The following is a 71075-nucleotide window of genomic DNA, read 5'->3' as shown; positions in this document are numbered from 1 at the left end:
GGATCTTTACCACCCATTTTTGGTGTTGACGGTCTAGTAGATCCTTGTCCTTCGCATGTCATGATTCTACAATAATTAACAAGACAACAAATATGGATTTAGACAACTAATTATATTTACATATTTAAATCAATTGCATATTTAAATTGATAAATTAAATAATTATGCATTATTCAAAGCTAATTAAAATGACAAATTAAATAATTATGCATTATTCAAAGCTTATTGAAATACCAACTACCAAGTCCATTATTCAAAGCTTATTAAAATTATGAATCTTCAAACAATAATTGATTTAACAGTAATTGATAATTTGATTTGATACAAAATTTAAACATAATGATAGGCCAACCAAATGCTTAGAAAGTGTATAGTGCAGTGGAGAGTGTTGTCTTCACACTAAAAAGTAATCAATTGCTTAGAAAGTGTACAAGGGGTGATAATTTCAGTTCTCAATTGCTTAGGATTTTCTAATTTCAATTTAATTTCAGCAACTTGGTACGAATTCACGAGAGGCAACTGACATTAAGAAGTGTTAACTGTTAAGCATCTCCCATGCATTAGCATTTGAATTTATTACATTTCAATTTTATAATTCAATTACTAACTTAAAATCAGTTTTATTTCACAGAGAAAATATTCAAGAGGGAGACTTACCTAATTTTGAGAGACAACAAACAAGAAAAATAAATCAACAACTACTCCTTTTGCTCAGCACAAAGTCACAAGCTGAAACTGGAAGAGGGGGAAAAAATCAGTCCGCTGCAGCCACAATCTGAAATTACAAGACAAACTCAGAGAGAGATATAGAATGAAGGAGGCTTACCGGACGCCAGGGAGAGCTTGAAGTTTGGCTGCCATTGTCGCATGAAAGAGGGAGAGGAAGAGGCGACGCCGGCGATGGGTGGATTCTGACGTCACAGGGAGGCAGTGCCGGCGACGGGACGAGAACAAAGAGGGGAGGCTGGCAGTGATTGGTTCCCAAGTCCGCTGCAGTCCTAATTTTTCTCTTTTCTTTCTATCGGGTTCATAAGAAACCCTTAAACATGAGAACAGATCAAACGGGTTTGAGTTTTTATTACTAAACCCAAACCCGATAACAAAAAAATAAATCTTAAAAAAAGGGCCATATCGGCCGATTTTTCAAAGCTAAAAAATTGGCCGATATGCACGATATGGCCTCGATATTTCTGATTTGATCCTGAGAACTGACATATGAGTAGAAAACGCCCATGTCGTGTCGCTCAAGCCCTCAAACCGACATGTCGGTCGACCGACATTTAAAACCTTGGTCAAGGAGAGCATGATGGCCATGCAAAACCCTCGCGATGGCCTCGAGATCTAGAAAGATAGGACAAGTTTTTTAGGATTGAGTAGGCTAGGTTCTGATACCATGTAGACATAGAAGAGGCTAAGTTATAATTCATCTAAATCTAACATCTTTTAAATAGAGATTAGAAGGGTATTACAAAATATGCATGAGATAAAATCATATCTAATCAGATTTCACAATTTCTCAACAATATTCCATAATTTCTACTTATATCTTAGTACTAATAATATACAAATATTGATATAATTTTATCCATTAGTTTATATATTAATTCGCTTGCTTCTTATTGTTGAATTTGCATATCATTTTTCCTGTATTCCTTTGAGAGCCTAACTTACTAGACTTCTGCAGGTGTCTATGATGGAGAAAGATTTTTATCTTGGAAGAATATTGACTGGACGTGTTTCTTCAGGAATTGTTAACGTTGGTGATAGAATACATGGTCTTCGCTGCACAGATAATGGAGTTGAAAAAATTGAAGAAGGAAGGGTATGTTGACCTTGTGTTTCTAGCTGTTACAATGTGTATTTTTTTTACGATCGTGTTTCAAATGGCACTACTCTCATGACTGATTATGCAGATAACAAAGCTTATGAAAAAGAAGGGCACAAGCATGATCACAATTGACACTGCAGGAGCTGGTGATATAATCTCAATGGCTGGATTGATGAGTCCATCTATTGGTCACACAGTGGCAAATGTCAATGTAGGTACTTCTTATGTGTCTTATCCTTGTGTATCTTTTCTTGCATTTTGTTCTATGATCGCTCTTCTGGTCTTCCTTCTAATTATGTTACCTATTTGTCTACTTCATACGCGTAACATTTATGTAACACCTCTTGAAATTATGCTTCTGCACAAGATACTGTTTTTAATTTCCCCTCTTAAGCGGGTCGTGGTGGGGGCAGGGTTTCTGACATTATATATCTCTTTTTGGGAATATTGACATCATATCTCTTGTAGTGGCGTTGATGTTAAGGTGAATTTCAACTACTATTCTTTTTGGGTCTCTTAGCTCAGTTATCTAACATGAACTTTTGATTTAATTTTTTGACTTATGCTATGTTGGATTCAAATAGCAAGTTCTCCATTTAACTGCAATCATTAATGTGGACTAAGGAAAAAAAGGGCTTACAAATTATCATGACTTTGTTACAGATATCATTATATATTATACTATTTTATTTTTGCTGACTCATAAACTAAAAGGATGATAACTTAGCAGTGGAAGCAGTTTAATACTGCTGAATGATTATACATGATTAATATACAGTCCCAAAAAACTTGAGATAATGGGTTTGTTGCTTGAAGTTACTGCATAGATTAGGGTCCTTTAACACTAATATCCAGAATAGAGGATGCCACTGACATCATTAAGTTGATAGTGATGCAAGGGTTTTGCTGTGTATTTATTTTGGAATCATGTACCATAAGAATGTGTACTTGTGCTGACAGTAAGTACTGTATATCGTAACAACATTTGCCTTTTTTCATGAATTCTCAAATATACTGAGGACATTGACAAATGAATTGTCCTACTAATAATTTGAGTACATGGATATGGCAATATCGTTATTGCATTGTTTTAGTATTTCTGCACTCGAGAAGTTCTCAATATTTTATTCTGAATTTGGGTCCTCGCCATCTAATTACTTTATGTTTTTCCTTTTACCGATATGCTTAAGCTCTGTTGTATCACATCTTATAAATTGAATAATATCGTAAAAAATCTACTTACTGTTTGAATTTATTTTATTTCCTGACAACTGTTCCCAAATATTTTCTGAAACTTCATGTTTCCCAAATTCCTAAGTGTGAATCTTGCCAGATTGTTCCTAAATTCTAAAGTTGTGACAATAAACACAACAAAGAATAACACAGTAAAAGGTATATTGATGATCTTATCATTTTGTTAACTTTTAATGCCTAATATTATGTATTTCATAGCAGGCCTTTTCTTACCGCATCTCATTTTTTATCCCTATTATATGGAGTTACTTTATTTAATTTATTCTTGTCATGGGCCCTTCAGAGTTATAATCTTATTCTTACCTATAGAATGAGGCTGGAGTTGGCTTTGACCCTTACAGTTGAGACCAGATGCTCAATACTTTTCCACTAGATTCTGTAATGTACAAAATGAGTCACCTTTTATGGTTTTCTCACCTTTCAGTATGTTGCAGTCTTATGTCTTTCGTACTAAATTTGTGATACAAACTAGTAGGGTCATTCTTTGTGGGTGGATCTCCTGTACTGACATGAATAAATGAAAATTTTAAATGTCTCAAAGTTTAACAAGTTTATGAAACAAAAGGCATGTTGGGTGGCAGGATAGGATAAAAAGCAGCAATCGTAGTCACTATTAACTGGGTTTTGCAAGATGGTGTTTGTGATCTATTTAGCGAAATGGTGGGTTAAGAAGTTCAGTCTTCAACATATTCTCCACCCGGTAGCTTTTCTAGTTAAGAATTTAGATTTGCTTTTGCAGCAGTGTTAGCAGTACTAGGGTCTGATGTAGGACACAGGCAATGTAAGAAATAATGTTAGGAAGAAGGTATCCTGGAGGTGGAAGAAAGTGCAGATAGGCTAGGTGGCTAACAAGGTGAGAAACGACAGAAACAGGGCTCAGTCACACTGGTGAGCTGCCAAAGCAAGGATTTGAGATATCAAGAGTATGTTTTAGTTGGCTCTCATGTGTACAATATCCAAATTATATCTGGGCTTCAATCATTAGTTTAAGTTGTCTTGCAAGCATATTTTTAGTATATTAACTAGTTAGCTACTTAGCTTGTATAAACATGATAAACAGGTGGTGGCTGCCAGAATTGCATACCAAAGCAACCTAAGCTTGAAGTAGGCACACACTTGCAGAACAATCTAAGACTTAAATCACCAAAAAAATGTTAGTCTAAGAGTGCATCAGATGTGAGTTTGCAAATTTGATTGGCCGGTTGAAGAACACTAATCATAGGCAAGTTATTTTGCTTCTCTCAACTTAATCAATAGATCAGTGTAATACTCATCCTAGGTTGAATATGCTTTTCTTAGACATATGAAAAGGCATCCGTTGCTACCTTTTGCACCCTTAAGAATGAAGCTGCCTTTCTCTTATGCAAGTACATTCTTACAGATGCTTATATACATTGTCTTCATACTAAGCACATTCTTCATTGTAAAACACTTCTCTGATTTTGTCTGAGATTTTTGAAACTATTAGTTAGTGGCCTATCAAATTAGTAGTTAAATTTGCCTGAGAATGACAACATCAATCATGTTTTAAGTGCTTATTTTTTTCTTGATTAGCGGATCAGGAGTTTGTTTTGTAATAAGATTTTACATCCATTCTTGTATTTGGTATATTTCTTTTTATGGTAAACTGTTGTGTGTAGTCTTTGAGTCTGTTTCCACTTCTTTTCTTGTTGGTTGTTGTAAGATATATTCTAGTGCAGTTACTTATATTATCTTCTATGTTATGAATAACTTCTTTGAATCTGTTTCCACTTCTTTTCTTGTTGATTTGTTTTGTAATAATTTTCTTTTCATTCTTTTTTAATAAAAATACCTAGCCCCTACTAGCCCCTTCCTGGAATTACATGGTATATAACCAATATATGTTGCAGGGTTTGATTTTAAATATTTGATTTATTGTTGAGTTTCTACCATAAGTTCTTTGTTTAGTTCCTTTATTTAATCATTAACCTAAATTCTTCACATTAATCTAGTGTATGTTTTATATGTATTCATTTATCCCTTTACTAACAATCACAACATTTTAGGTCATGACCGCATTGCCTACAGTTGACTTAGATCCTCCAACAATTTCCATGACTTTTGGTGTCAATGACTCTCCGTTGGCTGGTAATGATGGTATTCATGTAAGTGGCAGCTTCTGGACAAATATAGTTGGTATTTCTTTCTTGCAAAGTTTTCATCATATCTGGGTATCCACATCTCTTTAAGAAACTTATTTTTATGTATATATATTTTTTCTGATTTTTCTCTTTCGATTTCCCTCCAATATTTCTACCCCAAATTCTAGTATTCTTAGTGGGACGTCTTGGGTGCACAACCTCATTATTGCATGAGTCATCTGAATGGTCTTTGTTTCAGTATAAAGGTTGTTGAGCCTTTGCAATACTGTTAGGGGAAGGTCTAAGTCCATCCTTTTACATTCTCCATTTGAAAACTTCTCTAACTGTTATGTGATATACAAATATAACAAGTTTTTCATATTGTTGATACTTCTTATTTAAGAATCACATGCCGAACTGTTCAAGTATAATTTCAATTTGTTCTCTCACAAAATGAGAGTTGTATGAACTGCAATCTTTATTTTTTTCTTTCAAGAATTTGAATATACTCAAATTGGCCTCCCAATTTATTTTTTTCTCAATTTAGTTGTACCCCATGTTTAGATATAAACTTAATCCTTCTAACATTCGTTAAGTATTGGGAATAGAAGTCCTTATACTTTTAATTTATACTTCTTTTTTATGAACATGTATATTCAAAATCTTTATCATGTATATTTCACATTAGACCCTCACCAAGTTTCTGTCTAAAAAATATAGGTTTCTTCAAGTATAGTTGTGATGCTAATATAGCAGAGGATTTAATATGGAAACTGGAGAATTCATAAACCCTTAGAAATTGCTGCTGTGGATTCTATAACACTGTTAATAAACTGGTACCCTTCAGCGGAGTTGGGAATATGATTTATACAATGGAAGAAAAGTAAACTTATTGTGGGTTTCTAATGTGAAAAGGAATTTCAGAGTGAAGACATGTTCAGATGTGGCTCTGCATATGGTGAGCACTTTTAAATAAAAGATATAGAGTTTATGTTCCAGATTGAGACAATATGTTTTCAGAAGATGAGAGTTTTTATTTAGTTTAAAATGAACTGACTTTTTCGAAATTTGCAGTGTGGAGATGACATTTAGAGCAGAAAATAAATTATGGGTCACGCTTCAGTCGGGTCCTTCCATTTAATCGGTCTTTTGGGTCTTTCTAATTAACTTGCTGTTTTGAGGTATTTTTATTGAATCTTTTTTTTAGATATTAAAAAAAGAGTTTTTAAGGAATAAGAAGTAAAATTAATTATTGAATTTATATCCTATTTTTAGGATTAGGTAATATTGTCCTTTCATATATTTAACATAATTTTTAATGGATGTTAAAAAAGGACTAACCTTTGCACCAAACAAGGGGTACGAGGACTACGTTGAGAAAAAATAAAATGCATGGACCAATTTGAGTATGAAGCCTTAGTACAGAGACCAAATTGGCCTTTTCCCCTATTTTTTCTGAGAGTTTTGTTGCTTAAAACTGAATGGGAGATTGAGATTCATGTAGAACTGAATGAGAGTTGTATAAACTGCAATGCGTGTTGTTTCTTTCAAGAATTTTATAAGCAGCGATTACTGGTATAGATCAACCACTACATGTAACCAATGGAAAATATTATATTTTTTCTGAGTGGTCTGTTGCTTAAAACTGAATGGGAGATTGGGATTCATGTACCTGACACCAAAATTTTGGGATAAAGGCTTTGTTGTTGTAGTAGTTCTGTCGCTTAAAACCATACAGCTTCACCTTTCAAGTAAAGATTTGTCTTTTTCGCCTTGTTTTACGTTCTCCACAGAGCTTTCCTGTTAGCAGTTTCCTGTGAAGGTTATAGATTGTGACATAATTTTCATGTGATAGATTATTTGTATTTTCTGCTCTGATTGAATTCAGCCTTCAATTTTTCTTCTATGTACAACATTTTCTTTAGTATCGAGTTTCTTCTGTGCTAAGTATTCTTGTTATACAGTTGACTGCAGGGAAAATTAGAGACCGCTTGATGGCAGAAGCGGAAACCAATCTTGCTATAAATGTTCTTCCTGGAGTATTATCAGACTCATATGAAGTTCAAGGGAGGGGCGAGCTTCAGTTGGGTATGTTTGGTTTTGATTTCTTCAGTCCATTCTGTGTTGTTTGATATGTTTTCAAGTTTGTCTAGGTCTTTTTCGCAACATGTTAGGCTGTTACATAAATGAATTTTCATTTTGCTAGTGTTTAATAATTAATTTATCTTGGGATAACTTATTCACGGAGTTCACAGGTATCTTAATCGAGAACATGAGACGCGAAAAGTTTGAATTGTCTGTTTCGCCCCCTAGAGTTATGTGAGTTCTTTAGCTTATCCACGCAGTTACTCTTCTATGCATTTAGTTATTTCTTAAATTATTATTAGCTTTAATTGGGTTGTTTTTGACATCTTGTTGTAGTAGATCTGCTTGGGATCAACTCCTTTAGCCCTTCTGAACATATCATCTTAATATTTGTGCCTTTTTCTTGTTTGTAGGATTAATGAAAATAAAATGTGGAAAATGCGTTGTGTAATTGATTATTTCGCGTTGACTTATTGTTACAAATCTTAAAACGTTACGCAATATTATCAAATCACCAGGATATGTCGTAATGCTACACTATTTCAATATAGTGTACACTATTTCACTATAATGTACGTTATGTCAATGTAACTTACGTTATTTCAGTATAATATATGAAATTTTAATATAACTTGTAGTAGAGCCTTGGGAGTTTGTTCCCTTTGCCTAAGACATGATGTAGTTGAGTATTACTTATGAATTCTTAGTCAAGTTTTAATGTCTTGTTTCATCTTTGTTATGACATTTGGTGACTTCATTGATTCATTAATCATTATCCTTGTGATTTTGAACTTATGCTTGTGAAGCATGAAGGTGAAATTATGATTGAGGTGTGTAAATAAATTTTATATTTGGAAATCATGTTCCTGTTTAATAAAACCAATATTGATATTTTTTAAGTAAAAATTAACCAAACATGTTTTATGCGTTATGTTTACATGCACTTTAAGCCATCAAGAGAGCAAAAGTTATGTTATACATTATTGTTATTTTCAGTTTTGGTTTATTCTTCTCTACCATGCATTGGTGTTTGGTAGGTAGCAGAGTGGGTCTCTGACTCATTGCTTAAAACGTTGCATGGCAGCATCTAATTCCAGGATTAACTTACATAAAAATTATTTCATTCTTAATCTGTCCTTGTAAAAGCAACCCAATTGTTTGTACAAATATTGACTTGCTTAAAGATCTGGCATGAAAAATATAAATGTGCATATCTTAGTTGCTACTTGTGTGACCTTTTCTCTTCTCTTTTATTATAAAGATGTGGTTTTATAAAACCTAATTTTGTGGTCTCTTCCTCTCTTTCTGTCATGAAATAAACAAATTTTTTTTGGCATGTTTAATAAATTCAAATCGTTAGCTTTCTTATACATAAAACAACTCATTGAGGCTCATAGACCTTCTTATTGTTTTTAATAATTTAAAGGAAATCAGTAGCTTGAACTGAAATGTTAACAAACTACTAGATTTACCATTGATGCGGTTTAGAAAATCATCATGTTTAATGTAATAGGCACATCTAGATACAATAGTCAAAGTCTGCCCGATGGACTCTTTGTCCATGCTCACTATCTACAGTGTGAGAGTTCTGTGACGATGGTTGCATGTTTGATACACCTTCTTTTGTATCCAAATTGAATTCATACATCAGAGTCCTTTGGATTCTTTATGGATTTCTTATTGTAGCTTTTGATGTCTTTGCCATATCAAGGATCAAAGATTATGGTAAATGCCCAAATAACAATATTCATTATTCATTGTGCTGTTTGGTACAGTTTTCTCGATTCTTGCTTTCATTTTGAGTAAATGACAACTTACAACTAGTCAAGTGACAGCTAATTCATTAATTTCATATGAGTTAAAATTAATAACCTTCTTAAGACTGAACTTCCATTCATTTTAATCCTTTAGATATTTGCTATTAATAGTTTGAATGAACACAGAGATGCTAATTTTAGTCTCATTCTTGACATCTTAAGCTGCCATGCTGCCTCATTTCATACTATAATACCATCATAAACGTCAGTGTTGCTAGATGTTTCATTGAAAATTTCAAATATTATAACTGAACTCACTGAATCCTTTTCTTTAAATATATAATGATTCTTTAATACTTCTCACTTCTTTGTTATACAAGTAAATATATTGTCTATATTTATGCTTAAATGCTTGTCTATGTAGCCTTGCATATTTAGCTAAAGAAAATTTTCATTCTCATCCCTATCACATCAATGTTGTGGAACTCAGGTTGGGATATATCTAAACTCTATAGTGACTACAGTTTGGAGCTTTAGCTGATTCATCCTTTCAGAGAATTTCAGTGGAACTATTGCCATCATTCTAATGTTGCACTTTGTCTGAAAAATGCACTTAATAACTATATGCATATATGTGGATTTGCGGAGGCATTTTCTGAAGTATTTCTTCATTCACTTGATCTTACATATGCATATGATCATTTCTTAATTTCTAGCATCCTCACTAGTCACTACTATAATTCATTGCTATTTAATGTTCATGTTTTCATGCTTGTATTTTATTATTTACGGTACACTACTTGACTTTATATCTAGCCTTTTCGTATGCCTATATCTGATGTCATATCTTATCATGTACAGGTATAAAACAGAGAATGGAGAAAAGCTTGAGCCTATAGAAGAAGTGACCATTGAGGTATTGACATGTTTTAGTTTGCCTGACCTCTGAAATTTATATTCTAGGATATTTACTCGTAATAAATAAATTTTTGCAGGTGAATGAAGAGCATGTGGGCCTCGTGATGGAAGCACTTTCACATAGGAAAGGGGAACTTGTTGACATGGGTCATGTTCCTGGGAGTACTGGCAGGACTAGGATGTCACTGACCTGTCCCTCTAGGTTGGTTATTATAATATACTCTTACGTCCAGTTCCAGTCTTATGAAGTAGTAAGATGTTATTTCCTCTTTTGTAGTTAAATATTGGAATATCAGTTTCTAGAAAGCATATACATAACGTTGCCGTATATACATTTAATCATTTCTATGTATTTCAATGAGAAGAGTTGTTGTGCTCGTACATTTCTCTCAATATATTTAATACTTAGGACTACTGAGGAAAAATGTTACACAGTTTCCTTTGAAACTTATGTAGTCGTTGATCAGTGTCAGGTTACATTCAGTTCAAATTGACTTTAATTTAGTGGAGTTGATTAATCGTAACGATGTCAATGCTTTCACTTGCCAATGCTTTATAATTACTTTTATTATTTTAACATGATCGGCACTGAAATTTTTCATCTGTATTAGTGAACTTCTCTAAGGCAAGGTATTGGATTTATGTGTAGGGGTTTAGTTGGCTACAGAAGTGTTTTTAGCAGCGTCACACGCGGAACTGGATTTATGCATCGTGCTTTCTTAGGTACATTCAATAATTAGTATTTTCCATGTTTATAATTTGATTAGTGCATCATGCTTTCGTGTAAATATTTTATTTTATAATCTAGTCGTTGGTGTTGTTACTGTCTTACTGATAAGAAAGAAACCATGGTTCTCTAAATATGTTTTCATGGATAAATTGCTATTTCATATTTTTTTTGCTTAATGGACTTATTCCTTTACCCGCCAATTTATAGATAGGTTTTGAAGTTTGGCTAAAAGCAATTTATTTTAGTTCTCTAGATCAGTGCTGGCTAGAAAAGAGTCACGAAAAGGAGTTTCCTTATTAATAAGAACTATTATATATTAGACATCTCTCTCTCTCCCCTAATGATTTGGAGATCCATCCATTTGGAATGACATGTATGCCATCGATGTCCAACTTGTTTGGATAGTTGCAAATGGATCCATTTTTATCTACTTGAAACACATGCATTAGACGAAGTACATGATGTTGCTCAAAACTGTAGTATACTACTTTTTGATACTTAGCTTGAAATTTTTTCCAACGAACTCGAGCATTGTTCAATTGTTTACGTTTTGACAAAACGAACCTTTGTGTAGGAATTTCATACTAGCTTTGCCGCTTTGGTGAGAGCCAGAGTGAAATTTATTATTAGTTGGTCGACAAAGCTTTGGACTAATCTTTAAAAAATGAATCCTGGTGTTATTGGAAAATGCCCTAATAAAATCTCATTGGAAATGAGCAAAGGTGAAAGAACTTGCCTTTGTTATTTGAAATAAACTACCCTACTAATAAGCAAGTCCGAGGACATTCTCGCTAAATATATACAATGAGGATCAATATGCAATAATTATAAATGTTATTTCATATGTATTTTTCTGTGATTATAGTGCCTATGAGTCACATTGAAGAACTTTCCTTGCTGAGCTTGGAGAAGTAGGACCTTGCTTAGCTTTGTTTAGCCTTTTCAATCTTGAAGCATTTACAAATTATAATGACATACATCTCATGATTGAGATCAGCTTGGTAAACTTCTTACGGACTTTTTAGAAATGCCTGATCATTTACCATTTGAATTTTGAAAATTTTTCCGTCAAATATGGAGGGAAACAAAATCCATTAACAAATAAAAATTGTTCTTACTTGATACCTATCAATATTATTCATTTTCATACTGCTCACATGACTTTATGTGTTAAGTTTCTGTTACTGGCTTGTTAAGTAAAAGCATATTCGTAACCCAAAGGTTGCCCAATGCTTATTATAGTCATTTATTGAGCAGTCAACATCTTATATATGCTATTTTTTCACTTTAGAGATATCATTTGATTGATATGATGAAGATTGAATTTGAATTTCTACTGCTTTTCAGCATACTCAAAATATAAAGGAGCCCTTGGAAATGTAAGGAAAGGGGTGTTGGTAAGTATAATGTTGCAATTCCTTGTGAATCTGCTTTCTTTAACTCTTGCTGTTCTGTGTTATTAAAAAAGAAAACGAAACGTTAAATTTATAACTGGAGGTTATATCCTTTACTTTTATGCTTTTTCTCCTGCACTTTGAACTTCTTGCGGTAGAAAATCAAGCAAAATATTGAAGTTATACATGGAGATTCCATCATACTTTTATGTCTCCTTTCTGTGTTTCGAACTTTCATGGAGGCTGCTTCATGTGATTTAAAAAAACAATTTTGCGATAAAGCACAAAAATAAAATACAAGCTATGTTGCATGGTGTGGGTGCAGATTCGGGACATGACAAACTTGAAAAATGTAGGATACATGGACACAACACTCTTGCTCACTATCTCTCTTTACTCTACTATATATATATAGTAGAGAAAGAGAGTTGTGTGTGTATTGTGTGTATATTACATATGTGCACGCACGCACACATTTGGTACCAAGCATAAAATTGGTGTTTAGTAGTGATGTGGATGCATCTCATCCACTCATTTAAAGATACCCATTTGAAAATGGTCTCCAATTGATAACCCGCTTATTAAACGAGTGGTTGATAAGTGACCACATCACTACTAAGCACCATTTTTGGTGCTTAATACCAAACATACCCATTATTCTCATATTGAGAAAAATGGATATGCTTCGTACCAAACAAGAACTTTGTGCTTATTAGTGAGGTGACTCATTTCCTTCCACTTGAAAATGTTCACCATTTAATTATTCAAACCATATAAATGTGGTCCTTTTTAAGATGAGTGGATGAGAATGAGCCACCTCAATATCAAACACAAAGTTTGTGCTTGGTACCAAGTATACTCATTTTTTTATTACATGTTATGTGAAAGAAAATCCATATAACATTTTTATGTTTCTTTTATTGAGTAGATTATAAATTGAAAAGCTACTCGTTTTTGGACTTGGTATCCAAATGACTTAAAATTATACATATGATCATGAAAACCTGATCCAAGTCCGATGAGTTGAAGAAATTTGAGGTGCAATGTAAGATGTACGACCAAGAAGTGTATCACGGGTGTTTTAGACTAAAATATGTATTGTCTATTTAGGCATAGGTCTACATAAATGTATGTATATAATCAAGAAGTGTTCAAGGAGTGTCCAACATGGACAAGGACAGGGGGAAGTGTTGGACACAAATATGGAAAGATGAGGTGGCCGGGTAGCCTAGAATACAAGTATTGGTTCCAAAAGTTTTCTTGTTAATGTAGTTACACAGTCATGGCCATCCTCCATGTTTTTGTTTTCTTGCCAAATCATACACAAAGGAAGACATGAATTATGGTGTCAATAACGTGACAACATGTCCGTATATTTGCTATAATTAATTGGGAGATGTATTCTTGAAAAGAAAAATGCCTTAAGGACCCAAAATATGGGACCAATGGAGGGGACATGTGAGATGTCCCCCTCCTATTGCATAATGAGCTGGTCATGCCATGCCAGCTCATTATGCAATAGGAGGGGGACATCTCACATGTCCCCTCAAATGGTCCCATATTTTGTGTCGCTGTAGCAGCGCTCTCTTGAAAAAAGTAAGTAGAACTTAGAGGATTTCTAGGAAATAACAAAGTTTAAGAGTGCTCTTTTATAATAGAAGAATATAGTTTATTTATTTAATTTTTGGGGGTTGATTTAATGTGAAGAGCATCTCAATTTCTTCTTTCAAGCGCTCATTTTTGGTTAGGTGAGTAGGATAACTGATCTTTTACTATTTTAGTACCTATCTAATCAACTAAGGGTATTCCCTATCCTCTAAGCAGATGAGGTATTTTTTCAGACTTAATAGGAGTAACTAGTAACCATTATTGTTGTAACCAGACTTCTTAATGTACATTTATTTTCATGTAGAGTTTGATTGTTAATCTCACGTTAGACCTTCAATCAATTGATTTATTTATCCCAAAACTGCCTGTATTTCTTTATCCTTTGCGAGCAGATATCAGTAAGCCGTGGTCTCATTACTGCCCATGCACTCATGAATTTGCAATCTCGTGGAACTCTCTTTGTGGAACCTGGAATGGAGGTTAGTTACTGTACCTGTGTGACCTATGTTTTCAATTTTCTTCTATGTGTGTAACATCAGAAAATTAGATACTTTTGTCTTTTTCTCAATGAAGACATATGATGGTATGATAATTGGCGAAAACTCACGCGACCAAGATCTTGATGTAAGAATATTCTGTGTACTTGAGCACTATTCCTTTATTTGTGTAGCCTTCTTTTGTTTTCAATTGATTTTGGAATTTTCAACAATAGGTAAATCCTGTTCGGAGTAAAGAGTTAACAAACATCCGTGCTCCTGGTAAAGATGAAAATGTGCGCTTGACCCCACCTCGCTTGGTATGTTCTCTAAATACGCTTTACATGTCTCAATGAAGACATGTTTCATGCGCGTCATGTATTTTTCCCTTCCACCTTTCTAGAGTACACTATGTTTTCTTTTTCATAACATTTTTATCTTAACGGTATCAATGACTGCCAGTCAATTACTTCTATAGAGACCTGTAATTTAGAGGTAGACCAGCCAATAATGTTTTGAAAGCTTTCAAAGATTTTTGTGTTCTATGGCAGTTTGAATCTTATAGGGTGGAAATTGAAGCTTACTCAAGCTTAATGGATTATAATGTCGGTTTATTGTTTAACTTATTTAATTTTGAGGATCAAGCAATAACCAAGTCTAGATATCAAATTACTCAGAAGATGGTGAGTTTGTATCATTTGCTGGAGGCATTACTGCATTATTTGGAACTTACTAGAACAGTGGTAGGGCTTGAAATTGACCTGAGCGGGATACCAATCAGCTGGATTGAGCTAGGATTGTCACCATCCTAATTATGAATGTTATTTCCAAATGCCCTTTTGTATTGCTTATGTTATGTAAATCAAAGTACAACTTGTCTATCATTGTACTTAGTCTATCATTGTGCATGTTTACGATTACTTCCTTTTGCTCGTGCAAATATAATTATATGCAAACCTTTTTGGTACCATAACTTTTACTTTTTTGTGTTACCCCTTATGGACCATCTCCTAACTTTAAGCGCAAATCAGTAGCTTGACTTTCTTTGCCAACATAATATGTATTTGTTTTCACTATCATATCTTACAAGAACTATTTTTCCTTACATTTACCATACACAACTTCTCATAGAGCTTAGTTTAGTTAATAGGCTCTTTTTTATAACTTTGATGAAATGATTTAGCAGTGGAGAGATCTGTTTCTGACATGATCCCTTCACGTGAACATCGTTATGAAACACACACACGCACACACACGAAGTATCTGGTATCATTATAGAATGTCTTTACGTAACAATGGTAGATTCAGATATGCTTAGTGCTTATTTCTCTTGTAATTATTCTCTTATCTTAATTACACTTTTTTATAGAACTTAATTACACATTTTTTGTAAACTGAAATTTTCTTGAATGCAATGCATTAAAAATATGTTATGAAAAGCCTTTTATGTAAAGACATGGTTAATACAATTCTACATTTTATCGCTGCTTATTCTATACTGTTATTAGTTGCTGTTATGTTGCTATTTAACTATAAAATGTAATATATAGTTTGGGAAATGGGCACTCATCTTGGAACTCTTGGTATAATATACTTTCTGCAGATGACACTAGAAGAGGCAATTGGATATGTTGCTTCTGACGAGCTCATTGAGGTAAGACTACTTCAAGTTCTTATGTTTTCTTTTATGTTTATATTCAGTAACTATTTGTTGTAACCAATGTTTTTATGTCCTTTACAGGTTACCCCAAATGCTATTAGGTTACGAAAGAGATATCTTGATGTAACTAAACGGAAGATGATGAGAAATAAGCCAAAGGATTAGAGCTCAGACAGGAATTTTGGTTAACTGCTTTTTGCTTCCTCAAAGAAATAAGCCACTGGATCAATACAACGGTCGATATATGATGATTTTGTGAAATATCAGTTGTAAGCATGCATCTATAGGTATAATGCTATTTTATTTTGGCATTAACTATTTGATCACGGAGAAATTTCGTGAACAGTTGTACGCCTGCTATCTATAGCTATATTCTATTTGCTTCCATATTAATTATTTGATTACAAAGAAAATTTTGTATCAGTTTAGGTATACGTAAAGAATTTGTGTATCAGTAAAATTTTTGTGCTACTTTACCAGTGTAATACAAAAGTGAAACAGACGAGAAATATTTTATGATTATGTCTCAATGCCCGAGCAATAAAGTGTAAAGATAAAACAGAGGTCATTGTGCGTCTGTATTCTCTAATATGTGGGAGCAAATTCTGTGGACATACGGGTCCAAGTAGTGTTCATTAGACCTAATCTGGCTTACTTGTGAATGTAAATCGGAGCCATTGATCTCTGATAAATTTATTTTAAATTTTCAATATTTCGAATCCCTGAGGATATGGATGCTCAACAATTTAGTTGAATGCAGTGGACGATTCCTGGAATTCTTGTCTACTAAACCTTTCTAGCTTAGCATAGTTATCCAATTTTTGGCAGCATATTATTTCGTATAATTGTTAATCCATCGAGGAAAATTGATTGGAATCTACAATTTAGATGTGTTGTTTTTCCATATTCCATTTATAATTATGTAGATACACGCAAGCGGTTGTGAACCCTAATTAGAAATTTGGGACGCAAGGATCCAAACCTCTCAATTTGTTGGATTCAAATTTGGGTTATGTACCGTCGGAACAAATAATTTTCTCGAACTATGCCAGGTTTTTATTTTATTTTATTTAATCAAATATAGTTGTCAAGTTGTATGAACATGTATTGGTTTAATTTTTTAATAGAAATATGGGACAGGTTATACAAGAGCATACTTATAAATGCTAAATTCTGAAAGCATGAGATTTATTCATAAACTAGTGTCTATATAGATAATTAGCGGGTTTAGAATTACTCATTTAGTCATTAAGAATACACATACAGATCTAATAGAATAATTAGTGGGTTTAGAATTACTCGGTTTCGTCAAGGAGGATCCATTTACAGGTTAAACAAGAGCAATCTTACATTCTGAAAGCATGAGATTTATTCGTAAACTAGTGTCTATGTAGATAATTACTGGGTTTATAATTACTCGGTTTGGTCATTAAGAATTCATATATATATAGATCTAATAGAAATCAAATCTTATTTTTAAATCCGCTCTTGATCTAACATGCACAAACATGACTGTAATTTTAAAAAGAAAATTGTCCAACCTGTTTTGTAAATAATCAATGCTAGAATTGAATTGATAGTTTTTTAACGCCCCAACCAATCTTCCTCAATTTCATAGGGAAATGAATGTTACTAGCACTTTACGCCCTGAACGTGCTCATCCCATCCTTTCATTTTCTTCATTATCACTATGACTCATCACAAGCGCTCTCTCTCTCTCTCTCTCTCTGTCTGTCTCTCTGGTAAGAACAAAGTTACGGTTAATTAAATTTATCAGGTCAAACTAAGACTGATGAAAGACTTGATGCGTAGCATTAGAGACAATCAGTTACTTGTATATATGACTGAACAAACAACAGCCCACATCCTCATTTTCCATATTTTCAGTGCCAACGCCATTTCATGCATGATCAGAGCAGTCAAAAAAAGTTCATTGCAGATAACACACAATTTTTTAAATACTCTGAGAGGATAGCCCCTGCATATATCTCCAAACTTCTTTTTTCGAGGTATATACAACATCTAGTTTATATTATTTTTCGGATTAAATTGAGATATTATATGATCGAGAATCACGTATAATGATAAATTACCTTTTGTCCTCAATTTAACTCCAAAAACACTAAATTTCATGAAGGCGAAATGCTACATTGCCTACGATCAAGAGAGTATAAGCACTAATAAAAAAAAGTTTGGACGATATAAGCCAATATCACCCAGTCCAAAATGTATCGATCCTCAGTTAACCCTGCCCATAAAATAGCAAATTACCAAATTGAACTTTGGAAGCTTGTTCATCTAGCCTCTGAATGCATGCAGCCTGCAGCAGGAGAAAATTAAACTAATTGATTGATTAAATTAATTTGAGGTCTAATTTTTGGATGAGAACGTCACACGTGGGGCTCATTTATAACGTAGGGGGCTAAGCATGTTGGTGTATTAATTATGTTGAGGAGAGGTGGATCCTGTGATTTGATTGAATGTTGTTATAAGAGCATCTCCAACAGCTTCCTCATTTCTCACTTTTGGAGAATATAGTTAGGTTTTTGGTCCAACAGATTCCCCATCTCATTCCCCAAAATAGGGATGGAGGAGAAAAAATAGGGAAGCTTCCCTAAATCTGCAGCATTCTCCAAATTTTTGGAGGAAAAAAGAGATTCTTCAAAATATGGAAGCTGTTGCAGTTGGTGTAAAAATAATTTGGAGAATATAACTTTTGCTTCTCTATTTTGGAGAAAATTTTAGAAAAGCTGTTGGAGATGCTCTAAGTGTTGTTGTAACTTGTAAGCCAGGATGAAGGAGAAACACACGTACGTTCCCTTTAGCCCCCCCTCTCTCTCTTTGAATACTCTTATCCTGCTGCCTCATCCTGCACAAGCACAACTAATGCTCCTAATATTGGTTAATGTGTAAACTATGCTGCTACGGTGCGTGGATCCCGTGGACCATGCGGTATACGGTCCATCGTGATGGACGTTATGCAGCACAGAGCCATGCATGTCCACATATGAGTGGATGGAGTACAAATTTTATCAGAATACTTACATTCAGTTAGTTTAGAGATTTTAGCCATCTTTTTGTAATTTAGAACATCTCATTTTTATAGAGGGTGTTCTTAATCGTTGATAGGATTGTAAGAGTCAATTTGAGAATTTTAACTGTATTCTAATCAAAACAACTAATCCTAATGAAAATGTTCCAATAAGAATTGTATACGAGTCAACGGGGCTATAACAGGCAAGGGTGCAACTATTTTGCTGACCCATATTGGTCGTATGCTTGTGCTGAGTGTTTTGCATGGTCCAGAGGATCCGAGCCCCAAGCACATGATGACTTCATTATACGTTTCCTAATTGTATGTAGTGCGTACGAGAGAGGCCATTTCCTATTAACAATATGAAGATACCTTTCTTTAAATGGAAAATAATAAAGTGGCTTCATCTCTTTATTCTTCATGGGTGTCATTGACAATATTGAAAAGCTTATTTAAGCCTCCTTACGGATGGATTGAACTCATTGAAGTTCTTTCTTTCTCAAAAAAGGGGAAATAATAATAATAATAATAATTAAGAAGAGCAATGAGACTACTAGCCTGACTAGCCCATTGAAATTAAGGACCATAGCCTGACTAGCCCATGTGCGCTTGATTGTGGTTCAGTTTTAAGATGCATGTTGATGCAAAGTTCGGTCTCATCACAGTATATAGTTTTGATATGTATGAAGGAAAACAAAATAACACAGTGCACGATACTGGTTGGACAAAAACAAAGGATTTAGATCCTCCTCCTCCACTTCAAAAAAGTAATATTACATATTACCAGAACATTGAAAATAAAAACGCCTTAAATCATAAATTGCGAAGGCCCAAGTTTGAATACACACACTACTATATAAAAAACCAACTAAGAGTAGTGCAAAATTGAATGAGTAGTGGACAAGTCCTTTTCAATTGCAGCTAAAATGGCAAAATGTCATTTTACAATAAATAGTAGTTTCTCTTTTGTTTTCTTTTTTACTTCTAGAATATTCTATATCATTCAATGTCATAAGAAAAAGGAGTCCACTTAATTGAATGTTTTCTTCACATGATTTATTTATACTAATGCATAAAGAAAATCAATGGAGGATTTTATAGCTTTACAGAGTTAAATGCACTCTCTCTATTAAAAAAAAAAATCAAATTATCTTCATATATATTTACTGACGCAAAAATAAAATGTTTTTACAGCACGTGCAATTGCACGAGTCAAATTTTAGCATAGGTGTATGTTCCCACTTTGTAGGCCTAAAGGCTAGCTGATCCCTCTAAGGGGTCTCTCATATCCAACGTCCAACTGCCCACAAAAACTTCTCACCCGGCGCCCGCTCGTTTCGGGAGCCAAACGCAATCCAGAGAAGCTCAAGAGGGAGAGAGAGAGAGAGAGAGAGAGAGAGAGAGAGAGAGAGAGAGAGAGAAGCAAATTAAATAGTAATAAATAATGCTTCCTCTCACACGGCAAAGAAAGCAAAGAAAGATTCCCGACACTATTGCTGCTTCTTTCAATCGCCATGGCATTTAATGTTACCTTGGTCACTGTTGCTGCTTCTGCTGCGATCAAGTCATCAGCAGAAGCAACACACGAGTACTACGCAGTACTCTGATCAACTCAATAGAGCGAGAAAAGCGAGTGCTTTTTTTGTTCATCTCATCTCTCAACGGACCATCAGTACTGTGATATATATGATCCCATTGAGTACTATAGCTAAGCTAGTATAAGTCTTTATCCCTCTCATGCGTTTGATTTGGAGTTATATTGGTGATTGATGGTTATCAGCTGGCTGCGCGTTAAGTAAAATTAGTTATCAAAAGATAGAAATGATGATATCTATATCTTTTGATATGGCAAGGATAAGTGGTTATTTCTTACTAGCTCATTTAGCAGAATGAGGTGACACCTCACACCCATGATTAATTCTCCTATATATTTAAAAAATTATACCAACCCTATTTAAGAGCTAACTGACCGATCTTATATGATATACATGGTGACCTAATTGAACTCGAGAAAGCCAAGTGCAAACCTTGGGCCAACAACCAAGATATACACAAAGGATAAAACCTCTATAAAGCAGATAGATATGAGTTCCGTTGCTCTATTACTGAGTTTGATGTTTCATTTGAAAACATTTTTGTGCAAATCAAAAGTGAGTCGGTTGGATGAAGAAACAGTTGACTGATGTTAATAATTCATACACAGAAGAACCCATTGAAAATGCATTAATAGTATGGTCAATTGGTAATGTTGGATATATAAACAAGTTTGTCAATTGGTTGATCATCGCTAGGTTGAACACCTATATATGACTTTTGATGAAAGTCTTCTTCAAAATCTCTGATAGTTCTTTTGAGGACTTTTTGTTGATTTTTTGGAGTTTGTGAGAGTACTTTGTGACTTGTGAAGTTGTGAGTCATATATGATTTGTCCGTCTAAGTACACGTGACACCTCTTACGTTCGAGATCCTCGTAAGACCTAATGGCCCATTACAGAAATATTTTTACCCATGCATTTAGTTAAAATTTTTGTCTTTTAATTAATCCAGTTCTGTTCTCCACACAAATGAAAAAAATTAAGACCAATTGGCAAACTTTTCCCTCAACCCTATAAAATAGCTATCTATTACAATATGTATTTTTCTAACTATTACAATATGTATTTCTAGACACGACGTTTGGAGAAAAGGATGGATCTTGTTGTCATTTTCCATTTCGGAGCTGAATAACTTAACAATAACAATTAGTAGCCAATCAATTATCTAAGTAGGAATCCTAAAAAATCGCATTAATTAAGTGAGGCCCAAATATCGTTTTCGCTCAACAAATTAAAGTAAAAAATATCCAGTTCTAAAAATTATTCAGAGAAAATTTCCCCCAACAATATGATTGCGTGAAAACATCTGTACGTCGCACTTACTAATCTAGTCATTAATCTGAATTAGTCTCACCATTATAGTGTCTCATTTCACTAACCAAGTTATTAGCTCATAATCTATATTCCGATACTACTAGTACCACTCTTTTATATACTAGTGCTGTATTAAGATTTAGTAGCTATGAACAACCAAACTAATTTAAAAAATGAAATTAGTTGTCGAGTTATAATAATTGGTAAGCTATAAAAATTAATCTAGTATTGAACGTTGGTACCGTAGCTGTTGATCATATCCATAATGCTAGAGATCGGACTGCTCGACCAAGACTGAATGATTCATAGATGTGGAAAAGACTTCTTAAAGTGAGGGATATATTGGTTAATAAGTTTGGAAGTGTTGAAAGGGTGAAGAATACAATTAATGAATGTTGTTCTAATGACAAAGTTATTCTTTCTGCCATGTACAGTTACTTGATTCAACCAGCTCCATTGGTGAATTGGCATGATACAGTTTGGGATGGTCTCCTATATCCTAAGCACTCTTTCACTCTATGGCTGACATGTGATTCAAGGCTACTAACTAAGGATAGACTTTTCCGAATGGGGATGTTAAGCACAAATCAGAGCAATTGTGTGTTGTGTCAATGGAATCAAAGGAAAACAATAAATCATATTTTCTTTGAGTGTCAGTTTTCGGCTGAAGTATGGAATAAGATAATGGAATGGTTGAGATTTAAATGGAAACCTTGTAATTGGAATCAGCTCCTTAACTGGTATTCTTGCAACCTAAGAGGAAAGGGTCCCATGAAGAAACATAAGAGAATGTTGTTATCGATGACAATGTACACAGTCTGGCAGGAAAGAAATTTTCGTATCTTTCAAGGCAAGAAGAGGGAGGCTAAGCAAATTGTTCATGTTATCAAGTTTTTAGTCTACACAAAAGTTTTGAATGAGAACTCATATGTTCATATAAGAGATCTCCTTAAGAAAATATAATTTTCTCTTTTTGGATTACCAGATTCTGGTATCTAGATATTCTACAAAACTGTACATGTTGGAAATGAATAAAAGTTAGTTCATTTACAAAAAAAAAAGATTTGCTATCAAAATTTAGTTTCTTTTGCTGTCATGTAACACCAAGAACATATAATGGGGTAGCACATATACTCGTTAGGATGACATATCTATACGACTATATAAAGGACTTCGTAGGAGTGGTCAAAAAATGTATGATTGGAGGACATGTTCTCATTTCTACTATATTTTGGTGGGCAGAAAACTAATTTAAAAAGAGTTGTTTTTCTCATTCTCTTTCTTGTTCTTTCTCTATTTTTTTATTTTCTAGAATATTCTTTATCATACAAACATGTTTCTCTTCTTTTCTATTTCTCTTTACTTTTTTATTTTCCAGCGCATTCCATAGCAAACAATATCGTGAACATAGGATTGAACCCACATAATTATTTTTCCATTATATTTTAGGTTTTTAAGGAATACAAATGAAAATTATAAGCTTATGTCATTAAGAATAATAACAAGTGTAGCAAAAAATGTCAAAGAATAACAAAGTAACAAAATATAAGTTTTTTTAAGTTATAAGTTTTGTGCATTAGGCACATGTAATTAATTTATTCCACAACAAAAGAAACAAAACTTATATTTCAATGGCAAAAAAGAAGAAGAGTGGGAGGAAAATTCTCAGCATTGGATTGCGATCTTCTAGCTCAAGTTTGTTAGGCCCTGAGGATCATTTTGATGAAAATTTGGAAGATGATGTTGAAAGTTTCAGCATTATGAGATCGACATGTCCAAAAGGGGAAAAGATGAAGAAATCTATGGTGGAAATTCTTAGATCCAGTGAGTTTCTGATTGAATCATCTCTTTCTTCGATTAGGACTGGAGTTCAGTCTCGACATCTTGGTAATGGTGATGAAGCTAGCAGCGCTCCACGAGGATTACTTGGGCTGATAAGGTTGAGTGCGAGGTGAATTCTTTCGATCCTTCCTTTTCTCAAAATCTTGCTACTAAAGTAAGGGAGGTGAATTCTTCTGGTCATCCTTTTTCTAAAGTTATTGATTCAGATTTAAATACTTCTTTGATACCGGAAGCAGTTACTGTTTCATTGAATGAATTGATTAAAACTGTTGGGGATAGATATGATATGATGGTAAATAAAATAGATAATATCAGTATTGTTGATTCTAAAGATTCTGAGGTTTTTGATTTAGAAATGGAAGAAAACATAGTTGTAAAATCTCAGGATAAAACTAATGAAGAGAAAGAACCAAAGAAAACTTTTGTGAGCCTCTTTGCTGATAACAAAAGATCTATGAATGGATTACCTTTAAATTTTATTCATTCTACTCAAGCAGATACAATTACATTCTCAGAGGAAGAATGGAAAAATGGAGAGATTTTCTAGAAAAAAAATGCTTTGATAGGGCATGTTATTGGCCTGCATGTTAAATTCAAGTCGATGGAATCATATGTTACCAAGCTTTGGGGTTCAATTTCAGTTCCGAAAGTCTCTTTAGTCAAACAGGGTGTTTTCCTATTTGATTTTTAAACTGAAAAACAAATGAGAGAAGTTCTTGAGGCTGGGCCTTGGTTTTTTGGTTCTAGGCCATTGGTTTTAAAACCATGGACTATTGACATGGACATGGATAAAATTCAAGATTATAACTATCCTATGTGGGTCCAATTTCCAAATTTGAGATTAAATCTATGGAGTTCAGTTGGTATTAGTAAAATTGCAAGTTTCATTGGTTATCCAATAACAACTGATAAACTTACAGCTACAAGAGAGAGATTAAGCTATGCTAGAGTTTTATTGGAAGTTAAACTTCCTTTAAAAGATCCCTTACCTGATGAAATAATTGTTCAAGGTCCTGATGGGGAAAGCTACAAGCAATCTGTTTTGTATAAGCTCAAGCCAAGATGGTGTTCTCTGTGCAATATTTTAGAGCATGAAACTGAAAAATACAGGAGGAAGAAAAATGTGAATAAGAAATGGATACCAGTTAATAAACAGCCAGTGAAAGATGCTCCAATGAATCAGTCAAATGTGCAACAACAAGATCTTGTAAATAAAGAGGGGCCTACTGAATCTGTGGGATCTGAAAAAAATGAGGCTGAAATGGTTGGAAATGATATTGGAGATACACCAGTTGTTGAGAAACAAATTCATGAGAGAAGAGATAATGCTTTGGGTGTTAGTCCTAGAATGTCATGTCTGGGGGCACAAAATGCCACAATATCTGATAATTTGCATGTTTCTGGAAAGCATGCACAGAACGTGCACATGCACATTTTAGGGGCTTCCAAGTCACAACCAAGTGTTAACACCACTGGTTTTACAAGTGCTACTAGAGCTATTGTAGCTAGAAGGGTTTTTGTGAATGATCCTCGTCCCTCAATTCAAGCCTCACATTTTTCTATTTTGGATCATCCAACAGTTGAATTGGATCCCTCTAGTATTGATAGGGGGAGTTTTTTCAGTAATGCACCTGTCAATCTGGAATATTAGAGGATTTAACAAATCCTCTAAACACATGGTAGTTAAGCAATTACTACAGGAATACAAGCTCTCTTTTCTAGCCCTCTTGGAAACAAAGGTTGCTGAAAGAAAAATGCAAACTACTGCTAAGAAAATTACAAAAAATTGGGAACGGATTTCAAATGTGCATGATGCTAACAATGGTAGAATATGGATTCTATGGGATAGTGATATTCTCTCTATTCAGTGCCTTAATTCATCAAAGCAGTACATGACCTGTATAATGCAATCAAAGGATAGCAGATTATCATGTTTAATCACAATTGTGTATGCTCTTAATCATTAGGAAGATAGGAAGTTGCTATGGGAAGACCTCCTGGCATTTAAAGGTAATGTAAATGGACCTTGGCTGATTGGAGGTGATTTTAATGCTATAGTTGACAGTGAGGATAAAATTGGTGGTGCACCAGTTACAGATGCTGAAACTGAGGACTTTCAAAATTTAAAGTCAATTAGTGCACATGAAGTCTACAGGTTGTTTTTTCACCTGGAATAACAAGCAAGAGGCAGATGCAAGAATTTGGTGCAGACTTGATAGGGTACTTGTCAATGAAGACCGGATTCAACCCTATAATTCCAGTCAAGTGGAGTTTCTTATGCCTTTATGCTCTGATCATTCTCCAGCTTTATTAACAATGGGAGACGAAAATTTTGAGGGAAAGAAATCTTTCAAGTTCTTTAGTATGTGGGTTGATCACCCTGATTTCTTTTCAGTGGTTAAATCAATATGGGATCAAAAAATAAATGGATATAATATGTACATGTTTTATTCTAAACTCAAAAAGCTTAAACCATCTCTTAAGAAATTGAATAAAAAGCATTTTATGATTATAACCGAGCAAGTTTCAAGAGCTAAGGCAGAATTGAGTAACATTCAAAATCAGCTGAATAACAATCTCTTTGATTCTGAACTAATTTCTAAGGAGAAAGAATGTGTGAAAAAATACACAAAGCTATTAGATTGTGAAATATCCTTCTACAGACAAAAGGCCAATATAAGTTGGGGATTACATGGTGATAAAGGCGCTCAATTTTTCCACTCTATTATGAAGGCTAAGATACACAAAAATAGGATAATGTCTATCTATATTGAGGATGGATCCAGGATATCTGACATGCTAGGGATTATACATGTATTTACTGATTACTATAAAAGCCTCCTTGGTACTGCTAGATCTACTACTCCTCCAGACCCAGCTATGATTTCTAATGGTCCATTCTCACTCCTAACCAGTCTAATGAATTGAGTTGTCATGTTACTAGGGAAGAGATCAAACAAGCTCTTTTCTCTATGGCTGAGGGAAAAGCTCCTGGACCTGATGGCTTCAGCATTATTTTCTTTAAGAAGGCTTGGCACATTATCAATGAAGATGTTTTCCTAGACTTTGAAGAGTTCTTTTGCTCTGGTAAGCTCTTGGGAACCTTTAATTCCACTCAATCACTCTGGTACCTAAAATTCTTAATTCAAGTACTCCATCAGATTTTAGACCCATTTCATGCTGTAATGTAGTCTATAAAATCATCACAAAAATTATAGCAAGCAAAATTCAGAGGGTTATGGGTCACTTGATCAATGATGCACAAAGTACTTTTGTTAAAAGGAGACTCATTTCTAGCAACATTTTGATGGCTCATGAATTGGCTAAGCATTATGAAAGGAAAAAAAAAATTCTCCAAGAGCTATTCTAAATATAGATTTGAGGAAAGCTTTTGATACTATAAGCTGGGACTTCATCAGGGTTATGTTAACTGGTTTGGGCTTTCCACATAATATGATAGGTTGGATTATGGAGTGCATTACAACTCCTAAATTTTCTCTATCTCTCAATGGAGCTTTACATGGTTATTTTCATGGTGCTAGACGATTAAGACAAGGGGATCCCCTACCCCCTACCTATTTGTGATTGGCATGGAGTATCTATCAAGAAAGTTAAACTTTTTGAAGGAGGACAGATTATATAAATTTCATCTCAAATGCTCTAGGTTGAACATATCCCACCTAATTTTTACCGATGACCTACTATTGTTTAGCAAAGCTGATATGGATTCAATTTTAAGATGGAATAGATGTCTACAAAATTTTAGTCAAGTATCTGGTCTGGAAGCAAACCCCAACAAATGCTTAATATTTTTGAGTAGAGTTAATGATAGTTTAAGAGAACAGATATGCAACTATCTTAATTTTTCTATGGGGGAGTTACCAATTCGCTATCTGGGTATGCCACTGATTGCAAAAAGGCTTATTTACCTGGATTGCTCTCCTCTAATCAGCAAAATTTCTGGACAGTTTCAATTCTGGCAACAAAGGAGGAGTTTATCATACGTTGGAAGAATTCAGTTGATAAAATCAGTCATTCTAGGCATTCAAACATTTTGGACAAGCAACTACATTCTTCCAATCAAAGTATTAGAAAAAATTGACAGAATATGCTCAGATTTCTTATGGGGTAAAAAAATCCATCTTGTTTCATGGAGCATTGTTTGCCAGAGCAAGAAGAAAGGAGGACTGAGAATTTTTTCAGCTAAAGATTGGAATTATGTGGCTTCTGTTAAGATACTATGGCTAATTCATCTCAAGAAAGATCTTCTTTGGATCAAATGACTTCACGAGAATTATTTACAAGCTTCAGATATATGACAAGTTCAACCTAAAGTAAGTGACTCATGGATGTGGAAACAGCTCCTCAGGGTAAGGGATTTGATGTTGGTCAGGTTCGGGAATGTTGCAAATTTGCAGAACACTGTTGGTGCATGCTGCATGAGTGGAAAACTTCAACTTTCATCTGTACATAATGCTCTCTCTCAATCAATTAATCTTGTTCCTTGGTTTGACATAGTTTGGAGGGGTTTACACTATCCTAAACACTCAGTTATTCTTTGGCTAGCTGCTCACTCCAGATTGTTAACCCAAGACAGACTTTGTCGGATGAGGATGTTGGAATTGAACATGTGTGTTCTGTGTCAAAGCCAGCAACTGGAAACTTGTAAGCACTTATTCTTTGAGTGTCAATTTTCAGCTGATATTTGGAATAAAGTTATGAATTGGATGGGTTTCTCTTGGAGATCATGCAATTGGAATCACCTTATAAATTGGTACTCCTTCAATCTCAAAGGTGGTGGTTGTAATCAATAATTGAAAAGAATGGCCCTCTCAGTGACAGTTTACATGATTTGGCAAGAGAAAAATATGAGAATATTTCAAAGGATGATTCGGGAACCAGAGGTGATCTTCAGGGGTATAATGTTTCTGATATTCTCCAAGATATTGAATGTCAACTTACCTATACATATGAAAGATACTCTTGTGAATATGTAGCTAGTAATATTGAGAGATTGTGAAATTTACAGGGTGATCACCAGGAAATGTCTGGTGTTTTGATGTTCTTCATATGTACATACTTGGGAAATGAATATAACTCTTTTTTATTGACCAAAAAAAAGAAACAAAACTTAAACAAACATTGCAATAGATGAGCAAGACATAATCTTTCCATATAGAATAAATTGATAGTTTCTTCAAGTTTTAAGATCTCACAATATAATCGGATCTACTATGTATTTTTGACATAATATAAATCTATTAAAAATAATTTGTCTCTTGCACATACATATGCACGTGTGACAATGCTAGTATGTTTTGTGGGTATGGTTGCTCTGAATGACTTAAAGAGAATGCTCTACTTGCTACACGGATTTGAATCTCTTTAATATCATAGTAGTAAAGAGAGCACTGCATTTATTATAACTATAATTTTATTCAGTGTATGTTTGTGATTTGTCTTTAAGTATAAATTAAAAATGAGCGCAAGTTACAATAGACATGGTGAGTTTTAGAATTTAGATGAGTCACTAACAAATCAATATATATGTAGTTGTGATGGAAAATAGAAGCAACTTCACTACTTTTTAGTGGTAGAAAGGATTGAATTCCACAATGGGGAGGAAAGTGGCGGTCTTTTGGTGCATTTTAGCGGGCAAAAATTTTCCCGCTATTGTGCACCTCCGTCTAGATCTACCATGAGGAAGAAGAAGAAGAATGGGAGCAAGGGGACTTCTAGTGCCACTTTGAGAGATTCTATTTTTGTTTTCCCCTCCTCTTCGTCTACTCGTAGATCTGAGGAAACAAAGGGAATCGAAAATGGTGAGGAAAGAAATGGAACAGTAGAAGCTCGAGAGGATTCATTGATAGAGCTAATGGGGAGCACAGGTCTGGTTGGGGCAAAGAAGAGAGTGCTCATGGAGGAAATACTGGCTAGAACTACCTCTCTCTCTGATCCTGCTCAAGTTCATCTCAAATCTGATTCAATCTTTGCTCGACAACTTAGTAAGAGTCCTAACTCAATCTCCTGGGCTGAAGATATAGAAGATGATTTAAATGTTAAGAATGATGAGGATTGTGATGAAATTGATAGCAATGTTGAGATTCTTGCAACTCCTGTAGCTCAATCTTCAAAAAGTTATGGAAAAATCAGTCTGGAGAAAAAGAATGATGAATTGAAAGATGAGATAGATTTAACAAGGAAAAGTGAAGGAACGAAGAAATCCTTTGCTAGCTTGTTTATGTAGGATCTGAAATAGATACACTAGAACACTAGAGGGGGGGTGAATAGTATTCTTTTAAAATTATTGCAAAGTAGATAATAAATTGCAAAGAAAAATGACAATCTCAGAAATTTGCAAACATAAACACAAGGATTTTATACTGGTTCCACCAAACCGGTGTACATACAGTCCCCAAGCAAATCCCGCTTGAGAGTTTCCACTATGATTTTGAATAAACTTACAAAATCAAACGCAAACCTGACCAATTTGCAAGTCCCTGTAAATTACAACACCAATTGACAAACTCCTTGCCAATTTGGACCCCAATCTCTAAGCCAAGAGATTAACCCTCTCACAACCGAGAGAAAACTTGTTGAAACAAGAACACAACTTACCATCTCCACTTGAGTATATATTTTTCCAAGACCAATAAGAGAATTTGTGATGTCGGTGAATCTTATGAACATTTCTCCAATAGTCTCATTTTCTTTCATCTTGAATAATTCAAATTTGTGCACAAGAACAGAAATTTTAGACTCTTTAACTTTAGTAGTACCTTCATGAGTTACCTCGAGTGTGTGCCAAATATCATATGCGGATGTGGCCGTTGACACCCTATTGAACTCATTCTTGTCAAGTGCACAAAATAAGGCATTCATTGCTTTAGAATCCAAATTCGCATTGTTCCTTTGAGATGTAGTCCATTCTGCAAAAGAAGTTGTTGGCTTCTCATATTTTGTTTCCACGACGTTCCAAAGTTCGTAGCCAAGAGATTGGAGGTAGATCTTCATCCTACACTTCCAATAGTTGTAGTTCGTGCCATCGAACATTGGAGGACGATTTGTAGAGTGACCTTCCTTGAATTGTGATGTATTTGACGATGCCATCTTTCACCTTGCTCTGATACCAAATGTAGGATCTGAAATAGATACACTAGAACACTAGAGGGGCGGTGAATAGTGTTCTTTTAAAATTATTGCAAAGTAGATAATAAATTGCAAAGAAAAAAATGGCAATCTCAGAAATTTGCAAACACAAAAGCAAGGATTTTATACTGGTTCCACCAATCCGGTGTACATCCAGTCCCCAAGCAAATCCCGCTTGAGAGTCCACCAAACCGGTGTACATCCAGTCCCCAAGCAAATCCCGCTTGAGAGTTTCCACTATGATTTTGAATAAACTTACAAAATCAAACGCAAACCTGACCAATTTGCAAGTCCCTGCAAATTGCAACACCAATTGACAAACTCCTTGCCAATTTGAACCCCAATCTCTAAGCCAAGAGATTAACCCTCTCACAACCGAGAGAAAACTTGTTGAAGAAGAACACAATGATCCTATAAGCCTTGAATGTGTAATAATGTGCAGCAGTGGCTTAGGATTCTTTTAATCTCTGTAAAATTGCCTAATTGATTTGTTTTTGATGAAAGTATATAGGCAATTTCAGAAACTCTTCTTTTTCAGAAAATCAGAATGTTTTTCACTTAGGAAATTGCTCAAGAATCAAAGCTTATGGGTATGTATATGTCTCCAATTTTTCTGAACAAATAACCTATATATACCCCTTGAAAAGACAAGTTTTTAAAGTTTGAAAACGTTTAAAAACGGCCAAAAACTGTCAGATATTCAAATTCTGAAAACTGAAAAACTGTCTCTTGTAGTCGACTAAATGTTTTTCACTTGAAAAATTGCACAAAGATCAAAGCTTATGGGTATGTATATGTCTTCAATTTTTCTGAACAAATAACCTATATATAGCCCTTGAAAAGACAAGTTTTTAAAGTTTAAAAACGTTTAAAAACGTTTAAAAACGGCCAAAAACTGTCAGATATTCAAATTCTGAAAACTGAAAAACTATCTCTTGTAGTCGACTACTGTAGTCATTAGTCGACTACACTGAGTTCAGACAGACTCTGTGTTTTCGGAAATTGTTCTCAGTAGTCGACTATAATGATCATTAGTCGACTATACTGTAATTTGACAGAAACTTGAAAAATGACATTTTCTTCAGTAGTCGACTATAATATTAATTAGTCGACTATACTGTAAACAGACAGAAACTTGTATTTGAGTTATATACATGAGTAGTCGACTACTATCCTAATTAGTCGACTATTAAGATCAAATATTCAGAAATAATGAGTTTTTATAATTAAGTTTTAACTACTATTCTAATGGTTAACATAGGGGATTTCTATAGTTAACCAACACACTAAGCCTGTGTTAGTGTGTTCTAAAATTGTGTGTGTGTGCGTGTGTGTGTGATCAAGGCTTGTACAAATATTCTAAGTAAAGAAAAATTCAAATACATTATCTTTTGTTCTTCATTTTCTTCACTTCAAAATGCCTTGATATCCACTTGCACTTGTACATATTCTGATATTGAAATCTGCATATGAAAATTAGTGCACACACAATATAAATTGTTATCATCAAAACATTATCATGGAGAAATGATATTCAACAGTTTACATATAATAGAAAGCCTGGAAAAGGTTTATCCCTTAATTTCATTCCATCTGATCAATCTAATGCCGTGTTTTTACTGAAATGGAATGGAGGGAAGGAGTTGATTACTGGAAAAATGCATTAGTAGGTCATGTTATAGGATTGAATGCAAAATTCAAATCCATGGAAGCATATGTAAATAAAGCCTGGGAGAGAATTTCAATTCCAAAAATCATATTGATCAAATCAGGTGTTTTCTTGTTTGATTTCCCATCGGAACAACATATGAGAAAAGTGTTGGATGCAGGACCATGGTTTTTTAGCTCAAGGCCATTGGTTCTCAAGTCATGGTCAATTGACACTGAAGTGGAAAAAATACAAGACTGATCTTATCCATTATGAGTGCAATTTCCAAATTTAAAGCTCAATCTATGGAGTGCTACAGGTATTAGCAAAATCTCAAGTCTTATAGGATGTCCAATAACAACTGACATGCTTACAGCAACAAGGCAAATGCTAAGCTATGCTAGGGTTCTACTTGAAGTGAAGCTGCCCTTAAAAGAGTCATTACCTGACACTGTTGAAATACAAGGACCCGATGGAAAAAGTATAGGCAGAATGTCATATATGAACTTAAGCCAAAATGGTGCACAGTTTGTAATATTGTGGGACATGATACTGAATATTGCAGGAGGAAAAAAGGGTAGGAAAATGTGGGTTCCTGTTAATAGACAGAAGGAAGTTGTGCAGGCACATAATGTACAGACTGATACGCACAGTGTTCAGGAGCAGGTCACTGGTTTGAATCCAAATGTTAAAAAGGAAAATGATGGGCAACAGGTTTTACCCGGTAATGAATCTGCACATGAAGCTCAGGGAAAAGATAGCATGAGTAAGGAAGGGTACAATACATCACAGCAACCAACTGAAAACATGCACAGATTAAAAGACAAGGGTAAAGCTATAGATAACAACTCACCTGGTACACAAGGCATAAAGCATGGAAGCCCATGTCTTACAAATGTATATCAATCCCCAACAGTGAATGCATCAGGATTCACAAGTGTGAGTAGAGCACATATTGCTAGAAGAACAACAATCAACATTGCTGGGAATTCAAATCAGAAAACACAATTCTCCCCACTAGATCCTTAGGTATATGATTTTGACCCTTGTTATATTGACAGGGGGGAATCAATAAATGCATTTAGCCATTTGGAATATTAGAGGATTCAACAAATCCTCTAAGCATTTAATTGTAAAGCAATTCATATATCAGTACAATATTCCCTTTATAGCTCTTTTAGAAACAAAACTAAAGGAAGGAAAGATGAAGCATATTGCTAGGAAATTTGCTAGAGATTAGAATTGGATTTCAAATGTTCAGGAAGCTGGTAATGTGAGAATCTGGATACTCTGGAACAATGATTTAATGACAGTTCAAAGTATAAGCTCAACTAATCAATGCTTGACTTGCTTTGTTCAATTGAAAAATGGAAAAGTATCATGCCTAATGTCTGTGATTTATGCCTCAAATCAAAGGGAGAATAGAAAAAAATTATGGCAGGATCTTCTGGAAATTAAACAAAATGTTAACTGTCCTTGGTTGGTTGGTGGAGATTTTAATGCAATCATTAGTGCTGAAGAAAAAATAGGAGGAGCTCCTATTTCAGATGCTGACACAGAAGACTTCCAAAACTTTATATCATCAAGCCAACTACTTCATATCAACTCCTATTTCAGATGCTGACACAGAAGACTTCCAAAACTTTATATCATCAAGCCAACTACTTCATATCAAATCTATTGGATGTTTCTACACTTGGAAACTTCCAAAACTTTATATCATCAAGCCAACTACTTCATATCAAATCTATTGGATGTTTCTACACTTGGATTAATAAGCAAAATGCTAATACTAGAGTTTGGAGCAGAATAGACAGAATTCTGATTAATGATAGATGGTTGCATCATTATACATCAAGCCAGGTGGAATTTCTAGTGCCAATGTGCTCAGATCATTCTCCAGCTCTTGTTTCTGTTGGGGAGGAGGATTTTCAAGGAAAAAAACCTTTTAAATTCTATAAAATATGGACAAAACATCCTGACTTCTTAGCACTTGTGAATTCTGTCTGGGGACAAGAGATAAAAGGGTACAACACGTACAAGTTTTATTCTAAACTTAAGAAGCTAAAACCTGTCCTCAAGGAGTTAAATAAGAAGCACTTCATGAACATAGGGGAGCAAGTTGCAAGAGCTAAAGAGGAATTGCTGGGAGTTCAAAATCAGATGAGTTTGGATCTTCTAAACCAGGATCTAATTACTCAGGAGGAAAAATGTATTCAAAAATACAACAGGCTGCTACAATGCGAAGAATCATTCCATAGACAAAAGGCAAATATTAGTTGGGTTGTGCATGGGGATAGGAGCTCACAATATTGAAGAATCATTCCATAGACAAAAGGCAAATATTAGTTGGGTTGTGCATGGGGATAGGAGCTCACAATATTTCCATTCAATCATGAAAGCTAAAAGAAAATATTAGTTGGGTTGTGCATGGGGATAGGAGCTCACAATATTTCCATTCAATCATGAAAGCTAAAAGACATCAAAATAGAGTGTTAACACTCTACTCAGAGAATGGAAGGAGGCTTACAGATTTGCCTGAAATTGCTACTGAACTTATTGAATATTACAGAAATATGCTTGGAAAAAAAGTGAATACTCTTGAACCAGACCCTGCAGTCATCTCTGATGGTCCCATTCTTATGGATAAACATAGAAATGAACTGGAGTCTCCAATTACCAATGAAGAGATCAAACATGCTGTTTTTACAATCTCTGATGAAAAGGCCCCTGGACCTGATGGCTATAGTGCATCATTCTTCAAAAGCACCTGGAATATTATTAGTACAGACATGATCAAGGTTGTTCAGGAGTTTTTTAGTTCTGGTAAGCTGCTTGGCTCTCTCAATACAACTACCATCACCTTAATTCCTAAAGTTCTGAATCCAAGCTCACCATCTGAGTTTAGACCAATTTCCTGCTGTAATTGTGTCTACAAAGTGATCTCGAAAATAATAACTGCTAGAATCCAGAAAGTTATTGGGTATTTAGTAAATGATGCACAGTGTGCCTTTGTCAAAGGAAGGATGATCTCAAATAACATTCTACTTGCTCATGAATTGGTTAAGCATTATGGTAGAAAACATATATCCCCGAGAGCTACTCTCAACATAGATTTGAGAAAAGCATTTGATACAATAAGCTTGGATTTTATTAAAGCTATGTTGACAGGATTGGGATTTCCAGGAAAAATGATTGGATGGATTATGACCTGTATAACTACTACAAAATTTTTACTATCCCTTAATGGATCTCTGCATGGATACTTTAAGGGGGCAAGGGGGCTGAGGCAGGGGGATCCTCTATCACCATATCTATTTGTTATTGGGATGGAGTATTTGTCCAGGAGGATGAAGAAGCTTAGAACTGATAGCCTGTTCAAATACCATCCTAGATGCTCTGGCTTGGGGATAACTCACTTAATATTTGCGGATGATTTGCTATTGTTCAGTAAAGCTGATATCCAGTCTATTAGTAAACTGAATAGTTGTCTTCAAGACTTCAGTAGAGTTTCTGGATTGGAAACAAATTCTAACAAGTGTGCTGTTTATCTGGGAGGTGTTGAGGATAATGTCAGGAATCAAATATGTTCTCTCCTGAACTTTTCTGAAGGTTCTCTACCAATTAGATATTTGGGGATGCCTCTGATTTCTAAAAGACTCTCACATCTTGATTGCTCAAATCTGATTAGCAAAATTTCAGAACAAATTCAAGGATGGCAAGGTAGGAGGAAAATGTCATATGCTGGAAGAATTCAGTTAATAAAAACTGTTATTATGGGGATTCAAAATTACTGGACAAGTAGTTACATACTACCCATAAGAGTTTTGCAGAAAATAGACAAGCTATGCTCTGATTTCTTATGGAACTGCAAGATGCATCTAGTGTCTTGGAGGGATGTATGCATAGATAGGAAAATGGGTGGTCTGGGATTATACAGTGCAAAAACATGGAATTATGCAGCTGTAATGAAACTGTTATGGATGATTCATACAAAAAAGGATATATTGTGGATTAAATGGGTGCATGAAAACTACATACACCAAATGGATATATGGCAAGTTCAAGCAAGAAGAACTGATTCTTGGATGTGGAGACAATTACTCAAGGTAAGAGACTTGGCTCTCAATAAATTTGGAGATAGAAACAATTTGCAGAGAGTTATGAAAGAATGCCATGATAATGGGAAAATCCAAATATCTGAGATATATAAAGCCCTGACTCACTCGACAACTCCTATTGATACAATGTCAGTACCCTAAACACTCAGTAATCCTATGGCTAGCCAACCACTCAAGACTGCTAACTAAGGAGAGACTATGCAAGATGGGGATGCTAACTGAAAGCATGTGCACCCTGTGTGCAACTCAACAAGAAACATGTAAACATTTATTTTTTGAATGCCAATATTCAGCAACTATCTGGAATGGAATCATGGAACGGTTATGCTACTCGAGGAGATCATGCAACTGGACTCAGGTGGTGAACTGGTATAGTGCAGAACTGAAAGGGAAGGGATACAAGAAGAAAGTGAAGAGAATGGCTCTTTCGGCAACTGTCTATTGGATTTGGAAGGAAAGAAGTTTGAGGATTTTTCAAGAGAAGCAGCACAATCCAGTCCAACTGATTAGGGAGGTGAAAATCTCAATCTTAACTAAGGTGCTTAATGAAGATATACCTGAATATGTAAAGGAAAAGATAGGAGGATTGTAATCTAACATAGATATGTTGGAATTCTTGTTTCTCACCGGAAAAACTGGTGAGGTTTGATGTATGTACAAACTTTACAAATTGGGAAATGAATAAAATTTTTCATTGACCAAAAAAAAAAAAAAAGGATTGAATTCCACTTGATATTGGACATCTTTTAGCCTACAAAGTTGTCATCACTTTTTTTAATATAATTCATTTTCCATCAAAAAAAATTATGAGACTGTCATCAGACTGGATTTCGGTTGGTTTTGCTTGATCTTAGAATAAAACACTATCTCAGACCCTTACTTCGATTCCGTTCCGTCTTATTTGGTTCGGGTTTAACTCACTTAGTTAAGAAATGAGTACTTTACACAAAGAAAAGTAGATCAGAAAATTAGTTGATGAATATGCAAATTAATGAAGAAATCAATGAAAGAATAATTCAAATCAATTGAAATAATTTAAAAAAGAGAGAGAAAGAGAAGAAATTTTGTACGTCTACAAAAAGAAATTAAGGATGGGTGTTTATTTCAGAGAACTGAGAGAGTGACCATTTCAAATAGTTTAGAATAGAAATTTGTTCAAACAAAACCAGATTCAAACATATTCTAAAATAAAACTGATCCATCAAAATTTAATCTGTTGAGATAGATTAATGGCCAACCCTACTATTGGTTGAATCTTACTGGTCATCTATATCTTGATAGCTCTTTTTATAATTTTCTTAGAAAAAGTTTATTTTATAAATTAAGCTGTCAGCTCATATCTTATTTTTCCATATTACCATTACCATTATTATTATTATTATCATTATCATCATTATTATTACTATTTAATGCTAAACTTTGTTGATATATACTATGGGAGAAAAAGAAGTGGGGGGTAGGGGAGTTAAAAGGGTGTGGGGGCAGAACCCTCGAGTCAATCCAAGCCCACCTCACCATGCTTGAAATAACCCAAACCTGCAATTACTCCTCTCCCTCCCCATTTTCCAATCACAGCCCCTTTTCATGCGTTCCCCCTCTCTCTTTTTCTCTCTTGACTTTCAAAACCCTATTTACCTCCTCCCATTTATTCCTGCAACAACCTCTCCCCACTTTCCCTTAGAATAATCCCACACCTATTATTACTACTTTCGTTATTATTTTATTATTATCATCAATATTTCTCCCCCTATTTAATACCCTCTGGCAAGCTCCCCCCCCCCTCTCTCTCTCTCTCTCTCTCTCTCTCTCTCTCTCTCTCTCTCTCTCTCTCCTCCCTCCATCATTCACTCATTCATTCAATTGTGACCCTTCTCATACAAAAAAACAAGCCAGATAAAGCTGCAGAGATAAAGGATAAAGATAAAAGAGACCCCCCCTCTTTTATCTCTCTCTCTCTCTCACTTGGTACTACTCCCATCACAATCTCTCTACTGTATTTGTTCACTGAAAAAGCCCTCTCCCCTTTTCCCCTCCTTTGCCTTCTCCTTTGTTTTCCTTTCCTGGTCCTAATTAAGACCCAGCAAACGGGGCCTTGCTTGTCCCCTTTGCTTGCCACACCCAGGGAATTCCAGTGTACTTTGAGTAGTGGGCCTTCACCTTGTGGGCTTTAATGCAAAAGTTCAATATAGGTATGGGGGTGTCCCTCTATAAACTACTCCTTGCCTTCAATTTCCTTCATCTCTTTGATAATACATGCACATATGATGTATTTATGATCACACTTCCACAGGGGCTTCTTGTTGCTTGCAGCTAGCTGCTCTGTTCTTTGGGAGGTGGGAACTGTTACTTGCTTAATTTTCTTTTATATATATTATTATAAAAATATATTTATCTTGTACATGGCATTAACTGTAAGGGAGATTAAATACAGGGGTAGGTGAAGACCATTATAAGAAGTGGTAGAAGAACTCAACACAGTACCCTAGCTAGCTAGCCACAATAGTACTAGAAGAGTTGTTATTTGTTGGGTTATAGATCGACAGAAAAGATCTTTCCACAACAAAGAGGAAAAAAAGAGGTCCCCCCTCTGCATATAATTCCCAACTTGTTGGCTACAAAGAATAAGAACATCATCATCATCATCATCATCATCATCATGGCTTCATCCAACAGACACTGGCCTAGCTTGTTCAAATCCAAGCCCTGCTCCACTCACCAATGGCAGCATGACATCCTCTCTACTCAAAAACCATCCTTCAACTCAGGTAATTAAACTGCTGAAGTAACGATCTTATCCGCTGGGCAGCTGGTGCATATATAATTATTGATTGAATTGTATTTCTTGAATTAGGGTTAGGGGAGGAGAGGAGTCCGGAGCCGAAGCCGAGATGGAACCCGAAACCCGAACAGATTTCCGGTATCCTTCGAGTCGATCTTCACTCCGGCATGGTCAACCGCCGCGAGACGAGATCCGAAAGATTTCGGCTCGCTTCAAGAAATACGGCCAGGTGGGCGACGCCAATGTATTCTACTGTTCCAGAACAGAAAATCAAGAAGCAAGGCACAAGCAGCGCCACCTCCAGTCGTACGCCGGCCGACATAACTCACGAGCTTCTCACGCCGCGCCGCCGCCTGCTGCATGCTCCGACCTCAACTGCTCCTTTGAGTGTTGCTGCCACGTCGACATCATCTTCGTCACTGTCCGAAAGGTCGACGGGTCCGATAAAATTTTCTTCGCTTGCCGTCTGTCGGTCTCACGCGGGATTGATGGAGGTGCACCACGCGGCGTGCGTCGCCTACTGCTTCGGTGAATCAGAGTTACTTTCAGAGCGCTCCGACAACGGAATTCTTGGCTGAGCCGACTGTTTACTTGCAGCAGCAGGGGTTTTCGCTGTCTACGTCGACGGGGGACCTGTCTGGGGTTTTGGCTGTGCCGGAACCGACGATTGGGCTCGTGCCGGGGCTGTGGACTGAGCTGATGATGGGCCAAGATGGGTTCAAGACAGGTGGAGTTGAGCCCAGCAAGACCGCCAAGATTCAAAACCCTAACCCTAATTTTAGTTACTCCGCTAATTCTGCTGCTCCTGCTTCTACTTGTGTGACTACAGAAACTGTTGCTGGTCCTGTCAATGAGATCCAAGGTATGTTGCTTCTTTTTAATCTTCTAAATTTGTGTAGACAAGCGTTTCGTTTCAAATAGGGCCTTCATCAAAATTTATAGTGGTTTTTATGAAACAAATTAAGATGGAAATGACCCAAATCAAATTGAGGGTCTCCACATGGTCCATAAGTTGAGTGATATTGAACGATTTCGCAATATTCGAGATTGAAATGTTTGATTGATCGAAGGGATTGGTGGGCAACTGAGGACTGTCTTGCCTTTGTATTGTCAAGTCATGGAGATTTCTCGAGAGAGCCTCCCTTGTTGAAAAAACTTTTTTTGTTTTTCCTTCCCTTCATTAGTTTCACATTAAAGCAAACGGCGCTGTTACCAAGATTGGACGTGTGCATGGCATTAAACAACTAATAACACTTTCTTCCTCGTAGGGAGCATTCGCCTCTATGAATTCATTAAGAATCTATTAATTATAAGTTTGACTATCTAAAGAATGAGTTTTGTTGGATATTAATGTATTATTAGGGATTGGAGGAGGAGTTGGTGGTGGAGCGAGATTGACGGTGTTTATCAATGGGGTAGGGTTTGAGGCGGTGACTGGTATTTTTAACGTCAGGGAAGTGTTTGGGGAGGAGGCGGTGCTCATCCATGCTTCGGGCAACCCGGTGCTCACTGATGAGTGGGGACGCATTCTCCATCCTCTTCAACATGGAGCTTCCTACTTCTTGGTCAACATCTGATCTCTTAATTTGGTAAATGCTCAATTTAGCTCTTTAATTTTATTTTATCGAGATTGTTTGGAGATGAGTCTAACCAAATGTTTTCTTATATATGCTTCATAATTTTGTGTTGAAAACAAGTTTATCATGTTCTCCCCCTATAACCATTTGTCTAATTAATTAGGATATCACACTTTTGTTAGTGTTGATCGCTAAGAAATAGAAATATACAGCAGCGATTTGTAAATCTTAATTATATTTGGAATAAGAAAAATTTTGTAAGAGAAACATAATTATATGGTATGCTAATTCGGGTTAGGATTCATAACTGACTGGTGAAACTCTTGTGAGCCTAACCCCTAAATTCCAACTTGTTTTATGTATAAGGCTTCGTATTTAGGCATTGTTTGATTATTTAAGACATGGAATAATATTTTGATTAGCTGATAGGATTTGGGATAATTTATTTTTTCTTCCTTTTTTATCCCATTGAAATGATTTTCTTTTGAAGATAAATTGTCTTCAATTTATGGTCTTCTTATAACAGGGTTGTATTCTCAAAAAAAATGTTAGCAGTAGTCCTTCTTAAACCCTTTTTCCCATTAAGCTTATACTATTTGTTTGCTGATGTTGTTATTTAATTTCTTGCAGGTTTAATTAAGAGAATATATGGAGAAAGAGAAGTTGAAAATGAAGATGCTTTGTCCATGCTTCTCCTTTTAGAAGGCCTAATTAAGCATTTACCTTTTTTAATTAAATAATTATATAGTTTATAACTATAATTTTCTAATGCACTATTTAGCCAGGTAGTGCCCTATGGGGCTTGCTCCATCAAGTTTATACATATATGAGGCTCTTCTTGCAAACTTATACATATCTTGTAGCCCGGAGCTTTATTATGTAATTGTTGGATTTCATGCCTAATTTCATGCTAATACATTGTCTCGTGCTTCTACTTCTCTCCGCTTCTGTTTTGATATAGTAAAAAGCTTTATGTTACGTAAAGCACAAAAGAGTAGATAATGATATCATTAATGCATAAGCAGAATTTTAATCAAAGGATTCTCTGTTGTCTGACGACGAAGAACTCGATCCCTGTGTTGTGGATTATTGGTTAAATAATCCTACCATAGATGTAGATCTATCGTCGTACGCTGGTCCCATAACACGAAATTGATCTGATGAATTACTACACATTTACATCAATACCATGCTGTGTGTGTGTTTGATAATCCCTTAAAGCTGGCCTATCAGGAGCAATCCTGACTTGCTTAGTTTTTGGTTTTTATTCTATTTGGGGAAAAACCCAGATTCTATCACGAATTTTTAGACTAAAATTTTGACAACTTAACTAGTTCTAGTTTGAATCACCTTTCCCCAATCCTTTTTAGATCTTTATAGAATAGAGTTACTCCTGGTCCAACTTTGCCAGACACACCCCAAACCTGATGACATATGTTTATTTGACCATTATCATTTACCCAGGTTTTAATTTGGATCTTTGTTTATTTCCTATTTTTTTTTAGTAGCATTTTAGCATGAATCAATGCCTATCAGTATCTAGTACATGAAAGTGGGCGGGCAGTTTGAATGATGGGAACATCTTTGATTGATGATGATAGAAAGACTGAAAGAAACTAGCTATAAGCACAATTGAATATGGGTCTTATCATAAACAGTTGTAAATGTAAACCACTACAGACAGACCAAAGGAAGTTTGACCCTAATTTGATCGAAGGGAGTAGGTTTGTCTTGCACACGGGCTAGGGTTTGTAGGATTGAGAATTTACACGTCTAGACCTGAGCCAATAGTACTCTATAGGTTCATTGACTGAACCCTAACCCTGCCTAGCTCTTTTCTTTTCCTCAATTTAGAGTTGACAAAGAGAAAGATTTCCTATTAATTGGTCTGCAATTTTATAAAGGTTTAGATTTAGATCAAGTGGAGCCTAAATGATGAGTTATGGGTCTTGAATTACGTCATTATTGGTTGTTCCTGATGTATTATTCTCTACAAAGACTTCCCCCTTTTTACCCTCAGTTTTAGCAAATGTCACTGTCAGCTGTTGAAATTTACCTGAGGTATTTTACACCTAAGGAAACCTCAACAACCTCTGTGAAAAAGTTAAGAGTCGATGAAGAGAGTTATACTTACATACATGCTGCATGCATAGTCCGGGACTGGGAGGGTAAATGTTCATGGTGATGAGCATTACAATAATTCTTTAACGACGTAGTTGGAATAATGATCAATTTGTCAATTGCAATTTGCAACAACAGCATAATTAAGCTAGCATCAAACTACATCTTCTGTTGCTGCACCAGAGTGCATAATTGCGTTCATAATGGTCATATTTATTATGGTTGTTTTTATAAAGCGGACATACCTTGAATAATTAGAAAAGAAAGAAAAACATTTGTCTTCGCTCACCTGTTGTACATTTCCTTGTGAAAGATTTTGGTGTCAAATCTCTCTATCTAAAGTGAGCAAGGATATGTAATTAAAGACACTTATCAACTTCACGTTATCCGAGTAATAGTAAATGTAGGAGCAATTAGTGAAACATTGGCAGAAACTACGGAAGTTAAAACTTTACTTTCTTAGCTGTTGTGAGTTCATTGTTTAACAAATTAATAGGCTAATTGAAGTTTCTATAACTAGTATGTAAGACGTGCTTTGTACGTGATGCATATTAAGTAATGATATGAGACTATAATATTTAAAGGTCATCTAACATTGCACTCGTAGGGTAAAACTTTTGGCGGGCTGTCTGAATGGTGCATTTTAGTGGGCGATTTTTTCTCCGCTAACGTGCACCCCGTCTAGTTTTGAATGGCGAAGAAGAAGAAGAATGGAAGCAAGAGGATCCTAAACAATGAGCTGAGAGACTCAATGTTCGTCTTCTCCTCCTCATCTGGATCCGGAGATCCCTCCTCATCTGGATCTGGAGCTGTTTTGGATGAAACAGTGAATACTTTGATTCCTCAAATGGAAAGCACAGGGCCTAAAGGAGCTAGGAAAAAGTTGTTGATGGCGGAGATTCTTGCAAGATCAGAGCCATTAACAGATCTGCAACCTCGATCCAACTCTGGTCTTCGTGTTACTCGTAAGCTAAGTAATTTCCCCCACTCTATTCTTTGGGCTGATGATGTAGAGGATGATGTTGAATTTGATTTGGATGTGAATACTAATCTGAATGCTGATAATACTCATCTGAATGATGCTCATTTGGATGAGAATCCTCCTATTGATGGTCAGAATTTGGTTATAAGTGATGAATCTGAGATTCTAAATCTAGATAAAGAAAAATCAAATGAGGAAATCCATGATGAAAATATGAATCTAGAAAAGAATGAGCAAGATGTAAGAAAATCTTTTGCTAGCTTATTTGCTAATAATAGAAAAAATGGGAATGGTCTATCATTAGATTTTATTCCTTCTTCCCATTCAAATACTGCTGCATTTAATGAAGAAGAATGAGGAGAAGATGCAGATCTATGGAAATTTGCCTTGGTTGGGCATGTGATTGGATTGAATGTTAAGTTCAGATGAATTAAGTCTTATGTTTCTAAGGTTTAGGGTAGAATCTCTATCCTGAAAGTCTCATTAATTAAACATAGGGTTTTTCTATTTGAATTTTAATCTGAGAAGCAAATGATGGAAGTTCTTGAGGCTGGTCCATGGTTCATTAGATCTAGGCCTTTTGTCCTTAAGCCATGGACTATAGACACTGATATTGATAGGATTCAAGACCAAATCTATCCTATTTGGGTTCAATTTCCTAACCTGAGACTGAATTTGTGGAGTCCTATTGGTATTAACAAGGTTACAAGTTTAATTGGGTGTCCAATCACTACTGATAAACTTACAGCTACAAGACAAAGACTGAGTTGTGCCAGAGTATTGTTGGAGGTGAAACTGCCATTAAATGAACCATTACCTGATTATGTGGTTATTAAAGGTCCAGATGGCAAGTGTTATAATCAAAAAGTCTTATATGAATTTAAACCAAGGCGGTGTTCTTGGTGCAAAATTGTGGGACATGAGACTCAGAATTGTAAAAAACATGCTATAAAGAAGATGTGGATTCCTGTCAATAAGAAACCTATCAATGATGCACATGCTACTGCTGCTGGAACAAAAGGAGCTGCTGATAAAGAAATTATTTTAGAGCATACTGATCATATTCATGTGGAAAATGGTGATAATGGATCCAATGCTGGACTATCTGGGCTTGGAGTTCAGATTGATCAGGTTCCTGAAAAACATGCACAGGCAGGTGTGCATGCACAACAAGGAGAGAATGAAAAGGAATTCTACAATAGAAAGCCTGGGGGTCTAGAGGTGCATAATTCTGGCAAGAGTGTACATCAATTCTCTCCTACCATTAACTCCTCTGGATTTTCTAGTGTTATGAGAGACCATGCTGCCAGAAGAGCCAAATCTATAAATGTGTCTGGGCCTCATATACAAACATCACACTATACTATTCTGGATTAGCAGATAGACTTGGACCCCTGTTGTATTGATAGGGGTGGAACATCTCAATAAAATGGGTCTTGCTATATGGAATATTAGAGGATTCAATAAGTCCTCTAAACATGTGACCGTTAAGCAGTTTATTCAAGAATACAAGCTTTCTTTGTTAGCTCTTCTGGAAACCAAAGTGGCTGAAGGTAAAATGCAAATGATTGACAACAAAATTGCATGAAATTTGAAATGGACCTCAAATGTTCAGACAACAAATAATGCTAGAATATGAATTCTATGGGATGAAGGTATTCTCTCAGTTCAGAGTATTGAAATATCTGAGAAATATATGACTTGTGCTGTGAAATCTAAAGATGCGAGATTATTATGTCTTGTCACAATAGTTTATACTCTTAATCAAATGGAGGGGAGGAAAATTCTTTGGGAAAAACTTCTTGTTAGACCCTAGAAGGGGGGGGGGGGGGGGTATGAATTCTATGGGATGTAGGGTCTTATGCTAATCTAATCCGATTTTATGCCAATTAAAACTAATTAATAAATTATTCTTATAAGATAGATATACAATATGTTACAAGCAAGAAAAAGCAATATGAACAAAGGGCAACATCCTAGCAATGAGATATATAGTGAAATATATGCGAGGATATATAAACTAACACAAGGGTGAAACAATATAGAGGATAATATAAATAAGCAAAAGAACAATGGTGATATAAGATATGAACACAAGAATTAAGTACGCCAAAGACAATGCAAACACAAGCAAATAATCACGGAGTTCGGACCTTCCGTCCTACGTCTCCGCTCCCCACTCCCGGGGAAAAATCCACTATCATATCTGGGTTTTCTACGCTCACCCGAATAACGTTTACACCTCATAATTTCATTCTCGGAGTTCGGTCCCCACGACCTACGTCTTCGCTCCTCACCTCGAGGATATCTTCACTTCACACTCGGTTTTCTAGCTAACCGAAAACTTTACAATCTCATAATATAACAAATGATTTGTTCTTTACATTAGATAAGAACTCAATGTAAGCTCACTCTCTAGGTTACACAATCGCACAACCTAATTATACTATGAATGTAAATACAATAAGCTCAATGGTTGTGTGTGTGTAAGCAAAGAGAAATAAATCAAAACTAAACTTAATATAATTCTAGCTTAATAACAATGATAATTATATATATATATATATAAAAGAGCTAGAAATAGAGTTTAAAAAACTTCTCAATAGATCAAGAGATTGAGGGAGGAATATATATATAAAAGAGCTAGAAATAGAGTTTAAAAAACTTCTCAATAGATCAAGAGATTGAGGGAGGATGGTTGGATGCTCAAACACCAATAGATAATCTCCTCATGCTCTTGTGAAATTGATTTCCCAAAATCAAACTCTCAAATGCTTAAAAGCTTTTTAAACACACTTAAACAAAAACTTAAACCCTTGATGAAACTCTTTTAAACTTGGTTTAAAACCCTCTCTTAGTTGTAGAAAATAGTTATGACAAAGGGGTATATATAGGCTTGAAGAAAATAACTCAAAAAAAAAAAACCCTCAAAAACCCATAAAAAACAGAAAAACAGATGTTACAGTTACTGTGCAATGGTCGGCTGCTACAGTAACAGCGGTTGATCATGCTACAGTATGCTCGACCGCACTGTTCACAGACAGTTTCTGTTTTTGACAGATTCTAGAATTTTGTGTATCTAACTTTGTAAAATCAATTAAAAATAGTAAATCAACTCCAAAAATCATAACATTTTGAGGGAAGATTCTAGACATGTAGATGAACATGTTAGAGAAAGAATTTATGAAAAATCACTTCCCAATTGAGAGAAATAAAATGTTTGAATACAGATAAACAGTTTCTAAAAAACTACTAAAAACTCGGTTTTGTAAATTCAATTGAAAATAACAAAACAACTCCAAAATTAGTAAAAATTAGGGAAATGTTTGTATATATGAATATAAGCATGTAAATGAAGAAAATTTTAAAATTGCATTTTCCAATTGTGAAAACTCATGTATTTTTTAAGTATGTCCAAAACATGAAAAGTTTTTTTTTTGGTAAATGAAAAATTTTATTCATCACCAATATGTAAAGATTTTGTACATCAAGAATCTCAAGAACATGAATATGTAATTGAGATAACAAATCAAAAAAACCTACAGCTAGAGATCAAGACCTAGCTATAACAACAAAAAATAAGAAAAAAAAAACAGATAGCAAAAACCTGTACACAAATACTGTGCACAGCTTCAATTTTATCTCTTTGCCTAGCATCCCAATAGCAGTATCTACTTCTCTTTGAGGATCCTTCACCAAATTCTGAACCAGGTTATCAAGATACCAACAGTACACCAGCTAGACCTGTACACGACTGTACCATAACCAGTCATGAGCACAGAATACTACAACAGAGCAAATTATAAAGACCTGATCCAATCAGCCATATTCCCAACAATGCTTGGAGAGTTTAGGCATATAGTTAGGATGTCAACTTTAATTCTCTTAACCAAACTCTCCCCAGATTGAAACTTCAGCTGGAAAATCCTCCTATTGCGTTCACACCATAGATGGTAAATAGTAGCTGACAGAGCTGACCTCTTGATATTATGCTTTATGCCTTTCTTTATTAGCTTTGTACAATACCAATTCAAGAGGGAATTCCAAGAACATGATCTCCTGCTTTATGCCTTTCTTTATTAGCTTTGTACAATACCAATTCAAGAGGGAATTCCAAGAACATGATCTCCATTTGAAATGAAGCCAATCCATGAATACCAATTCAAGAGGGAATTCCAAGAACATGATCTCCATTTGAAATGAAGCCAATCCATGATTTGATACCATACTTCCTTGGAGAAGGAGCACTCAAAAAATAGATGATCACGGCTCTTTAAACATGCACCAGTGCACATCTTACATTGATTTGCATTCACAATTCCTTTCCTTAATAACCTGTCCTGAGTTTGTAATTTGTTGTTCACCGCAAGCCAACAGATAAAAGAGTGCTTTGGATAGGATAAATTTCCCCAGACCATGTTATACCATGGAACAGGATTTGTTGTAGGGGATAGAGCTCTATATATTTCAGCAACTTTGATTTTTGAACTGTTTGAACTGGAATTAATTATCTGTTTTAGGTTGTCAATGCTACCACTCAGTTCCACAGCTTTATCTCTAGCTTTCAACATTTGTTTCCACATCCATGAGTCACCCCTTTTAGCTTGAACCTGCCAAACATTGAAGTTTTTTAGATATGTCTCATTCACCCATTTAATCCACAAGGATTCTTTGTTAGTGTGCAAATGCCAAAGGAGCTTCACAGCAGAGGCTAGGTTCCAGATAGTGGCAGAGAAAATCCCCAGTCCACCTTTTTTCCTGTCCAAGCAGACTCTCTCCCAGGAGACCAAAGGAACTACTTTAACAGATTGATCATATTTTCCCCACAGAAAATTCCTGCACAATTCATCAACTTTTTTAAGTACTCTTGCAGGCAAAATGTAGTTAGAGGTCCAGAAGACTTGGATTCCTAAGATAGAGCTCTTGATAATTTGCAACCTCCCTGCATATGACAACTTCCTGTGACTGCAAGATTGAAATTGATCTGTTATTCTGTTTAAAAGAGGTGCACAATCTGAATATGATAGCCTTTTGCAAATGAGAGGAACACCAAGGTATCTAATAGGCATTTTCCCCTCAGAAAATCCCAAACAATTGAAGATGGACGCTTTTACTGAATCATCAATCCCTCCATAAAAGATTGAGCATTTGCTTAAGTTAGCACTGAGACCTGAGACTGCACAAAAATCACTAAAGCATTGATAGAGCCTATTCACTGAATATAAGTCCCCTTTAGAAAAAAGGAGAAGGTCATCAGCAAATATTAAGTGGGTTATTTGGAATTTCCTGCATTTGGGATGAAAATTAAAGTTCATGTCCTCTTTTAACAACTCCAATCTTCTTGAGAGATATTCCATGCCCAGGATAAAGAGGTAGGGAGAGAGAGGATCACCTTGCCTAAGACCCCTTTCACCTTTGAAATAACCATGCAGTGCACCATTAAAAGCAATAGAATACTTAGGGGATGTAATACAAGCCATAATCCATCCTATGTATGCATCAGGAAAACCCAGACCAATAAGCATCTCTTTGAGGAATCCCCAGTTAATGGTATCAAAAGCTTTTTTGATGTCGATATTAAGCATGGCTCTTGGAGATATGTGCTTCCTGTTATAGTTCTTTGCAAGTTCATGAGCTAATAGAATATTGCTTGATATCTTTCTTCCCTTAACAAAAGCATTCTGAGCTTCATTAACTAGAGAACCAATCACTGATCTGATCCTATTTGCTAGGATTTTTGAGATGATTTTGTATAAGCAATTGCAACAAGCTATAGGTCTGAAATCAGATGGATTTCTGGGACATTGAACATTAGGTATCAAAGTGATAGCCGTGGAGTTGATTTCCCCCAAAAGCTTCCAGTTTTGAAGAAGTCCTCAATTGCCAGTGAGATTTCATCTCCAACAATCCCCCAAGCTGATTTGTAAAAGGATATACTATAACCATCTGGCCCTGGGGCTTTATTATCAGACATAGAAAAAACAGCTTCCTTGATCTCCTCTCTGTTTACTAGATTTGATAGGATTCTAGCTTGAGCTTCACTCAAACAAGGGCCCTTTTTAATTACATTTCTGTCAACAAGAGCAGTGACTGAGCTTGTACCCATAAGATTCTTATAGAAAGATATAAATTCAGATGTAATTTTCTCTTCATCAGATAATTTTTCTCCTGCACTGTTATATAGCATCAGAATCCTATTCTGATGTCTTTTTGATTTGATTACAGAATGGAAGTAGCTACTGCATCTGTCACCTTGAACACTCCACAAAATCCTAGCCTTTTGTTGATAGAAAGAAAGCTCATAGTCCAGCAAATTGCTATATGAGGTAATACAATTTTTTTCCCGCTCCATAAGTGCTTGATTCAGGGGGTCAGAGTGAAGATTCATCATCAAGAGCTACTTTAGCTCTAAGTACTTGCTCACTGATGTTACTAAAGTGCCTTTTATTTAAATCTTTCAGCTCATTCTTCAGCAGCTTCAATTTAGTATAGACTGAGTACATAGCATATCCCCTTATATTTGTTTGCCAGATTCTTGATACAGTAGGCAGAAAATTTGAGTGCTTAGCCCACATCTTAAAGAATTTAAAAGGTTTTTTTCCCTTTAACACACTCATCATATATAGACACTAATCCAGGGGAGTGATCTGAGAAGTTTTGCAGCAGATATTCCACATGACTAGAGTTATATTTATGTAACCAAACATCATTAATGAGGGCTCTATCCAGTCTACTCCAAATCCTAGAGTGAGAATCTTGTTTATTGTTCCATGTATAGAAGCAACCTTCAGTTTTAAGATGGGAGAGGTGACAAAAATCAATGAAGTCTCTGAACTCACTGGTATCAGCTTCTGAAAGATTAGTCCCTCCTAATTTTTCCTCATTACCAATTATTGCATTAAAATCCCCACTCAATAACCATGGTGTGTTACCAACTGTCTGACAGATATGAGTGAGATTCAACCATAATTCTCTTCTTTTATCCACTTGGTTGTGACCATATATGGAGGAAATAACATAGTCAATTCTCCCATCCAAAGATTTAATTTTGCAGGTAATCTGCTGGTCTGATATGCTATCAGTAAGAACTTTTAGAATATTTGGATCCCATAGTAAAATTATCCTTGCTTTACTGGTACTGCTTGCATTGGAACACCATTTCCAGTTGCCAGAAATCCTCTTTGCTACAGTAGAGATATTTTCAGCCTTAATTTTAGTCTCAAGTAGAGCTAGGAAAGATAGGTGGTATTGCTGCAAATGGTGCTTAACCAAGTGCTGTTTAGAGGATTTGTTCAATCCTCTAACATTCCAAAAGGACCAATTCATAAGTTTATAACACCCCCCCCCCCATCAATAGTAGAGGGATCTATCTCCAGGTTTGTGAGTTGAGCAAAAGAATTCTCAGTATTTAAGCTCTTTCTAACATTGCTTTGGATAAGTCCTTTGCCCTTGTAGATAGCAAAATCACCAAGTCTAAATTGATTATGACCAGTATACCCAAAATTGTTACCAGTTTCATCCACTTCATTGCACATAATCATAGACTTCTGAGATGTATTTTCAGGTAAGTGCATAGCATAGACAGGTTGCTGCTCCTGAACATGCACAGCATGCACAAAGTTTTTTCCAGCAGTACCCCTGCACATATTCAAAACATCCACAGGCCTATGGTGCACAACATGCACAGAACATTCACCCACTGTATCCTTGTTTATATTCAAAGCTACCTGATGTATTTGGGCTTGATCAGCATGACCAGAGATTTCAACAGCTTGAGGAGGAACAAAAGTTTGAGCTGCAGGTTGCTGCTCCTGAACCACAGGCCCATGGTGCACAACATGCACATAACTTTCCCCCACAGTATCCATATTTATATTCAAAGCTTCCTGATGTATTTGGGTTTGAACAGCATGACCAGAGATATCAACAGCTTGAGGAGAACAAAAGCTGCATGCTTGATGCCTTGCTTTGGTACCCACCTCTTTTGAACTTTCCTGCACATAGTAGTATCATGACCCACTAGCTTGCAGTTTTCACACCATTTGGGTTTGAACTCATAGATAACCCTCTGTTTAATCATCATACCCTTAGGACCTTGTATAACAATGTGATCAGGTAGAGTGGAAGGCATATGAACTTCAACAAGCACCCTTGCATATGCCAATCTTTGCCTACTAGCAGTTAACTTGTCCGTTGCAATAGGTCTGCCAATTAAACTGGCTATTTTACTTAGGCTTTTAGAATTCCATAGATTTAGTCTAAGACCAGGAAACTGAATCCATAGAGGATATATGCTGTCATTTATTTTGTCAATTCCCTCTTCATTTGACCATTTCTTCAGTAAAAAAGGCCTTGAACCAAAAAACCACGGCCCATTCTCAAGAATATCATCCATCTCAATCTGGTTCTTGAATTTGAAAAGGAAAACCCCTGGTTTAAGGATACAAATCTCAGGGATGATCCAACGAGCCCAAATTTTGTTCACAAAGTTCTCCATGGCCTTGAATTTAACATTCAACCCTAAAACTTGTCCAATTAAAGAGAACTGCCATATAGCATTGCCTTCATTCCATTCTTCCTCATCAAAAATCACAGCTTCTTTAGAGTTTGGAGCCACAAAACTCAGATCCATCCCAGCTCCTAACTTCCTGTTGTCTGAAAAAAGACCGGCCCAGCTCTTAGGCACATCAGGAGATTTAGAATTCTCATTAATAGGATCTTTTGCATTGCCAGTCACATCTAATGGGACAGAGTCATTCCCAATATTACTAGCAGAATTCAATACATCCTCATTAAGAGAAACCTTAGCAGATTTAGTATTTAAGACACTATCATTAATAGGGATGAAATCAAGAACAAAATCAGCTTCAAGATTCCTTGCAGGATTTATTGAACCATCAAGATTATTTGCAGGAAACAAATTCGTTTTCACAGGGATAGGATCAGGAACTGGAACTTCAAGATTCCATGCAGAACACAAAGATCGATCTATATTACTAGTAGAAATCAGATTCTGATGTTTATACGAAAGAGGAACAGCAGATTCAACCTCTTCAGCCCAAGATTTCCTCAAAGAATTACTTGCAAAAGATTGAGAACTTGAAGACATAACTATCTTTCGATGAGATTGAGGATCATCTATTCGAGAAGAGAAAGCAACAGTACCTGGATCTGAATTTAAGAGATCCGCCATAGAAACTTTCTTCCGCTCTCCCTTTGGACCAGTTGATCCCATTAGATCTGAAGCGGATCCTTCATCATCAACATCAAAGCTAGCTTCAATAGAATCCACAGGGGAAGGCAAGGAAGAATTTGACGCTCTTAAACCAATTTCCAGAATTTTCTTCTCATTTTTCCTCTTCTTTCTTGCCATTTTTCAAACCTCAGCGGGGGCGCAAGTTAGCAGGGAAATCGCCTGCTAACGTGCGCCAGAGAGCCCGCTCAATCTTTGGCCCAATAAAGTCTAAAAAAAATCTCACAGTTAAAGACCTTAGCCCAAAAAAAAACATGAAAAGTTGATATACATGAAATTTGATGTTTTGACATAAACACAACTTTGAAACATTTTCAAACGTTCTTATAGACTTAATAAAATATATAAAAAATTGTTATGAAGTCTATAAACTAGAAACATAATATTTTCACAAATATGCATATTCTATGCAATATTTTCTAAAACACAAATATGTAATCTCATATTTATAAACATGGAAACCCAAAAACATTTATGTATATATATATAACTATATATATATGCATAGAAACTAAAAACTTGTATGTATATATAAAACTATATATACATAGAAACCAAAACTAAAATGTGTGTGTATATGATATCGAGCTTAAAGTATTGAACACACATAATATAAATCTAAACTAATATACCCAAGCAATCTTGATCTTCAATAAACTTGACTTGGTACACTATGCGGATGAAGCTGAACTTGGATCTTGAACTTGAATTGCATAAGCTTCACTCCACAATTCCGCCAACCTCCATTTGATATTGTCGTTAAAGCGCTATTCCATCCATCCTCCAACTCGTTGTTTGCCTAGAATAAGTACAAAAATACAAACACTAGACAAACAACATTAGAAATAAATTGTTTGTTAAACATCATTAAAATAAGAAGGCCAACAATCTCCTCCTTTTTTATGATAACAAACAATTTACAAAAAGGATATATGCATAAAAGGAAATGAATATACAAAGTATAATATATCGTGCATATAAACAAGAAAGAATATACTCACAATATTTCTCCCCCTTTGACAACATCAAAAAGGGGACAAAAGAATGAAGAGAGCGAAAGCTCCCCCTATCAATATGCATGGGTGAGTATAACACAAAAAATATATATATAGGGATTGCTCCCCTATCAAAATGCCTCATAGGATACATAAAATGAATGCTAAGGCAAAACTATATATGAGCAAGCATAGATGTTAAACACTACTCACATACAAAAAGATAATGAGAACACATATAAATATATCAATATGAAGAATATTGTCTCATCATAAAAATTATGTATAAAAATAGATTTATGAAATCAAGAGAAGAAAAACATGAGAATCATGTAAAGAGTTTTCAAATGAAAACAAATCAACCAAAAGAAATCATAAATCAAAGTTTAAATCCAAAAACGTAAGACCAAATCATCATTGAAAAAAAAATCAAGAGAGGCAATTATATCTAGCTATTGAGCTAGTATCAACCCATGTAAACATTTTTAAACCCGGAGGGTATATAACTACAAACCTCTCATTTAAAATCAAAACTAATAGTCATGAAAACAAAATAATTAATCAAAGAAAAATTGTTTTCATATTCAAAGATTTCAAAGCATAATTTTCAAAACCAAGAAAAAGAAAGATAAAAACACTAAAATTCTTGGTTTAAAAATCAAATTTGTTTTGGTACCCAAGAATTTTTGGTACCAAAAATTTTAGGGACATGACCCCTATCATTTAAGTTCAAAACCCTAGGGTTATGAACCCTCTTGGGCGCATATGGTGCACTAGCACGGTCAAAACAATAATCTTGCAAATGACCCTTCCGATTATAATTTGTGCAATGAAAGAGATCCATTTGTTTTTGTGGACCATTAGCTTGTGCACAAGAAACATTTGCAACTAAAGATTATCTTTTAAAATTATTTTGCAAATGAGAAACATCATTAAACAAAGGTGGTCTTTTTGGAGCAAATTACAAATTTGGAGCATTTTGCGAATCAAAATAAAATTTAGCAAGATGTCCAAACCTACCATAAATATCATATTTAAAAATATGTGGTCTACTAGAAACATTTGGCAAATAAGATTTTTTTTTTAAATCAAAACAATAATTGGCCAAATGACCAAAACGATCACAATGATTACATCTATACACAAGAGCATGCTTATGATGAACAATGGGTGCATGTGTGTGTACATGTGATGAAGAAACTTGATGAGATGCACAAGGAGCATTGACATTTTTATGTTTGTGTGCATCATAGCAAAATTTAGCTAAATGGCATTTACGACCGTAAATAGAACACTTGTAAACTTTGCTATATATGTGTGCATAATGAGTGGATGATGACTTAGACTTGGCACACATATTCACAAGCTTCTTATGGTTGTTAATGCATATATTAAGAGTTGAATCTAAAGAAGAAATATGATTTTTAACATTGTTCAACTCATCATTAGGCATATTAGTATTAACTTTAGAAGTAGAACATAAATAATCATTTATAAAAGAAGCAGTATTATTTTGTATGTTCTCTACTTCTACCATGGCATTATCTCTTTCATAAATTAAGCTAGAATTGGATGAGGTCAATTTTTCATTTTTCAAAATTAACATATCATTGTTTTCTTTAAGCATGATATTTTCTTTTGCAATGACATCCAATTTTGACACTAGCTCCTCATGATCGGATTCTAAATTATCATGCTTGCTTTTTAAATCAATAAAATTATTTTATAATTTGTTAAAGACATACAATAATTTTTTACTAGCACAAGCAAGTTCATCACTAGACAAATCATTAGTGGTTTCGAACTCGCAAACCTCACTAGGGCTATCACCTAGTGCGCGTGTGCATGACGCTCCTTTTGAACTTGAAGCGGGATCCTCCAAGGCTTGTCGGATCGCCTCCAAGTCTCCTTGATGTTCTTTAATAAGTTTCCATAAGGTGTAAGCACTATCGAAATAAACAAACTTGTTAGACAAAGATGAATCAAATGCATTATGTAAGAATTCCAGCAAGAGCTTGTTCATAATAAATAATCTTTTATCATTTTTATTCCACTTGGATTTCTCCAATGTAGGCATAATATAAGCACAATCAATGACTTACCATAAATTGATATTTTTAGATTGAACAAATATTTTGAATCTAAAACACCATTGAGCATAAGGGAAAACATTGAATTTAGGAGCAATACTAGAATCATAACCTAAACAAGATGCATCATTCATATCCATAATTTTTAAAAATATGCAAGCAAGATACAAATGCAATCAAAACAAGATTAGTATAAAAAGATAACTTGGATCTTTAACTCAAGGCGATTAGACCTTAAATCAAAGAGCACCAAGCTCTGATACCAATTATTAGACCCTAGAGGGAGGGGGGGTGATTAGGGTCTTATGCTAATCTAATCCGATTTTTTGTCAATTAAAACTAATTAATAAATTATTATTGCAAGATAGATATATAATATGTTACAAGCAAGAAAAAGCAATATGAACAAAGAGCAATATCCTAGCAATGAGATATATAGTGAAATATATGCGAGGATATATAAACTAACACAATGGTGAAACAATATAGAGGACAATATAAATAAGCAAAAGAACAATGGTGATATAAGATATGAACACAAGAATTAAGTACGCCAAAGACAATGCAAACACAAGCAAATGATCACGGAGTTCGGACCTTCCGTCCTACGTCTCCGCTCCCCACTCCCGGGAAAAAAATCCACTATCACAACCGGGTTTTCTACGCTCACCCGAATAACGTTTATACCTCATAATTTTATTTACGAAGTTCGGCCCCCACAACCTACGTCTCCGCTCCTCACCTCGAGGATATCTCCACTTCACACTCGGTTTTCTAACTAACCAAAAACTTTACAATCTCATAATATAACAAATGATTTGTTTTCTACAATAGATGAGAACTCAATATAAGCTCACTCTCTAGGTTACACAATCCCACAGCCCAATTATACTATGAATGTAAATACAATAAGCTCAATGGTTGTGTGTGTGTAAGCAAAGGGAAATAAATCAAAACTAAACTCAATATAATTCTAGCTTAATAACAATGATAATCAAATATATATAAAAGTATAATTCTAGCTTAATAACAATGATAATCAAATATATATAAAAGAGCTAGAAATAGAGTTTAGAAAACTTCTTAATAGATCAAGAGATTGAGGGAATAGATCAAGAGATTGAGGGAGGATGATTGGATGCTCAAACACCAATAGATAATCTCCTCATGCTCTTGTGAAATTGATTTCCCAAAATCAAACTCTCAAATGCTTAAAAGCTTTTTAAACACACTTAAACAAAAACTTAAACCCTTGATGAAACTCTTTTAAACGTGGTTTAAAACCCTCTCTTAGTTGCAGAAAATAGTTATGACAAAGGGGTATATATAGGCTTGAAGAAAACAACTCAAAAAAACCCATAAAAATAGAAAAAAATATATTACCATTACTGTGCAATGGTTGGATACTACAGTAACAGCGGTCGATCGTGCTACAGTATGGTCGACCGCACTGTTCACAGACAGTTTCTGTTTTTGACAGATTCTGGAATTTTGTGTATCTGACTTTGTAAAATAAATTAAAAATAGTAAATCAATTCCAAAAATTATGAAATTTTGGGAGAAGGTTCTAGACATGTAGATAAATATGTTAGAGAAAGAATTTCTTAAAAATCACTTCTCATTTGAGAGAAATAAATATTTGAATACAGATAAACAGTTTCTAAAAAACTGCTGAAAACTCAGTTTTGTAAATTCAATTGAAAATAACAAAACAACTCCAAAATTAGTAAAACTTGGAAAAATATTTGTATATATGAATATAAGCATGTAAATAAAGAAAATTTTCATATTGCATTTCCCAATTATGAAAACTCATGTATTTTGTAAGTATGTCCAAAACATGAAAAGTTGATATACATGAAATTTGATGTTTTGATATAAACACAACTTTGAAACATTTTCAAACGTTCTTATAGACTTAATAAAAGATATAAAAAGTTGTTATGAAGTCTATAAACTAGAAACATAATATTTTCACAAATATGCATATTCTATGCAATATTTTCTAAAACACAAATATGTAATCTCATATTTATAAACATGGAAACCAAAAAACATTTATGTGTATATATATATATATATATATATGCATAGAAACTAAAACCTTGTATGTATATATAAAACTATATATACATAGAAACCAAAACTAAAATGTGTGTGCATATGATATCGAGCTTAAAGTATTGAACACACATAATATAAATCTAAACTAATATACCAAGCAATCTTGATCTTCAATAAGCTTCACTTGGTACACTATATGGATAAAACTGAACTTGGATCTTGAACTTGAATTGCATAAGCTTCACTTCACAATTCCGCCAACCTCCATTTGATATTATCGTTGAAGCGCTATTCCATCCATCCTCTAACTTATTGTTTGTCTAGAATAAGTACGAAAACACAAACACTAGACAAATAACATTAGAAGTAAATTGTTTGTTAAACATCATCAAAATAAGAAGGCCAACACTTCTGACATTTAAAAAGAGAGTTAGTTGTCCCTGGCTAGTAGGAGGGGATTTCAATGCTATAACTAATAATGATAAAAAATTAGGGGGAGCACAAGTATCAGAGTACTCTGAAACTAAGGATTTCCAAAACTTTATATCTTCTTGTCAGTTATTGCAAATCAAAACTATTGGATGCTATTTCACCTGGTGCAACAAACAGGAAGCAGATATAAGAGTATGGAGCAAAATTGACAAGGTGTTGGTTAATGAGGACTGGATTCACCAGTACACAACCAGTCAGGTTGAACTCCTAATGCCTCTTTGTTTAGATCATTCCCCAGACCTACTAACTGTTGGTGAGGAAAATTTTGATGGCAAGAAGCCTTTCAAATTCTTTAACATGTGGACTAAACACCATGGCTATCTACAAGTAGCCAGCTCTGTTTGGAATCAGAATATTGGTGGATATAACATGTACATGCTATTCTCCAAACTCAAAAAGCTCAAGCATGTTCTCAAAATTTTAAATAAGAAACACTTTATGCACATCATTGAACAAGTTTCAAGGGCAAAATCTGAGCTTCAGGATATTCAAATGCAGCTAAATTCTGATCTGTTTAATCCAGCACTGATATCAAAAGAAAAGGAGTGTGTCAAGAAATATACCAAGATGATAGAATGTGAAAATTCCTTTTATAGGCAAAAAGCTAATATCAGTTAGGGGTTACATGGTGACAAGTGTACTCAATTTTTTCACTCTGCTATGAAACTCAAGAGGCATCATAACAGAATTTTATCAATCTATTCAGAGAATGGTGCTAGAATCATTGAGATGCCTGAAATTATCTCAGAATTCATTGGCTATTATAAGAAGCTGTTTGGGACTGGAAAATTCACTGCTACTCCTAATCCAAATGTGATCTCTAATCGTCCTGTTCTAACCTCTAGCCAGTGTTCTGAACTGAGTGCCCCTGTTACTAGAGAGGAAATCAGGCTAGCTCTTTTCTCAATGTCAGATACTAAAGCTCCTGGTCCTTATGGTTTTAATATCTCTTTCTTCAAGTCTGCATGGAACATTATCAGTGAGGACCTTTTCCCTGCTGTTGAAGAGTTCTTCTTATTTGGTAAATTTCTTGGTTCCTTCAACACTACTTCAATTACATTGGTACCAAAAGTTCTCAACCCCATTTCAGCATTAGATTTCAGGCCAATCTCCTGTTGCAATATGATTTATAAAATTATCACTAAAATAATTGCTACCAGAATTCAAAAACACATGGGGTACCTAATTAATGAAGCTCAGTGTGCTTTTGTCAAGGGGAGGCTTATCTCTAGTAATTTCTTATTAGCTCATGAGCTCATTAAAAATTATGGTAGAAAGCACATTTCCCCTAAAGCTATTCTAAATGTTGACTTGAGAAAAGCCTTTGACACTATAAGTTGGTACTTCATCAGAGCTATGCTAACTGGTCTGGGATTTTCTAGTATTGTGATTTGCTGGATTATGGAATGCATAACTTCCCCAAAGTTCTTTTTATCTCTTAATGGTGCACTGTATGGTTATTTTCATGGTGCTAGGGGATTAAGACAAGGAGACCCCTTATCCACATACCTATTTGTCCTGGGTATGGAATATCTTTCAAGAAAGTTGAGCTCTCTACAAGGCAATAGGATATACAAGTATCATCCTAAATGTTTCAATTAAAGATCACTCATTTGATCTTTGTAGATGACTTGCTCTTATTTAGTAAAACTGACATGAGTTCTATAGCTAGATTATACACTTGTTTTCAGGAGTTATGTCAGGTCTCTGGATTGGAAGCTAATGCTAGTAAATGTTTAGTGTATTTGAGTGGAATTGATGAAAGCTTAAAAATTCAGATATACAACTACATGGGCTTCTCGGAGGGGGTATTACCAATGAAATACTTGGGACTGCCACTGAATGCTAAGAGGCTAACTTATCTTGACCGTTCTACTCTAATTGACAAGATATCAAGTAAATTCCAAATGTGGCAGCATAAAAGGAAACTATCCTATGTAGGAAGGCTTCAGCTTATCAAGTCAGTAATTCTGGGAATTCAAAACTATTGGACCATCAATTATATCCTACAATTCAAAGCTTTGGAAAAAATTTGATAGACTTTGCTCTGAGTTTCTTTGGGGACATAAAATTCATATGGTTTCCTGAGATACTATCTGTTAAAGCAAGAAAAAAGGGAGTTTGGGTCTATTTTCAACAAGGGCATAGAATTTTGCAGCTGCAATTAAACTCCTATGGATGATTCACTTGAAAAAAGATTGGCTACGGATCAAATGGATACATAAAAACTACTTGCAAACTTCAAATGTCTAGCAAGTTCAAAGTAAAGTGAATGATTCATGGATGTGTGTAGGCAATAAAAATTGTATTTAATCCATATCAGAGAAGTTCAGAACAAGACTGCTAAAACCTCACCTGAAAGAGCAAAAAAAGAGAAAACGCTAATATCTCTCAACCCATGTTATGAAGCTTGCCTTAAGAGCAACCTCGCCTGCATAGGAAATTAGCTCGCCTGAAGGCTTCAAGTTTTAGGCTCGCCTGCATAGCCTCACCTACCAAGCTCGCCTGCATATTTGAAGTTTGCATGCACAAGGCAAGCTCGCCCAATAGTTGAGAGCTCGCCTGCATGCCCCAAGCTCGCCTGCACGCTTGAAGCTCGCCTGTATGTTTGAAGCTCGCCTGCACAAGGCAAGCTCACCTGACAGCTTGGAGCCCGCCTGACGATCCCCTTGGGCTCTCCTAATGCTTGAAGATCACATGCATGATCCAGCCTCACCTGCACAAGCTCACCTACACAACCTCGCCTACAGAGCTCGCCTGACTGCTTGAAGCTTGCCTACATGATCCAGGCTAGCCCGAAGGCAAGTTCGCCTACACAGCCTAGCCTACAGAGCTCGCCTGGCAGATTGAAGCTCACTTGCATGATCCAGGCTCACCTGAAGGCAAGCTCGCCTGACAGCTTGAAGCTCACCTGCATAATCCAACCTCCCCTGCACAAGCTCACCTGCACAGCCTCGCCTGAAGGCCAAGCTCGCCAGCACAGCCTTGGTCATCGCGCAAGCCTGTGAGCCGCCCACTTGAAGCATGGGAGCAGTCAAATCTCTTGAATTAAGGGATTGGTTATCCTCATGATCGTACCCAGCATGAGAATAGTAATTTCCCATGATTTAAGAGATTTGGTCATGATTCTCCTCATGACCATACTCAGTATGGGAATGATCACTTCCCATGATTTAAGGGAGTGATTACACTCTCCTTCTTCTCTATAAAAGACCATGAGCAGCCATAGAGAAAGGATCTTACGACCCGACCTCTTGGAGAACGAATTACAGCGAACTCAAGACCATCTTAGACTCGAGACCAGCCTTGTTCTAGGCACGCCGTCGGTGAAGTCTTGGTCTTTGGAGATCGGACTTCTTGTCATTCAAGAAGACCGAATTCTTGCCATCTTCGGCCTACAAGCACAAACACTTATTTGGTCTTGGTTGATCGAACTCATCTAATTAAGTTTCTACTGTATATTGAAGCTTGCCCGCAACTTCGATCGGATCGTCTAAGGGAAGCAAACTTAGTACGAGCACCGAGAGAGGCGTCCTATCGCTACCAAAGATCCCACGTTAAATAAGGAGAGAATTCCCTCCACTTCTATTATAATTTTGATTCATTAGTTTGTAATAAGCTATTCTTATCAATACAAACGAGACTCCTATTTCAAGATATCAAATTTTACACCCTACAGACGATGGCGACCACAGTGGGATGAACTGTTTCTTTAACTAAAATGGTGGTAGCGTAGTTTGACAAAATTGCGGCGGGGACTACTGTTGAGTCCCTCGTGATCGAGTTCGAGGAGTACTTATCTTCATCCTCTTCTAGCGGCAATACGTCTCGCAAGTGCTACAAAGTTGCGCGTGTGGCCCAGACCCAAGTGGCCGAGGCAATCATGCCGGATAACTTCGCCCAAACAAACACAGGGGGTTCTATCTCCCCCAAGCCGATCACAGCCGAGCCGAAGGCAAAGGATGCAAGTTCAAGTGCTGCGCGAGGGGCCGTTGAACGATCCTTGCATGCCCCTATGCAAAAGGAGATGACGGTTCATGTCGGTGTGGACCCCGTCTTCGCCGTCAACATGAACGCTCCACTCTCCAAAAGAACCAAGCCAAAACACAAGGTTCCCAAGAGCCAAGCCAAATCAGGTGAGCCCACCTACTCAGGCGGGCTCTGCTCTTCAGGCGAGGTTCCCAAATCTGGCAAAATTCGCAAGTATGGTAAACTCTGCAGTTCAGGCGGACTTCATCAAGCTCGCCTGATATCCTAAGCTCGCCTGCAAGCTCAAACAGGAGGATTTCACCAAGCTCGCCTGATAGCCCAGGCTCGCCTGCAAGCTCAAACATGCGGATTTCACCAAGCTCGTCTGACAGCCCAACTTCGTCTGCAAGCCAAAATTCGCTAGAAAGCCAAAGCAGCAGCTCACCAGACAGGTGCAATGCACCAAACTCGCCCAACAGGTAAGCCTCACCAGCCTGAACCTCGCCAACAGGCCCAAGCTCGCCTGTCAGGGCGAACTCGCCAGATTTCAACACTTAAAGATTTTTCCAAGTGTTCTCCCAAGTGCTCTCTTGAGCCCTCTTCTTGCAAGCACTCGTTTGGTCTTTCTGACGCTGTGGGTTATCACTATCAACCTACATGGGATCTCAGAGGACGCTTGACTTGCAAACGCATGCCTACGAGGTAATTTCTCAGTGCCATTGCGAGAGGCTCATTGCGACGCTGCTCGTGCACTGCCGGTGTGCTGAAACGCCTAAACTTGGTGTTCGAAAGACTCTTTCAGCAACCATCAGAGACGAGACCCCTCCGCCAAAGACGCAATTATTAGAGGAGATGAGATTTCGATGATGTGGAGCTCCTCGCCGCAACTGTCAATGTGACGGGGAAGTCCAAGGCCATTGAGCGTGAAGGTATCCACCAACGCACTCGCGCTCAAATGGGGGTAGCCATTCCGTTTAACTACACACGCCTAACACTCGTCTCTGATGACAACGATGATGATTGCTCGGCAGTGGTAACATCGCAGGCTTCAAGCTTTATTCAGGGTGAAGGCGTGGAAGTACACATGAGCAACACCCCTGATGAGATATCCAGGAGACTTGACGAGCAACAAGCAACCATCGATTTCCCGAAGGAGATGTTGGAGCAGCTTCTGAGTGATAAGAAGAGGGAAAAAGAGAGGACTTCATAGGTTTCGCGTAAATCCATGAAGCATAAAGAGCGGGTGTCTACTCCTTCTCACTCTTAATCCGAGTCATCTAGAGGAGCGTCATCTTTGGATCATAATCCGAGGGACAAAAGGCTCGATGAGTTCCAAAGCCAACTCTATGCCTTGAAGCTACAGAAGCATATGAACAAGCTAGGGGCTATCAGATCATATCCAATCGAATAGGATACAGTCTCCTACTCGACGAAGTTTCAGCCACTAGACCTCCTGCAGTTCGATGGCAAGGGTTCTCCTATCTAGCATATTTATTACTTCCAGATGCAAACTGGACATATAGTGGGGAATGATCTCATCATGACTCGACTGTTTATTAGCACCCTCAAGGGGGTCACCTTTGAATAGTTTCGCAGATTAGAGCCTGGATCCATCACCTGCTGGAATGACATGGAAATTCTCTTCATGGCCAGATTCTTTGACGATGACAAAGAAGTATCTATGACCACCCTGCTAGCTGCAAAGCAGAAGAAGACAGAGTCTGTAAGAAACTTTATCAAGAGGTTCAGGAACCGATCGCTGCATACACGTGATCAAGTTTCTGAGGCCACTCTCATTGAGATATGCCAGAACAATTTATCTATTGACATCCTATCTAATATGGGTGCAGTCGTAGCTCGCTCGTGAAAAAACTTATTCCTCTAAGGAGAACAAGTCGAGAGCATGCTCAAACACATGGATGTTGAAGGGTCATATGAATTTCAAAGGGATGATGACCAAGACACCTTGGTAGTGGAAACCACCTCCTCATCCAACTCATCAAAACAGAGGGGCAATGCTTCGAAGCATCAGAAGCCCACGATGGTATCTGTCAAGTTCGCCAACTCAGACACAAATTGTAGGGCCGACTGCGAAGACTTGACTATTTTTGGCCAAAGATGATCGGTTATGCTTGTATGCGTCAATCGCCGGAGGACCTACATACGACGACAACTTCATAAACATTCGTAGTAGAGGCGGTCTACTCGAATGGGCAATGTGTCAGCAGAGGATTTTATCCTTCAACTCCTGCGAGGTCAATTAAGGCGTCTTTACCCTTCAATCCCGATTCTCGCTTGATTGGGGGTGGTCCTGGTTTCTCTGGGAAACCATGTACTACCTGAATTCTTCTCTCTGATGAAGTCATGACGATTCGAAGCTCGTCATCAATCAGCTCCACAAAGTTATCATGTTAATAGTCACCTCTGATAGTCAACTAATCTCACACGTCGATCCTCTTCAATAGGGCGACAGGTCCACACAAAAGTTATCATGTTAACAGTCACCTCTGATAACTATTTTTCTCTAAATTTCCCCTGTCGATCCTCTCCAATAGGATGATGGGACCACTCCCATTGTCATGTTAATACTACACCTCTAACAAAATCAACTTACCAATCCTCTTCAATAGGATGGTAGGTCCTCAAAGTCGCGCCGATCACAATAATTTCTATTACGTTGACGATTACCTCTAATAGCCGATGCCGTCATTCTTACAAATAGCATTGTCCGATCAGTCATCACACTCATACGTCCATGAACGACCTGATCTATTCCGAGCATTCTAATATCCTTAGAACAATCGATGGGTAATAGCCTACCATGCGATGGCTCCTATAACAATCAATTGTCATACTCATACGTCCCTGAACGGTTTGATTCCCCCAACACCGTCCTTCCCGCAAAAGGCGTTGTTGGTTGATAATAGCCCACCAAGCGATGTGCCTTTATCCAAATAGTGTCCTACCATACGATGTGTCGTTATTTAGGGTTCGTCTTTGCCCCAAGAGAAAACAAATTAGGGTTCGTCTTTGCTCCAAGAGAGACAAATCAGGGTTCAGCTTTGCCCCAAGAGAAGACAAGCTTCTCCTCAAGACTCCAACGAATATACGAGCATAAACTATTTTCCAAACCTCTAACTTGTGTATGAGGCTAAACTATTCTCTACCTTTGACGAGAAGTTTCTAGAGAATATTCTTAAAAGATAACCTGGCAACCTCCAACTAGTATACGAGGCTAAACTGTTCCTTACGTTTAACGGGAAGTTCCTAAAGAATGTTCTTAAAGGATAACCCGACAACCTCCAACTGGTATACGAGGCTAAACTATTCCTTACGTTTAACGAGAAGTTCCTGAAGACTCCTAAGGATAACCCGACATCCTCCCACTGGTGCATGAGGCTAAACTTCCCCTAACCTCCAACTGGTGCACGAGGTGAAACTGATCCTTTCCTCCAACTAGTGCATGAGGCTAAACTATTCCCTTTTCTCTGACCGGTGTATGAGGTGAAACTACCTTTTTACTCCGACAAGTATACGAGTATAAACTATTGCTAGTTTCCTCCAACTGGTGCACGAGATAAAACTGCTTCCTATCCTCTAACTGGTATACGAGTCTAAACTATTCCTACCCTCCGACTGGTATACGAGGTTAAACTGCTCCCTATGTTCTTAATCCAAATGCCTCAAAAGACTAAGGATAGAGGAGAAATCTTAGCATTAAGCCTAAAAGAAAGTTCTCGACAACTTACCATGCTAAGGGTGAGAGCATGCCTAGTCCAACTCAAACGGTAGTTGGTAAAGATAAATCAAATTCGTTGATAGCTGAGGGTTTGCTAAAAATCCTAATTGGCGATCGTTAGCAGCGACTAAATAATTCAATCTCATCGAGTTTGATTAGAAGGCGCCTCGCTCCGTCTGCATGGTTATCATTTTGTAGGTCTTCATATCCAAAGTGTTCCAGACCCCATACGACCTGATTCGGGTCTGAAAACTTTAGAGGGAGTTCTATAGATAATAAAAATTACCTTTAATCCTATCAGAGAAGTTCAGAACAAGACTGCTAAAACCTCACCTAAAAGAGCAAAAAAGAAGAAAATGCTAATATCTCTCAAACCCATGTTCTGGAACTCGCCTGCAAAGGAGTTTAGCTCGCCTAAAGGCTTCAAGCTTTAGGCTCGCCTGCATAGCCTCACTTGCATAGCCTCGCCTACCAAGCTTGCCTGCATATTTGAAGCTTTCCTGCACAAGGCAAGCTCGCCCGACAGTTGGGAGCTTGCCTGCATGACCCAAGCTCGCCTGCATATTTGAAGCTCGCCTGCACAAGGTAAGCTCGCCCGACAGGTAAGAGCTTGCCTGATGATCCCATTGGGCTTTCCTAATACTTGAAGCTCGCCTGCATGATCCATCCTCGCCTGCACAAGCTCGCCTGCACATCCTTGCCTGTAGAGCTCTCCTGCATGATCCAGGCTCACCCGAAGGTAAGTTCGCCTGCACAGCCTAGCATGTGGAGCTTGCCTGACAGCTTTAAGCTCGCCTGCATGATCCAGACTCGCCTGAAGGCAAGCTCACCTGACAGCTTGAAGCTCGCCTGCATGATCCAACCTTGCCTGCACAAGCTCGCCTGCACAGCCTCGCCAGCACAGTCTCGCCTGTGAGCCGCCCACTTGAAGCATGAGAGCAGTCAAATCCCTTGAATTAAGGGATTGGTTATTCTCATGACTGTACCCAGCACGAGAATAGTTATTTCCCACGATTTAAGGGATTTGGTCATGATTCTCCTCATGACCATACTCAGTATGGGAATGGTCACTTCCCATGATTTAAGGGAGTGATTAAACTCTCCTTCTTCTCTATAAAAGACCATGGGCAGCCATAGAGAAAGGGTCTTAGGACCCGACCTCTTGGAGGACGAATTACAGAGAACTCAAGACCATCTTAGACTCGAGACCAGCCTTGTTCCAGGCATGCTGTTGGCGAAGTCTTGGTCTTTGGAGATCAGACTTCTTGTCATTCAAGAAGACCAAATTCTTGCCATCTTCGCTCTACAAGCACAAACACTTGTTTGGCCTCGGTTGATAGAACTCACCTAATCAATCTTCTACTACATATTGGAGCTTACCCGCAACTTCGATCGGATCGTCTAAGGGAAGCAAACTTGGTACGAGCACCGAGGGAGGTGTCCTATTGCTACCAAAGACTCCACGTTAAACAAGAAAGGCATTCCCTCTATTTCTGTTGTAACTTTGATTTATTAGTTTGTAATAAGCTATTCTTATCAATACAAACGGTACCCCTATTTTGGAAAATCAAATTTTACACCCTACAATATGGAAGCAACTTCTCAAAGTTAGAAATTTAGTGTTTGACAAATTTGGTAATGAAGAAAACTTGTACAGATTCATCAATGGCTGTTGCACAAATGGTAGGTTTCATCTATCCTCTGTGTACTATGCTCTAATTCAACCTGCTCCTTCAGTGGACTAGTCTGACACAATCTGGAAAGGGTTTCAATACCCTAAACACTCCTTTATTCTATGGTTAGTTTGCCACTCCAGACTTCTCACATTGGACATGTTATGTCGTATGAGTATTCTGGAGGTTAATCAAAATCAGTGTGTGCTCTGTTCTAGATGCCAACCTGAAACAATTAGTCATCTATTCTTTGAGTGTCAGTTTACTGTTGAAATCTGGAATAAAGTGATGGAGTGGATGAGCTATTCTTGGAGATCATGTGATTGGAGCTAAATTATAAACTGGTATTCTTTAAACTTGAAGGGAAGAGGATTCTTGAAGATGATGAAGAGGATGGTATCTCTGCAGCAGTTTACTTGATTTGGCAAGAAAGAAATTTAAGGATATTTCAAGGAAAAGCTAGGGAACCAAGTATATTATTTCGGGCAATCAAAGTCTCCATCTTCTCAAAAATTTTGAATGAAACTATACCTGCTCATATGAAAGATACAATTGGGAGAATGTAGATTTTTCTTTTGATTTGATTGCCAGCCATTTTGGTATTTTGATGTACTATACATTTCATAATTGGTAAATGAATGAAAACTTTTCATTGACCAAAAAAACATTGCACTCGTCATGACTTTTTTCTTAGAACAACGAAGATGACTCAAACAGAGCCCCCAATCACCTACTCACCATGAATTTATTGATATTTATATTAGTTTTTCTCTCCATATATTTGCATACTTGTATAACTAATTGGTTAATGTTTTATTTTTATAAATTGGATGTGAAATCGGTTACGGATCTGATCATTTCCTCCAAAGAAAAACAATACAATCTTCTCTCTCAATTATCTCCGTGAAATATTGTTAACTACGAGGTATCCTGTTTACTATAATCGAGGGACTAACTCCATTGTCAAAATTCTCACTTTCTCTATTTTTTTATTTTTATTCTTTTAGTGTTTCCTTTTGTGCATCTGAGCATCTATATACAACATAATTTTATGCAACTCTTGAGATCCAAGTGAAATGTTTATGGAAGTAGATTAGTCGTGAAATAATTAGTGCATAACTAATAAAGAGAATTTGATTAGGTAGTAAGAGAAATACATTAATGCTTTAATTATGGGTTCATTTTCTCACTAAAATTCATATTTAATGCATTATTAGTAGGTTTAGAAGGGGAGATATCATAAATTACTTTATTAGTTAGGATGTAATTATTATATTGCAATAGTTTTTTCATGGAAAAAACTATTACGATGCATCAAAACTAAAGTGAAAACTCAGAAGCACATCAAAAGAATATGGATGAACACTGCTCCTTATCAAATTGTAAAACATTGTATAAAAATGATGGTAGGTCTTCGAGCAATACTATAAAATTATTAATTTTCTTAAATCTTCGGACAACCACATGAGCCTTTATATACTCTAATTGACAAACCACCAGAAAATCTCATTCCTCAATTAATGTGCAACATCGCTAAATATAATCCACAAAGTATCCAAAAATCGTGTGTTGCTCCACCCCATTATGGATATCTATAATTACCACATCCGCATCTTCTTCGAAAATTACTTTTCCACATCTAGTGTCAAGAACAAATATAATAGCTTCCCCACACCGATTAGAATTCTGCATGCTTAAAACTACATCGTATCCAAATACTATAATGAGTATATTGCAATAGTTAGTAATAATATTTTGATAATTTATATGCTATTTCTAGACTACACAAATTTTTTATACATCAGATGCACATATAAATTTGTTATAATATTAGATTAAATGTTAGATGTTCAATTAAATATTAAATTATCTTAAATTACGATATAATTTATAAATATAAGTTATGATATTATTATCTTATATATTAAAAGTATATATTTATTGTATAATATCTAATATCTAAAGTGTAATATTTAGCTTATTTAACATAAGAGACTAATATGGTCAATATTTATAATATATTAGTTCTTATGTTTAGTGCAAGAATACCCACAATGTAATAGATAGAATGACTTGGATAAAATTTAAGGAATATGATTAAAATGTATAATATATATTTAGTTTTTAATATTAGTTCTCATGTTTATTGCAAGAATAATTATAGTGTAGTAAATATAATGAATTAAATAAATTTTGAGACATTATTGGGAATTAAATTTTGGAAAGATAAAAGAGGCAACAAAAGTTTTAACACCCCAATCCTCTTTTATAAGTAGTATAGATATAAATGTGGCTATATTATAAACCTTGAAATTTATTTTTATTTTAGGGATAACATACATACATATATATACATACATACATACATACATACATACGTACGTACGTACGTACGCACGTGCGTACGTACGTACGTATGCACGTGCGTGCGTACCCGTACGTACGCACGTGCGTGCGTACCCGTACGTACGCACGTGCGTGCGTACATACATACATACATACATGCATACATGCATACATACATGTATACATACATACATACATGCATACATGCATACATGTGTTGTGTGTGTGAAATATGGGTATGCTTGTATGCTTGGAGCATAAATTTTATGCTTGGTAATGATGTGTCATATTCCCATCCACTCATCCAATTCCCAACCACTCTCCCAACCCATGTGAATGTGGGCTCTGGTTTTAGTGAGTGGAGTGGAATATTATGTCACCTCACTGCCAAGTATAAAAACTTTTGCTTGGTACCAAACATACCCATATATATATATATATATATATATATATATATATATATATATATATATATATATA

At 36.0% G+C, this 71075-nt stretch overlaps 4 protein-coding genes across 6 annotated transcripts in view; all 4 read left to right on the top strand.

The window, feature by feature from the left end:
* The window catches only part of LOC109840784 (GTP-binding protein TypA/BipA homolog), a 25073-nt gene extending 8684 nt beyond the window's left edge, over nucleotides 1–16389 (top strand). For 2 of the 3 annotated variants that reach the window (XM_020409548.1, XM_020409550.1), the window contains 14 exons: nucleotides 1685–1822; nucleotides 1914–2039; nucleotides 5110–5208; nucleotides 7149–7272; nucleotides 7440–7503; nucleotides 9888–9942; nucleotides 10022–10146; nucleotides 10594–10667; nucleotides 12022–12071; nucleotides 14069–14155; nucleotides 14250–14300; nucleotides 14389–14472; nucleotides 15756–15806; nucleotides 15894–16389. In XM_020409548.1, coding sequence (XP_020265137.1) covers nucleotides 1685–1822; nucleotides 1914–2039; nucleotides 5110–5208; nucleotides 7149–7272; nucleotides 7440–7503; nucleotides 9888–9942; nucleotides 10022–10146; nucleotides 10594–10667; nucleotides 12022–12071; nucleotides 14069–14155; nucleotides 14250–14300; nucleotides 14389–14472; nucleotides 15756–15806; nucleotides 15894–15977 — 1212 coding nt within the window. In that variant the 3' untranslated portion in view covers nucleotides 15978–16389. The remainder of the gene's footprint in view (nucleotides 1–1684; nucleotides 1823–1913; nucleotides 2040–5109; nucleotides 5209–7148; nucleotides 7273–7439; nucleotides 7504–9887; nucleotides 9943–10021; nucleotides 10147–10593; nucleotides 10668–12021; nucleotides 12072–14068; nucleotides 14156–14249; nucleotides 14301–14388; nucleotides 14473–15755; nucleotides 15807–15893) is intronic. The other variant, XM_020409549.1, reaches the window with a different exon arrangement.
* Nucleotides 22065–22718, top strand: LOC109842430. Its single transcript, XM_020411309.1, has one exon. It carries the CDS (start codon nucleotides 22065–22067, stop codon nucleotides 22716–22718), a length of 654 nt encoding a protein of 217 aa, XP_020266898.1.
* On the top strand, nucleotides 24301–25248 carry LOC109842429. The gene has a single exon (XM_020411308.1). The coding sequence runs from the start codon at nucleotides 24301–24303 to the stop codon at nucleotides 25246–25248; it is 948 nt and encodes a 315-aa protein (XP_020266897.1).
* LOC109842428 (WUSCHEL-related homeobox 8-like) lies at nucleotides 38377–41803 on the top strand. Its single transcript, XM_020411307.1, is given in 8 exon segments — nucleotides 38377–38704; nucleotides 38806–38848; nucleotides 38947–39280; nucleotides 39367–39465; nucleotides 39468–39732; nucleotides 39789–40156; nucleotides 40657–40883; nucleotides 41502–41803. Coding segments are annotated over 5 exon segments (1056 nt in total). The 5' UTR covers nucleotides 38377–38704; nucleotides 38806–38848; nucleotides 38947–39171; the 3' UTR covers nucleotides 40872–40883; nucleotides 41502–41803.

The sequence above is a fragment of the Asparagus officinalis genome, chromosome 5, assembly GCF_001876935.1.
Source record: "Asparagus officinalis chromosome 5, Aspof.V1, whole genome shotgun sequence".
Classification (NCBI taxonomy): Eukaryota; Viridiplantae; Streptophyta; class Magnoliopsida; order Asparagales; family Asparagaceae; genus Asparagus; species Asparagus officinalis.
This window is presented reverse-complemented; position numbering and strand designations above follow the sequence as displayed.

Bases quoted from the DNA above. Each gene is read 5' to 3' on its own strand.
- LOC109842430 (XM_020411309.1), top strand. From the start codon at position 22,065: ATGTGGAAAAGACTTCTTAAAGTGAGGGATATATTGGTTAATAAGTTT.
- LOC109842429 (XM_020411308.1), top strand. From the start codon at position 24,301: ATGAGAGAAGTTCTTGAGGCTGGGCCTTGGTTTTTTGGTTCTAGGCCA.